The sequence below is a fragment of the Hyaena hyaena genome, unplaced genomic scaffold, assembly GCF_003009895.1.
Source record: "Hyaena hyaena isolate Hyena2069 unplaced genomic scaffold, ASM300989v1 scaffold_685, whole genome shotgun sequence".
In the NCBI taxonomy this organism is placed as follows: Eukaryota; Metazoa; Chordata; class Mammalia; order Carnivora; family Hyaenidae; genus Hyaena; species Hyaena hyaena.
Window position 1 is genome coordinate 497,107 of NW_024081318.1, and position 72,089 is coordinate 569,195.

The 72,089-nt window shown below is 40.4% G+C and overlaps 1 long non-coding RNA gene across 1 annotated transcript; it reads left to right on the top strand.

Annotated features, from left to right (window-relative positions):
• The first annotated feature begins 5,319 nt into the window (after window positions 1-5,319).
• LOC120220329 lies at window positions 5,320-42,197 on the top strand. Its single transcript, XR_005525540.1, has 6 exons — window positions 5,320-5,376; window positions 5,606-5,666; window positions 8,968-9,052; window positions 15,779-15,846; window positions 16,635-16,691; window positions 42,107-42,197. It is a non-coding gene; the product is annotated as an uncharacterized LOC120220329 (long non-coding RNA).
• Window positions 42,198-72,089: the final 29,892 nt, after the last annotated feature.

Consider the following 72,089-nt stretch of genomic DNA (forward strand, 5'->3'; position numbering starts at 1 on the left):
CTCGATCCCATGATTTGAGCCGAAATCAAGACTTGGATGCTCAACCAACTGAGCCACTCAGGTGCCCCTCTTCTTAATTTTCCCTTGTCACAATCAGAAATGATCTTTGAGTTGATGGTCATTTGAGAAATGCTAACTGTTCATTATTACTAAATATAATAATTCATTATTGCTAACTGCATGGCTTTTTCTTACTCCTCTCCATTCTAGATAATTATATAATGAACTGCTTTTGACTTCACTTACTTCATATCCCAGCTGAAGTACACTAGGCCTGCTGTTTATAATGGTCTCAGTCATTCTCAAATATTTTTGCTACAGGACATCTTTCTGTTCTTAAGAATTACTGAGGATCTAAAGAGCTTTTGTTTATGTGAATTATATCTACCTGTGTTCACCTTAGAAGTTAAATTGAAACATTTAAAAATACTTGTCTTAAAATAACAATAACACATTCATTATATGTTAACATAAATAACTTCATTTTTATGAAAAACAACTGTATTTTCCCACATAAATTCAGTGAGAAGAATGGCATTGTTTAACATTCTACAAATCTTTTTAATATTTGTGTCAATGGAAGACAGCTGGATTCTCATGTCCACTTCTGCATTCCATCTGTTGCAGTATCTCACTTCATGTAGCCTCTGGGAACCTTAGTGAAAAAGGCATGGACATCTTAGAATTATCATGAAAATAGTTTTGAGACACCTGGGTGGCCCCGTTTGTTAAGCATCCAACTTCTGCTGTAGTCGTGATCTCACAGTTCATGAGTTTGAGCCTCATGTAGAACTTTGTGCTGACAGCCTGCAGGCTGTTTTGGGGTCTATGTTTCCCTCTCTCTCTGCCCTTCCCCGGCTCACACTCTGTCTCTCTCTCTCTTAAAAATAAATAATAAAAACATATTTTAAAAAGTTTGAAAATAGTTTTGACCTGAAAGGATATTGATTACCCCTGGGGACTTCAACCCTAGCAAATACGTAAAACTCTTACATGGCTATGGGGTGACACACTTTGTAGTCCTTAAAGGCCCTTCCCAAAGAAAAGTCTTAATTTATTTTGCTGTTTAAAGAAATTGATAACAGTGATTGCTTATTGTCAAGGTCTTTTCCTATTTTCATTTCTCTGCAGGTCAGTGAGTACTCACTGAATGCTAGTGAATAAGTTCCAAATTTAATAGATGTTAATATTAACTTTTCTAGTTAAAATTGAAGTGTTTGAGAGCTGGAAATGCTGAAAGAGAAATTCATGATATCATCTGCTCACCTATGAGATGAGGACTTCCGGTTGTATATAAAGACAATTTTAGGTGAGATAACTTGAGGTAGTACATAGCCAAGATGTTAAGTAACATTGAGTAAGGTGGTGAGAAAGTTGTTTCCTATTGGAATCTCTTCCCACCTGGTTACATTGAGGAGAAAGTCTCAGTGTGTATTTGTTAGTATGGCTTCAATATACCTTAACTAACTTGCAGTGTCTTTAACTAACTTGCATATTTTCCAATTTAACGTAAGGTTAGCCTAAGTCTTAGAGCCTTAGGCTGGCAAGAGTGTCTAGCTAGAATTTAATGACTGTTAATTGTCTAATTTTTATTATTACCATCTACTTAGAGCAAGTTATGTTGGTTTTTAAGTTTAATTTATTTAAAAATATTTAGTTTTTAAAAGTACATTGATTTAAGGAAGAATAACTAGTAAATAATCATATGAGTGGTATGAGAAATAAAGTGAATGACTGAGGTTTGGGAAAAAACTGAGTTAATTCGATTTTCAATTTGTGAAATCAAAGCATAGAGAAAATGGACTTGATGGAAGTGGCCACAGAGATGCTGGCCTCTTTACCGTCCATCAAGAGCTCTTCTTACTACAGCATAAGGAGTGTTAAGGTCTAATGTTGAACATTTCAGCATTAGGCCCTACCCCTGAGGTCAGACAAATCCAGGTTAAAACCCCTGCACCATTCCAGGCTGGCTGTGTAATCTTGGGCAGAAAGCTAGGCTTCTAACTCCTGGGTTTCTTTACTTAGGAAGTCAACATAATTCCTATTTCACCTTAATATTTTGCCAATATTAAATGAGATAATATTTTCAATGATTTAAAATGGCTCCTGGCAACTCAGTCGACAGAGCTATTTTTATTAGCCGAGTTACTCTCAGTGAACTGCAGAGCATTTGGAGCAAAAGAATCTTCTTAGCCAGGGCTTGGCTCCAGTGCCTGTGAACTGCATCTGCCACTTGGATCCTTAATTAATTAAAGGCTGGAAATCATTGCATTTCTCTGGAGAGGACTAACACGTCTATGGTTGCAGGGAATGAAAGGTAAAAAGGGTTAGCTGGAAAACTTGTGCAACCAAGGGTTAAAATAGCCTTGAAGCTAAAGGAGACGAGTTCTGGCCTCTGGTTTGTGATGCAAAGCCAAGTGTGTTTGCCTTTGTGAGCCCAGGAATGCTTCTGGTGAGCCTTGTTTGTTGTGGAAACTGACATGATCAAAGTGGAAAGAATTAAAACGATCCATCAGAATAATAGTCAAGGCTGTATATGGACTCCCCAGACAGAGACTTGAACCTGAAAGTCCCCACTGAGGACAGAAAAGCCGGCTGACAGCAAGCAGCTGGAAAGGAAGGGAAAGTGCCTCTCTAGGCAGACGTGTGCAGCTGGGCAATAAAAATCCCCAAGTCGGGAACTAGATTTGAGTTTGAGTTTGGGGAGATGAAATGGTGAGATGGAGTACAGACCTTGTGTTCTTTAGGAACCTTGACAACAACTAGGCTGTGGTTTTCAGGTGTCTGTAGAGTGGAGTTACTAAGTGAAGCAGGCACTTTGTATTAAAGCATTTGGGGTAGGAAAACTGCTAATTGTGATGGAGATTCTGTGCCAATGGCACAGCTCTAAGTGTTGGAGGCATTATGTCATGCTTCTCCCCAGAGCAGTCTCCAAATGTTGAAAAATTTTCATTATGATTAAGTAGAATTAAGAGTCCCTAAGTGGCTGGCATGATTTTGGATTGTTTGCTCACTTAGTCCTTTATCCCAGGATGAGGATTAGTTAAACTCTTTGATATTCTATCAAGTATGAAATGACCTTGGAGCCCCAACTGTTGCTAAGTTAGGATGCCTAATGGAGGCATCCAAGGAATTACCAGACAGAAGAATGGGATAAGATCTTAAAGAAGCCCAATCCTACTTCCATATTTTAGAAGTGGGGAAACAGGCCTGGAGAAGGGAAACAACTTGCACAATATTACATAGAGCCTTCTGCTTTTCGGGCCAAGGCTTGCCTGTTGCTATGTCAAGGAATCCCAGAAAATGGACCGTTAGTTTAGAATAATACCCACAAGAGGTAGTGTCACAATGTGGGCATATGTAATTTGAGATACTGAAGGGTTATCACACTTTTAATTTTGAAAATAATAATGATCTTGCTTTTTGTTTGGGTTTTTCTTTGTATATATTGGCATGTTATTTTAATCTCTGTCCCTCCCAGGGCACATTTTACCGGGACTCTCCTGGACAGAGGCAGGTAGATGCAGAGTGAGGCTTTTACAAAGATCACTAATACTGGGCCCAATGAGATAATTTGATAATCATAATACCTTATACTGAACGCTTTACAAATCACAATGCACGTTTTAATCTCTTCTTTCATTAATCCCTACACAGTCCTAAGAGGGACTGCAGAGCAGTTATTACCACCATCCACCTTATGGACACACTAAGCAAGAGCCTGACCACTTCCCCTGGGTCACAGGCCCCAGAGCAGGTGAACAGAGCCTGGCTGGGGGCTCCAGCCTCCCAGGACTGTGAGGTTGGGCACCCCTCCCACTGAGCAGTGGCCTGGGTGCCTGGATTCCCTAGGGTGCATTCTCTGAGCTCTTGACTTGATGGGAGTTTCAGGAAATTCTTTTTTGCAGGATTTGCGGGGTTTTTTTCCCCCAGAGGTAGGGCCTAGAAGTGGAGAGAGGTGCTCAGGAGGAGCTAGAGCAGGTAGGAAGGTGGTGGAAAGTGGTGGGTTGAGGGAGTGGGTGAGTAGAGAAGACAGCCTGGAAGTCTTGCATCTAAAAAAATAAGAACTGGGGTAAGGGTCGAGTGTGTAGACTTCAGAGATGAAATCCCAGGAAGAGACTCCTCCTTGTCCTTTCTATGGGGTCCTAGCATTTGCTTACTTGAGGAAAACGTTTGACATTTGCATTTTTTCTTATCTGCCCTCCTCCAGGAGGGTTACCCGAGGAGTTTGTGCTCACAGGCTTCCGGGGTGCTGGGCCCCATTTGGCAGGGAGGTGGGGGACAGCCCATAGGCCTCCTGTGGATCATCCTGGGGATGGGAGGAGAAAGTCAGCCTAGAATCAAAGCAGTAAGAGAAACCCCGGGGGGAGGGGAGGGGGTATGGGGCTGCCTCTGTTCTTGGCCGAGGCTTTGCCCAAGCTAATTTTCCTGCCAGGCCCTAACACAGGTACCACCACTTTCCCACCCTTCTTCTAGATCGACTCCATCTCTAACATGACTAAAGGAGGAAACCCACAAAAAGAAAGCTGGGCCCTCTAGGTTTCTGTTTGCTTTGGAAACCACTTATGAAACAAGAATTGGGGCCCACAAATGTGGCCCCTCAGGAATGACCCCCACCCCCACCTCCCAACTCTAGTTGAGTTACCAAATGAGGCCAATTCATTCTCTGGAATGTAGCAGCCCAGGCAATGATGATTGATACTGACAGGGAAGCTTTCATGTAGCAATATCCCCGGCCACCGGCTGTGAGGCAAAGAGAAAGAACTCTCTGGAATTCACAACATTCCCCCTCCAATTAATCCCCAGCCACCCCGCTGTGTGTGAATGGGTTGTGCTGGGGATTCGTAGCTCTGATGCGGGGGATTTGCTGATTCCTTTGAGCCCCCTGAGGAGAGGTGATATGGAGAGCAAATAATCAGCATGCAGCACGGAGGCGAGGTAATGAATTGGCTCGGCTGGGCCTGGCTTCACTATTTGTACACTTTTAGGCACCTCGGAAACTAGGTTTGCAGACAAAAACCTGTGCTGAGGGGCCCTCAACCCCTGACCTTTTGTGGGCCTGGACCCCTGCAGCCTCTCCTACTAGCTTAAGATTGGAGCCATGTTTCAGAAAAGAGGAGCCAGAGGTAAAGTGCCCTGTGCCCCATTCTGACTCCCCCCCTCCCCCAATGGCCCCGTCACACACCACCCCAGTCAGGACTAGTTTCACTCTGTTTGCATTCGACTGAATTGCGATTTTCAGTCTAAGTCCACTGCCTTTCAGAATGCTGTTTATTTTCCACTCATAGCTCCAGGCGCACCTCTGTGAAGCCTTCGCCCCTGGCAAGTTTAAGCTGTGGCTTCTTCGTACTTGCAGAGCACTGTGACGGGCCTAAGGTATGTTCTGTTTTGCTGGAGGAAGGATCTGTCTAGGTCCACGTCGGTGCCTCCCGTAGTACTCAAAAATAATAATAGTGCCTGACTAAAAATAATAACTAACATTTGCTGAGCACTTACTATGCGGCGGGCACTCAGGGTTTATATGCATTATCACGTTAAATCCTCACGGGGGGGGGGGGGGGGAGGTGTCTCAGAAGTAGGTGCCATTCTCTGCTTTATTTTACAGAGGACAAAGAGGCTTAGAAATTCCTAACCAGCACGGGGTCACAGACTGGAAGTGGTAACTGGTAAGTAGGAGGAGTCAGAGTGCAACAAGGGTCTGTCCCTCCGTATAACCTCTGGTTCCCACCACCCCTCGCTTTTGTTTAGGCTCTGGTTGCTTCTCACCTGGAGTGCCTGCCACAGATCTTCCGGCTTCCAGCCAGCGGAACTTCAGCCCCCTCCGCACTGCAGCCGGGAGGATCGCTCTAGGAGGGACACACCGATGGGTCACTCCCCTCCTAAAGTCTTTTTTTTTTTTTTTTTTTAATAGTTTATTTATCTTTGAGACAGAGAGAGACAGAGCGTGAACAGGGAAGGGGCAGAGACAGAGGGAGACAGAATCTGAAGCAGGCTCCAGGCTCCGAGCTGTCAGCACAGAGCCCGACGCGGGGCTCGAACCCACAAATCGCGAGATACGACCCGAGCGGAAGCCAGACGCTCAACCGACTGAGCCACCCAGGTGCCCCACCCCTAAACTCTTAAGAGTTTCCCCAGAGGACCTAGAAGAGAGTTCAAATACCTCAGCTTAGCACACAGGCCCCTTTATGATCGGGCACCTGGAAAGAATTAAAGATTGAGGAGATAATCCTAATAACCCTTTGGAGGAGTCTGCTGGGTGAGTCTCTTTTTCTGAGACTCCAGGGTCCCCTTCTGGGCCTGGCTCCACAGGGCAGCTTCCACTCTGACCCTGACCTCATCTTGTCATTCTTGGCTGTTGCTACTATTTACTTGCTTTTCTGGGTCCCTTGTCCTTCATTCAGGATAGAAGGTTTTGGATGCAGATTTTACTTTTGGTTCCACGGCAGGTTTCATTTTTGGGAATTCATGATGAACACTTTTATTTTTAAGGATTTTTGTTGCCAGGGACCACAGGACACTAGACAAAAATTACGACAATGTCCCTAACTATTCGATGCTCATTGTCAACTAATCTGAGTTTTCATACTGTGCAGGCCAAGAAATTGCATTTTTGTACACTGAATTTGGGTTTTCCCCGATTGGCTGACAAATGAGCCGCTCAGTCTCTCCCACCGGTCCCTCCTGCCAGTCCCTGTGTGGTGTTAGCCACAGCATTTTTGTTTTCACAGCAGTGCTACTATAATTATTTAAGCATTTCATTATAAGCTGTCCTTCTTTTATACAAACACATGTAAAACTGAAATAGTCAATATTCTATGCACCAGTAGTTACTGAGATGCTGTTATAAATGGGGGACTGTGGCAAACAGGACAGTTAAGGTCCCTGCATTATGTGATTTATGTTAGGAGGGCTGAGAAAGATCATGTACAAACAAACAAATATGCAAGATCACGGTTAGCAGCATAAGGAAATAAAACAGGGTAATGTGATAGAGAAGTGGTGGATGCTGCTTTAGATTAGTGAGAAAATGGGCTTTCTTTTCTTACTGTTTGTTTGTTTATGGGGGGGTGAGAGGGAGAGAGAGAAGGAGGGGCAGAGAGAGGGAGAGAGAATCTCAAGCAGGTTCCACACTGTCAGCCCAGAGCCTGACCTGGGGCTCAATCCCATTAACTGTGAGCTTGTGACCAGAGCCAAGAGTCAGATGCTCAACTGACTGAACCATCTAGGTGCCCCTAGAGGAGAGGCTTTCTGAGCAGGTGATATGTGAACTGTGACCTGAAAGGTAAGAAGGACCCACCCATGCAAATAATAGGAAGTAAGGCATTCCAGGCAAGTGCCAAGGACCTGAGATGGGAAGAAGCTTGTCTTTGAAGGCATAATAAGGAAGCTGGAGGATATGGAGTATTTTGAATGAGCAGAAAGTGGGATGGGAGATTAGGCAGGAAGTGTGAGCCAGCAGATCTTTAAGATCTTGTAGGCCACTGGCTTTCAAACATATTTTCCAGAGGAAATACATTTTACATTGCATTCCACTACACACACACACACACACACACACACACTCACACACACACACCTGAAAGAGAAGTTTCATGAAGTAATATTTATTTTTTACTACATACAATAAACTCTGATATTTTCTATTTTATTTTATTTTAAAATGCTGATTCTTCTCCAGAACTATTGGTTTCACACCTTACTAAATGGCTTCGTTTGGAAAGCTCTGTTCTAGACCACAGTAGAGTTTGGATTTTATTCTTAGGGTAATTGGAAACCTCTGGAAAGTTGTAAGGGGAGAGTAACAGTGTCTGATTTATGTTTTTAGCTTTGACTGCTGTCTCAAGAACAAATTGTATGAAGGTGGATGAGAACAGCAGCAGGGAGATGAGTTAGGAAGCTATTGCATTTCATCTAGAGGAGAAATAATGGTGGCTTAGACCAGAGTGGTAGCAGAAGAGACTGAGAGAAGGGGATGAATATTATAACATTTAGAAATACCAGTAAAGGTGCTTTGGTGAAATGTCAGGGTTAGTGATGAAGCTCTAAGAGTCAAGGGCACATAGATATTTAAAGCCACGGGTCTACAGGAAATTACCTAAAGAGAATGTGTGGCTAGAAAAGAGCAGTAAATCAGATTTAGTAAATCGAAGTCATTAGATAAACTGAAAGTCTCAGGTAGTTATCCATTGGACATAGGATGACAACTGTGTGTTAAATTACAGAGGAAAAACTAAATCTAAGAATATATATGAAATGCTAGCAGTGTATCATCTAAGGTGTCCTTAGGAATTTTCTAATACATTTAATTTTCTGTGGATTGTCCTCCTCTCACATTATTTGCATGACTTCTTGTTGAACTTTTACTCATACAACTTTAGTGTGTTTTCCTAGAAATTCTTTACAAAAGTGGAGACTATCTGTATACCAGATCTTATTCTTTGAGTCTGTTTAAAACAGTGCTCTTATTCTCTCACATTTATGTAGGTATTCTAGCTGAAGACTTTTATATTCTGATTCAACCTAACTTTCTTTATGGGGCTGGAACACATCTATTTTTACTTTTCTTGGTAAGGAGACATCATCCTTTGTCTACTATTTCCTTTTTCTGTTACATAGAGTGTCTGGATGACTTAATTGTATAAGCTATTCCAATAAAAAGAAGATTCTTCCCTCTTTTTCTTTCCCTTTGCTTTCCTTTCCCTGTCCCTCCCCCTTTCTCTTCCTTTCCCTTTCCCTCCCCTCCCCTTCCCCTCCCCTCCCCTCCCCTCCCCTCCCCTCCCCTCCTCCCTCCCTCCCTCCCTTCCTTCCTTCCTTCCTTCCTTCCTTCCTTCCTTCCTTCCTTCCTTCCCTCTTCTTTTTTTCTTTCTCTTTTCCTCAAGGGCAGTGATTTTCAAATGAAATCTTAAGTTAAAGCTCCAGATAGAGAATGAGCAATGGAATAATGATGCCTTCGTCTTTCCTTTGTAGGGACCTTATCAGCAACTTTGTGAAATCCTAAGTTTCCTCAAATCATTACTGAAGTGGATTCATTTCTTCTTTGAGGAGTCTTCAGGTGAGAGGAATCTCTAATGTCTATGAGCCAGTTGTTTACTCAGAGAAGGTAAATAAAGATGATCCCCTGTGACAGGATCACTGATAGTATTTCACCCTTGAGGAATAGTGGAGAGCCAGAGAGCTTATACAGATTGCCTCTTAAGAAGAGAAGCATATTTCATGAGTTGATCAGAAAATCTTGTATGCTCAATGATAAATAATTTAATAAAATTACAGTGGTATGATTTTTTTCCAAAAGGCAATAACATATAATTTAAATAATGTACACTTTCAAATCAGAAACCTTGAGTTCAGTCTCTGCTTTATCTCTTATCAGCTGTAAGCCTGATGTGAGAGCAAATAATGTAACTTCCCTGAGCTTTAGGTTCTTCATCTATTAACTGGGCAAAGAATCTTCCTCATTTGTTGCAAAGATTAACTAAGAAAAGAACATGCAGAGCACCTAGTACCAGCAGTACTTGTCATATAGTAGGCTCTTAACATAAGACAAATAGCTATTATGATTATATTGTTGCATTGCCTACCTTGGTGACAAAGATGAAGACCTGGATCAGATATGACCTCGAACCCTGTAAATGCTGATGAGAGATCTGGCTGACACTGAGAAGGAGCATGCCATGTGTTTAAGGGCTAAGTGAAATGGATTTTGTAATATATGGCTATATCTTGGATGACTTCTCAGAAACTCAAGTCTGTTATATACCTAAGGAAATGAAAAAGCCAAAAATTTCTGGCACCTGGCCTAACGGCCTGGATTCTTTTGAGTCAATATGGTTTGTCCTCTTTGTTCTTATTTAATAGGAGTTAGGTCCTGACCACAGCTCATTTCTACATGACTTCATCACTTGGGACACCTCCTGAGTTTTCAGAACAGCAGACCACAGAGGCTAAACATAACCAAGGCATCATATTTATGGAAATGGAGGTCTGCAATATTAAAACTGAGATTAATTTATTCATTCGTTCATTCACTCCATAAATATTCACTGAACTTTGTGTACTGAGAACACATATGTACAGACACTGTATCATGCTAGTGACAAGAGAGACAAAACCCTGTCCTCATGTGAGGTCAGACAATAAATGAATACATAAATAAAAAAGATAATTACAGGTTGTGGTAAGTGTGATGTGAAAGTAAGCATTGTGCTGTGACAGAGACTCTGTTAGAAAGGGCTTCCCATAGGAGACGGGGTTCAAGATGAGACCAAAAAGCCAGCCACCTGAATAGTCAAAAGAGAAGCTTTCCCCACAGAGGTACCACCAACAATGCTGAGGAGGGAAAAGAGCTGGAAAGTTCAAGAACTTCTAGAAAGCCAGCATGACTGGAGTATGATGAAGGAAAGAAGGGGAAACTTGAAATTTTTCTACGTCTATGGGAAGTCACTGGGGGCTTTGAAATAGGGGAGTGACATAAGCTGGTTTTCATAAAAAAAAAAAATCACTGTAAAAAAGGGGCTGATGGGAGATGGGTAACAGTGGGCGCAGTAGGACAGCTGTGAGGTGACATAGATGAAAATGGACGGTGGCTTAGAGCAGAGAGGACTAGACCGCTTCAGGATACATTTTGGAGGCAGAGCAATAACATTTGCTGATAGTGAGAGAAAGGAAAAAATCATGGTTTCTGGCTTTAGCAACTGTCTGGTGGTTCTGTCGTTTTCAGAGAAAGGGAAGACTGTGATATGATCAGTTTAGGAGTTGAGTGAAGAGGGACTCATATGTTCCATTTCAGAAACATTTAGTTTGAGATGTTGGTGAGACCGGGAGGCAGATATGCCAGAAAGTCATTGGATGTGGAAGAAACTCTAGAGCTCAGATAAACTACTAAGCTGGAGATAGAAGTTTAAGGATCTTTAGAAACTGTTTTTATTTGAAACCAAAGGGATGGGTAAAGTCATCTAGGGAGAGGAAGAATGAAACTGGGCCCGAGGATCTGCCCTTGGGGACTCCAAAATTAAGATGACTGTAGAGGAAAAGGAATTAGCAGTGGAAACTAAAAAGCCATGGCCTTGAGGTAGGAGGAAAATCTTAAGTGATGTCTATAGGGAGAAAAAAACTCTTGGAGAGGTTAAGTGTGGTAAGAGTGAAGAAGTGGTCAACTGTGTCAGAATCCATTTGTAGCCCCAAACTTCTCTATACGACACTCAACAGCACCCACTGGGGCAAGGTTGATCTTGGCTAAATCTCTTATAAGTATCAGAAGGGCAATTTATTTAACTTTTTTTGAAGTCGATATAAGAACTTTATTATATTTTTAATTTCAGCTTTATTGAGGTATAATTGAATTATTTAAACTTTCTGAGTGTTTCTTCATTTACAAAATAAGGGTAATACATACATTTCATAGGGGATTTGTAAACAGTGAATAAAATAACTTATATAAACTATTCACAGAATATTAAGTATACAGTGTTTGATAGATGGCAGTTATTATTATTAAATAGTATTATGTATAGAAATCAGAAGACCCACGTTCCAGTGACTTTGATGTAGACCCTGCATTTAACAACGGTTTTCTTGGGCAATAGTAATAATTTGAATTTCAGTTTCCTAACTAGTAAATAGGGGACAATAGTCCCTGTCCTGCCTTCTTTTCTTTTTTTTTTTAATGTTTTCTTTATTTCTGAGAGAGAGAGAGAGACAGCATGAGAAGGGGAGGGGCAGAGAGAGAGGGAGACACAGAATCTGAAACAGGCTCCAGGCTCCGAGCTGTCAGCACAGAGCGCGATGCAGGGCTCGAACCCACGAACTGCGAGATCATGACCTGAGCTGAAGTCGGACGCTTAACGGACTGAGCCACCCAGGTGCCCCCTGCCTTCTTTTCTTATAGGGCTGTTAGAAGGATTCAATGGTGAAGTGAATATGGGAGGGCTCTACAAGCCATCTAGTAAGGAGATAGGAATTTCCATTTGTTTAGTAGAATTTCTGTTTGTCTAGCTTTCAAATCAGCCCACTGGCTACACTTTAGGGGTGCTGGGAATAGTTTGAGGGAAGCAATAGACAAAACTGAAAAATGAAGTTTTTTAGCTTCTGGGTCTGAAACCCAGACTTCTCAGATTTAAAGTTCAGCTTGGCAGCACTCTGTTTCCTTTACTTTCTTTTTGAAAGGATCCACAAGAATCAAGATATTAATGTAAGTGCAAAGGCAGAATCTCTCTGATATTCCTTTGATGGAAACAGAACGTTCCTACCTCAAGTCCTTTGCACTTGATGGTTTCCTCTGCCTGAAACATTCTTCACTTAAATATCTATATTGGCTCATTCCATAGTCTTTCAGGTCTGCTCAAAATTCAGCTTATCAGACCCTTTTCCAGGCCAGCTGATTTAAATTAGCACACATACTCAGTCCCCTACTCCCCACTTCATTTTCCTTCTGACATGGTACACCCATTAGAATAGAAATTTCTACAAGGAAATAGATTTGTTGGTTCTTTGAATCCTTTATTTCTAATATCTTATGCATATTAGGCACTGAAAAAATACTTGCTGAATAAACAAATAAATTAATCAAAACCTGATGACTCCTAAAGGAGCAAAGCTGTTAGGAGTTTAAAAAGACATGGAGAGATAGAGAGGGGCGCCTGGGTGGCTCAGTCGTTTAAGCGTCCAACTTCGGCTCAGGTCATGATCTCAAGGTTCATGGGTTCAAGCCCCACGTCAGGCTCTGTGCTGACAGCTAGCTCAGAGCCTGGAATCTGTTTCAGATTCTCTGTCTCTCTCTCTGTCTGACCCTCCCCTGCTCACGCTGTCTCTCTCTCTCTCTCTCAGAAATAAATCAAACATTAAAAAAAAAAAGACATGGAGATAACCCTTAATTCTGTCATTCACCAGAATGATAAACTGATCAGTGTCAGTTTCTCTGGGCTATTACGTGGGGATACTGGACTACATTCCTTAGAAAGCTGTGAGGATCAAAGGAAATAAGGAATTTAACTGTAATCAGAGCAAGAGGATTAACATTTATTGAGCATCCTCTACAGGCTGGACCCTTTACCTAAAATCATACTCATAATACTATTGTAAGGCAAGTATTATTTTTTCCCAATTTAACAGATCAATCTGAAGCTCAGAGAGTTGTTACACAATCAGTAGGTGGTGGAGTTCATGTTTTCATCCAGCGCCCTTTATACCCTTTGCACCATGGGCCACTTTCACATGTCAGTAGGTATTTTCAGGTGCCAAATGTGGAAGCCACTGCTGCATATTGAGTTGTCATCAAATCTTGATAAAAGGACAGCAATGTGAAGGAAGAGATTCTGGCAAGTGAAACCTGTCTCCTTGTGGTTAAATCTTGCAAAGTAAACTGCAGCCAGCTCTCTTGAAAGTGCTGTATGTAGTCAATTGTAGGGTCAGTAACAGCTTCCTCAGTCTCTGACTGACCAGGGGTCTTGACTTCTTTCAAAGCCTCTCTGGAGCATTTGGTGGCTTCTTTCATCTCTGCTCTTCAGCAAATGTGGGGAAAAGGGTCTGCACTTTGCAGGCTCCCTTCATGTGCCACAAAATGGAGGGAGAAAGGCCAGTTACAAGCAAAATCCTGGCTCTCTTTTTTCGAAGCTTGTTCTGGCCCTTTCTTTAAAAAACTTATTTACTTACGTACGTACGTATGTATGTATATATGTATGTATGTCTGAGAGAGCGAGTGAGCAGACAAGCTGGAGAGGGGCAGAGAGAAGGAGAGAGAGAGAGAGAGAGAGAGAGAGAGAGAGAGAGAGAGATCCCAAACAGGCTCTGCACTTTCAGCACAGAGCTCTAATGAGGAGTTCGAACTCACTAATTGAGAGACCATGACACAAACTGGAACCAAGAGTCAGACATTTAGCTGACTGAGCCACCCAGGCATGCCTGTTCTGGCCCTTTCTTTTTTTTTTTTTTTAAAGATTCTTTTTAATGCTTATTTAGTTTTGAAAGAGAGAGACAGAGACAGAGTGCAAGCAGGGGAGGGGCAGAGAGTGAGGGAGAGGGAGACACAGAATCTGAAGCAGGCTCCAGGCTCCCAGCTGTCAGCACAGAGCCTGATGTGGGGCTCAAATCAAGAACCATAAGATCATGGCCTGAACCGAAGTCGGAGGCTTAACTGACGGAGCCACCCAGGTGCCCCTGTTCTGGCACTTTCTAATGCATGTTGTAATTGTTGCCCAGGTCTCAGGGAATTTCATTTTTAGCTCTTCTATGTCCCAAATGTCTTAGTAAATGGCGTCTTTTCTCTTCAGGTTTTCTTGGCCATTTGGGTCCAGGTGAGGCACCTGTCTGAAAGGAATGCTGCTAATTCTGACAGAAAGCTCCGTGAATGTAGATTTCTGTCTTGCTAGTCTTCTTCTTCTTTTTTTTTTAAAGTTTATTTTACTTATTTTGAGAGATATGGAGAGCACATAGGAGGGGCAGAGAGAGAGAGGGAGAGAGAGAGAGAGAGAAAGAAAGAGAGAGAGAGAATCCCCTACGGGCTCTGCTCTGTTAGCATAGAGCCCAATGCAGGGCTTGAAATCACAAACCTTGAGATCATGACCGGAGCCAAAATCAAGAGTGGGTCACCTAACCAACAGAGCCACCCAAGTGCTCCTTATTTAGCTTTTGGTTGTACTGATGGGGGAAAGTGGTTTTTCAACACAATAAATTGCTTTAACTAGCAAGGTTTCCCATTTGTTTTTCAGCTTAGGTGGGGGTGGCAAGTCTGGTCACATAAATAGGCTTCTTAGAACAGTAATTCTCACACTTTTCTTGTTCCTAGTATTTTTAGTGGCAGGACTTAAAAAGGATTAAAAGATTTATCTAACAGCAGTAAACAAGTTAGCAGTCATTACCGATCAGTCTGAACTACAGAGAATGATATTGTTTCACACTTTAGTTTTTTATGCGGTATTCCCTTGATCTTCCACCATTGCTGTTGCTGTTTGATAGGAAATTTGACTCCAAATATTCTTTTTTATATACACAGAAGACAATGTTCAAGTGTTCCTGCAAACACTTCTTTCTTTGTAACTGCTTGAATCTTTGACACAACCTTTCCTGGTTCATAACAGGTTTTCCTCTGACTACACTATGTTATACAAGCCACTGAATGCAATGCTTAACTAGTGGGCTTTGTTGAATAGAATATCTTTAGTGATAGCCAAAGTGTATTGGGCATATTGATAAAAGAGTTAACTATACATCTAGATTGTTTTTGGATTCATAGGTGTTCTGCATCATGCTATTGGTAAACCATTGATATTTGGACAAATGCAGTCTAAGATTCTGACTTTCTCTGTTCTCTTTTATTTTCCTCTTTTACATATAATTGCATTTAACTTATGCTTTTGCCACGATAGCTTGTGGGAGGTTTTTTTTGTTTGTTTTTGGGTTTTTGTTTGTTTGTTTTTGTTTTTTGCTTCCGCAAATACCAACCTTCTTTTCTCTGAGTCAAAAAAGGTCACAAAACAAAATATCTTAACACAACTCTGGTTCTCAATAAAATAATCCAGTGTGGAGAAATTACATTAGTGAAAAAAAATACGAGTTTGATTTCCAGCCACTTGGTAATTGGGTGGTGTTGATCTGCCCTCCTATTGCTTCCTCTGTAAAATAGAGGTAATAATATCTCCTACCTGTGAAGAGTGGATGAGATAATATATGGGGTATATGTAGCACAGTGCTTCATCAGGATTGATTTCCTTTTTTTATGGCCTTCTCCTCTTCTGGAAACCTCTGTGTGTCTGCTGGTGCTGCTGTCTGAAAAATTTGGGTGAAGTCTGAAGGACAGAGGAGTTGGAATTGACAGACAATGAATAAGCAAGAGTTAGAGGCTGCCTCCCTGAAGTGGGTAGATGCATATTAACATTATTCTTCATAGGATGTTTAAACACACATCAACAAAATTCTCAGTAATTCCATTCTTTCTTGGCTTGGATTCTTCTAATCCTAGACAGCAGGGCTGAGGAAGGAGAAGAGCAAGATAGGGATATTGGGGGAAGAGCTGATGAAAAGATGCATTGTTAGGCTGGTCATATGTGGTGTCAAGTGTGTCTGTTACCTAATCTCACGAGACTTTCTGAGAGATCATAAAAACCATTGCTTCTTAAGTCAGTCCTTCCAGGGGAGAAAAGAGGGAGAACTTATCCATGTGCTTTCATTTCTTACTGGTCAAAAGTTTGCTTCCTAACACATTGATTCTTTTGCGCTTCTAAGCTGTGCTATGTGGTACCTAGTAGGTCCCACGTCATCTCATCCCTCAGTATCAACTGGAGTAGGAGGCAAGATGTGCATTGTGTGGAGATGTGTAAAATGCTCTTAGGTTGTGCCCACATTAGATTTGTCAGAGTCCAACCAAAGCTTGTCAATATATCAGCTACTGATGCTAGAATAGTGTGGCAACTACAGAAACAAGTGAGGTCAAGAGAACCTGAAGCAACCATAAGTGGTATATGAAACAATCTACCCGCTTGCACTATTCACATCAATCCATGTGCTGTCATGATACTTGTCTACCACATTACAGTGTGATCTCTCTCTCTTTTTCCTTTGGTTGGTGAGAACAGCATGCTGTCAGCTTCAATTGATTCCAAGAGTATAATAATATCATCTCCCTTCTTCTCCATCTATTCTAGACTTCCCTCACCTTCAGTTGTTTGCCTGCTGGAATGATGTGGTTCTCATCCCTGAGGGTATGTATCCATAGTTGCCTTGCCTTTGTCAAGCCAGGGTTGCTAGAATTGATTATTTGCTCAGCCTAAAACCACTGAGAGATCCTGTAGTGAATTCCTGGGTACCTGACACATCCCTTTTTTATCTCTATTATATAGAAGTAATTCTGAATTCCTTCTCATGATAGCAAAGATCAGTTACCCTTGACAAGGCAATAACTCCTGTTGTTTCTTGGTATAAGGGGCTCAAAGTGAACAGGTAGGTCAAGGTCAGCAGGAACCTTTCTGTGTCATGGAATAGAAGCATTCTCCCATCCCACCCTACCCATCTGATCTCCAGGAACCACAATATCTAATCTTGTAGAATCTAAGATTGGAGAGTACATCTTCTGTGAATTTTAGAAATATGGTAAAAGAACTCATTTTATTTTGACCACGTGCTTCCCAGGCCCATGTATTCATACTCTTTAGGATAAAGCATCACTGTGTATCTGCCATTAATCAGCACATACTCTCGATCCTAGAGGACAGCTACCAATCCTGACCTGGTACCTTAGCTGTATGGGGCTTTCTAGTGTTCTATCAGACAGCTTCTCCTGGTGATAGTCTATGTAGTTAGACAAGTGATTCTTTTTTTTTTATGTTTATTTTTTAAAGAGAGAAACAGAGCATGAGTGGGGGAGGGGCAGAGAGAGAGAGGGAGACACAGAATTTGAAGCCAGCTCCAGGCTCTGAGCTTGTCAGCATGGAGCCCGATGCGGGGCTTGAACTCACAAACCGTGAGATCATGACCTGAGCTGAAGTCAGATGCTTAACTGATTGAGCTACCCAGGTACCCCGACAAGTGATTCTTGTAACTGCATCCCTTGTAACACTTCCTTTGGCAGAAATCATGATCTTGCTCCAAGAAAGTATTGTATGGAATACAGTGCTAATAGATCAAGTATTCTGTGAGCCGGTGGATGGTGATGCTGAGGGAAGTGCAAGGGAAGGCAAGTTGACATCATAACTAGATTTCTATTTCAGTAAGACAGAATCACTACCCTTTTCATGGTAGAAGCGACCTCTTGTATTTGTCTACTGCCAACCTTTAGGTTGCCTAAAGGGATGGAGCCATAATGACGGCTCAGAGTTAGTCTCTTTTCCTGGGAAACTGGATACTCACCATGGCAGCAGCTGTAACTGTCTTGATGAGAGGAAGTCCATGCTGTTAGTCCCATCCAGTGTCTTTAGTCGTATTGTGTGGCCATTATGTTGATTGGCCCATTTCATGAGGTTTGAGGCTGCTAAGAAAAGGGCCAAATGATGATATCTAACTGTTGAGAGCCTCCTCTGCAGTGAACACTCTCCAGTGAGCATTGTGGTGAGACACAAAGGTCTGCACACTTCATCTTCACTTCTTTTAATTCATTTACATACATCTTCCCCAGAACTACTTGTGCTTAATCTTCCAGTGTTGTTTGAGGCCCCTTGACAACTAGCCAAGTCATGCAACCTCTTGCCAGGAGTCTAAACATCTCACGTTACATCTTCCTCTATTAGAATTCAATGACCAAGTGTACTGCCAGCAGCTCTGCCCCCTGGGAGTATTTCTCTTCACTGTTGTCCTCTAGAAATACCCCTGAGTGGAACTGTAATGACAGTTGTCCATTTTCAGTCAGCACCAGCATATTATACCAACCCATCTGTGAATTAAGCCTAGATTCTTTCCTCTTCCACGATTGGTTGTAGGGAATCTCACCATGAGCTATAGGTTTGAGTTTTAGGAAAGATATTGATACAATAAAGATAGATGAGCGGGAGTCTTAGCCACTTGCAATTTACTTGTACCTTGTTGAATTACTTGGGCCCAATCACTAATGTACCATTTCCATAGATTGTGTTGCACCTGCTTGGACTTACAACACAGTGGATCAAACAATATCCAGCATATCATGGGCAGCTCTGGTCACATAGTCCTTGATATGAGTACTTAGTCCCTCTTAGGGTCTGGGTAGAATGTTGGGTATTGATTTTCAAACAGAAAGTTTTTCTGTGCTACAAAAACATGGCTTTACCCTCAAGTTCTAGGAGATTATGTTGCAACTCCCCTGTCAGGCTTGCCTGGTCCTGCACCCAGTGTTCTCACCTGCCATTGCTACCTTCGTTTACAGCCAGAGTGGGAGAGCAAGTGGGCCCAGAGCCTCAACTTACTGCAAACCCCTCTCTTGCTTTGGGCCCTGTATGAAGCCAGCAGCCATCTGAGTCATCTTATAAATGGTTCCCCATTTATATTATATACAAAAGGTGTTCCCCATTATCTCCTGCTTCTTCAGAGCCTAAAGAGGCCAATTTAGTGCTCGAAGGTGCAACTCTTTCTTATTTTTTTTAAAAGATTTTTATTTTTAAGTAATCCCTACACCCAATGTGGGGCTTGAACTTATAACCACCGAGATCAAGAGTTGCACACTCCACTATCTGAGCCAGCCAAGCTCCCTGGTGCAACTCTTTCTTAATAGGAGAAGGTACAAGATGCAACAGCTTGTTTTTATCTTAGAGATATGCTTTCCAGTAGAGTAGCTGCTAAACCCATGTGGGCTTTTTAATTTAAATGAATTAAAATAAAAAATACATGCAAATTCAGTTTCATAGTTTCACTAGCCACATTTTTTTAATAAAATAAAAAAAATTAATGTTTTTTTATTTATTTCTGAGAGAGAGAGACACAGTGTGAGCAGGGGAGGGTCAGAGACAGAGGGAGACACAGAATCTAAAGCAGGCTCCAGGCTCTGAGCTAGCTGCCAGCACAGAGCCTGATGTGGGGCTCGAATCCACAAACCGTGAGATCATGACCTGAGCTGAAGTTGGACACCCATCAACTGAGCCACCCAGGCACCCCATTAATAAAATTAAAAAAAAATGTTTATTCATTTTTGAGACAGAGACAGAGCATGAGTGGGGGAGGGGCAGAGGGAGAGGGAGACACAGAATCCTAAGCAGGCTGTAAGCTCTGATCTGACAGCACAGAGCCTGATGTGGGGCTCAAACTCATTGACTATGAGATCATGATCTGAGCCACAGTTGGACCCTTAACTGACTGAGCCACTCAGGTGCCCCATCATTAGCCACTTTCAAGTGCTCAATAGCTACATGTAGTTCATGGCTATTTTATTGGACAGCACAGATAGAGAAACATAACCGTGATGGCAGAAGTTCTATAGGGCAGCACTGCCTTTGGGGCTATGTCTGTACATGGCAGGTTAAGACTTGAACACAGGTCTGATACGATGTTAAAGGCCCATGCTTTTAATACTTCAGCAGGTTGCAGAGGGGCTAGTCCAAGCAGATGCTTCCCTGCTATTGTGTTCAAGGGTAACATGAGTTCTCCAATTAGATTTTTGTGTGACTGAGTTTTGGTTCATGTGAACCTTCTCTTTGCATTTCAACAGATGAAAAAAACACTTCATGTAAAGGCCAGGTCTGCTGTGGCAGTTTCCCACATCTAACCTCTATTTCTGGGCAACAGTTGACTCAGAAAGCAGTCTTCTTTTTAAAGGAAGTTTTCATAACAGCTCAGAAATATAAAGCCTTTCCAAAGAGGCAGGCCTAACTAGAATTGTGTGGCAGACAGCAAAATCTCTCTGAATGCCGCACTTCTGCATTTCCATCTGCACTCCATGAAAGGCCAGGATCATTGTCCCCACAGAATGCAGCTAAATGGCAGCTGGAGCATGAATGGACAGGAAAAACACTCTCCTCCCTCTAATAACACCACTTAGGGCAGACAGGCGAGATTCTCTTCTGAATGTGCTAAAGAGATGCTGTTATGATAAGAGTAATTATTATACATTAGTTAAAATCCCATTTAGGCAGCATTATATTGCTGCTATTTTAAAAGAGGTTTCCTAACCTTCCAAGTTGTAGGGAGAGATTAATTAGTGTCAATGGAAGGATCTCCAAGATAAAAACAAATTAAGCCTTCTCATCCAGCCTTGCCTGTGTGTCCTTGAGTTGCTGCTTTCTTTGTGACAGAGATAGTATTTGGTCTGATCTATTCTGGTTGGAGAGAAAAGAAGGGGATGCACATTTGCTGAAGGGAATCTGATGTGTCAGACACCATGATAGGTACTTTAAAAGAAGAAGGAATCTTTGAACTAGGATTTCCCATTGTCCCCACCAGCCCACCGGAGAACATTGCTAAACTGAAGCATTTGTACCTTAGTACTGTGTTTTTGGCATAAACTGAATCATCTATTTTGGATGACCCCTCCCAAGTCATTCCAGATGATTTACTTCTGCTTCATTCCAATGGGCAAAAGAAAATACGGGATTAAAAACACACGTCAGTTATTTGTTTCTTTTAAGTTCTTTCATGAATACTAAAGACATTTCCTTCAGGATTGATGGCTCAGAGGATATTTTAAAAATATGGCAGGACCAATACCTGCCTGAAGTAAGTATTACTAACTTTGATCCTTTGTCCAGTCTCACTGGCTATAATATCTCATAATCCCTCCCATCAAATATTTTGTTTTTTTTTTTAATGTTTTATTTTTTATTTCTAGGAGAGAGAGAGACAGCGTGAGAAGGGGAGGGTCAGAGAGAGAGGGAGTCACAGACTGAAACAGGCTCCAGGCTCTGAGCCGGCAGTCAGCACAGAGCCCGACACGGGGCTCGAACCCACAAACCGCGAGATCATGACCTAAGCGAAAGTCGGACGCTTAACCGACTAAGCCACCCAGGCGCCCCTCCCATCAAATATTTTGAACTCGTTGCCCAGATTTTCTGAGACAGACCTCATTTCATGTACTACAACTATTGCCAGGTAAGGCAAATTACTACATTTGTACCTACAGGCATTTTGATTTTTATAAGTTTATTTATTTAAGGGAGAGAGAGACTGAGAGAGAGAGAGAGTGCATGTGAGTGGGGGAAGGGCAGAGAAAGAGGGAGGGAGAAAGAGAGATTCTCAAGCAGACTTTGTGCTGTCAGCTCCGAGGCCAGTCTCATGAATGCTGAGATCATTACCTGAGCCAAAATAAAGAGTCAGAAGTTTAGCCGACTGAGCCACCCAAGTGCCACCATTTTGATTTTTTAACTTTTATTATGTAAATAATCTCATGGCATGTGCCTAATTTTAGTTTCAGAAAACTGATACACCTATCACGTAAATCTTGAACTATTCCATGTGTTTCAGTTGGTTTTACTAACTATGTAACTTTAGGCCAATTATGTAGCCTCTCTGAGACTCAGTATTTTGATTAAAAAAAGGATAATAAGAATCACCTTGTGAGCATTCCTCTGAGGATCAAATGAAATGATGTATAAAAGCATTTATGACTTTCCTTTCAGAGTAAGATTGAGATAACAGGGACCAGATTTACCCTCCTGGCTGAAACAAACCAAAACTGACTAAAATATGTGACCCAAGAGCTTTTAAAACACTGGACAACAGGCAACAAAAGGCAGTAATTCTTGAGATGGGAAACACATGAGGCGAGCCCTGTAATTGTCCTAGCTTCCTGCCTTTAAAGAGTTTCCAGGCAGTGGAACAGGGAGGCAAAGTAAGTTTCAGAGCAAAGAATATTACCATGAATAATCAATGTCACTTCATTAAGATAAAAGGTTCATTGCAACAGGAGTACATAACAATCTTAAACACATGTGCACCTAATGACAGAGCTTCAAAATACATGTGGCAAAAACTGATAGACGTGCAAGGAGAAATAGATCAATCTACAGACAGCTTTCTTAAACAGCTTTCAGTCTTAACTGCGATGAAACATTCGTCAATAATGTGACAGATTAGAAAACTCAACATGTTTTGCAAGTAATGTCATAGAAAATACCAGACGCAAACACAAATGAAGAACAGCTCAGCCACACTTATGAGAAAGGAGGTTTGGATAATGGGGCATTAGGAAGCTGTGGAAGGGCTGGATAGGGAGCAGCAGGTGAGGTGTGGAAAGTGCCATGGACCACTGGCAAACTAGGGCGACCCTGTGTAAAATGGCAGGATAAGGTGTTGGGGTGTCACAGCCTAAGTCCTCAGACTTACCATTTTGTGAGAATGCCTTCCTTCAGGGTTGAACCAGATGTTTGCTATAATGTAATTTCACTGGGATAAAAATATAAAAGGATGATGTATTGGTCAGGATAGGCTGTTGCCCAGAATTCAGTAGTTTAATACAATAGATATTTTCTTTTCCCTTTCATGTGACAATCCAATAGCATTCTGCTCTATGTCGTCATTCAGGAACAAACTTCTTTTAGTCTCAGTTCTGTGTTCCTTCACTACCTTCCAGATTCTTTCTATTTAGTAGTGGATGGAATACATGAAGGAGTTTTTTATATTTCAGCCTGGAAGTGTCTTATGCCACGCAGGTTCACATCCCATTGTAGACATTCAGACACATGGCCTCAGCTAACTGCAGGATGTGGTCCAGCTATGTGCCCAGAAGAAAAGCAGAGCCCTGGCATTTGTAAGCACCAGCAATCTCTACATCAGATGTCCTCATCCTGTCTATTTATTGATGCTCTGAGAACCACATGACTTTGTTGAACACAAATCCTAATTCCAAGTTTCTTTTATTTTTTTGAAGTTTTTTGTTTGTTTATTGGGGGGCAAGGGGGGGGCAGAGAGAGAGGGAGAGAGAATCCCAGGCACGCTCTGTGCTGTCAGTGGCTCAATCTTAGGGGCTCAATCTCACAAACTGTGAGATCATGACCTGAGCCAAAATCAAGAGTCAGACACTAAACCAAACTACCCAGGTGCTCTACCAACCCAATTTATTTTCTAAGTGAGCTCAGTGGTTGTTATTATAGTAAATACTCATGGAAAGAATTTGAATTGGAGTCAAGCATGAATATTTTTTAACATAACTGAATGAAAATAAAACATTATACAGAGATATAAAAAGGCTTAATACATCATCAAATTTCAGAATGTTAGAGCAGAGCAAAATGGTCTTAAAAACTATCCAGTTCAGTCTTCTAATTTTGAAGTTAAGTAAATTGAGACCAATAGAGGCTATACAAAGTGTCCAAATCTATGTAGACAATCAGTAAGAGATCGAGGGTCAAAACCTAATTGGAGCGGCCTCGTGCTTTAAATTACCAAGAATTAAACAAGAATTTAACACATCAAGATAAAAAGTCTCTGTGTGATACTTTCATAAGACACAGAATAGTTAAACAGCTTTGAATTTAGTAAGTCTTTAGATTACATAGTCAGATAAAGGAGTCTTTTATTTTTGATAGGCATTTTGCTATTTCACTGATGAGATGGTAAGGGTATACCAGAGAAGTACCTGCTGCCCACAGTCTAATGAATTGAATTCTTATAGCATTCAGGGTGGGTCTTCTTTAGGGAATTGTTGACCAATTATTTGGTTTTCATAATTATAAATTTAGATCAAGTCAGAAATCTGATCATGTACAGCCCTGTGCTCTTAGGATAGTTGCATTGTTTAGTTCTACACATAGACTTGCTTTACAGTAAATGTTCTTTTTTTTAATGTTTTTGTTTTTGTTTGGAGAGAGAGAGAGGGAGAGAGAGAGCGCGAGCGAGCGAGCAGAGGAGCAGCATAGAGAGAGGGAGACAGAGAGTCCCAAGCAGGCTGTGCACTGTCAGCGCAGAGCCTGATGCAAGGCTCAAATTCATGAACATGAGATCATGACTTGAGTCGCAAACAAGAGTCTGACGTTTCCCTAACTGTACCATCCAGATGCCCCTCAGTAAATGTTCTTTTCCTGAATCTGATCTAAATGTTGCCATTTCCCCCTTCTTCATCTTTTGTACACACTGCAATAACTCACTTACTTGAGTTTGACACTGCGGATTCCACATGAATATATTTTCCAGACAAATGAAAGTTTACCCGCGCTACCAAAACACAATAACATTACAAGGAGATCTTTCTAGATGGTATCATGTACTTATCTCTCACCTTTAAGAAAGCTTTGATGTCTTCCTTTTAACATAGCACTAAGAGCAGGAGTCTGAAGCCACACTGCTTAGGTTTAAGACCTGCCTCTGACTCTTACCAGCTGTGTGACCTCTGGCATGTTACTTAATTTCTCCATGTCTGAGTTTCCTCATTTGTAAAATGAGAATAATATTAAGACATTCATCTTAAAGTGGTTGTGAAGATTAAGAGTTGATATATGTAAGACACTTAAACCAGTGTCTGCGATATAATCTGTACTAAGTAAATATTAGCTCAAAGCATCGCAGCCTATACTGTGTAGGAGGGAGAGGGAGAGCAGAATTAATTACTGGAAAAGACAAATACATTTTCTAACGTATGACAAGTTATAGGAAGGGAGTACTAAGTGCTATTAGAGTGTTAACAGGGAAACCAGATTTAGCCTGGCATTGTATTATAGAATTCTTTACATTTTAGTTTTTCCTGCTGATGTGTGAATTTTTTTGAAAGCGAGAAGCATGTCTTAATCTTCCTTATGTAACTGTCAGTGAGCACAGAATCTGGTGCATAGCAGCGGCTTGAGACTACTTTGGAAAGAGAGATTAAAGGAAAGAAAGAAAGAAAAAATTGTGATTCTACAGGTATCACGATGAGAATATAAAGATGTTGGAGGCAAGTATTCCACAGAGAGTAGACAATTATGCTCCCTAATGACCCCCACCCACAGAGGGGCAGCGCCTCCTGTGTGAGGGTCACCATCCTGGTGATTCCGGGCGTCTGCAGCTTAATGAGGATGTATCCATTTATGCATTAAGGCTTATTCACTTTGTTCAAAGCAATCCCTCAGGTCTTCCCGGAGGACTGGTTTGCTTATTTTATATAGGATTCTTAGAATACTGCTGACATGTTTGATAATCAGGAAGTCTTGGTTGGGGGTGGTGCTTGTCTTAGGGAAAGGCAGTGAGCTATGTTTGAAGGCAGGCTTTCCTCCTCTCTTGAGAGTTGAACAGTTTGAAAACAGACTGTATTCAGTCTTGCCTGGAATCAAGGGTGAAGGAGAAATATGGGGATTCGGTATCAAAGGGGCCCTGCCATTCTCTGGGCCTGAAGATGAATTGATACCACAGATCACCTGCTAAGAGTGAGGCATCGAGGAGAAAAGGGAGGAGCAGGTGGCAAGGTGCCTTGCCCCAGGTCACACAGTGGCTGAGCCTGAAGACCTCAGACCTGTATGCTCCCAGTCTGTCACCCTGCACCATAACAAATGGGATTTTGAACAAATGAAACAACTTTTTAAAATCTATAAATAAGGAGAGGGAAGAGAGAGACTAAATTGTTTGAACCTTCAATTTTAAACTGTGTTAACCTAGATGGAAGCCAATTTCATTTTTTAAATATATTATTTTTAAGTAATCTCTACATCCAAGCTCAAGCTTATAACCTTGAGATCAATAGTCACCTGCTCCACTGACTGAGCCAGCCAGGTGTCCTGACACCCCATTTTAAAAAATGCAATCAAAATAGCAGATAATGACAGTAATACCAACAAACACTTATATGTTTTTTATTATTTGCTGTGCATCATTCTATGTTTTATATGTATAGCTCATCAAATTTCTGTAACAACCTCATGCATGACCTAGCTTTTATTATTATCCCTATTTTACAGATGAGAAAACTGAGGTGTAAGAGGGTAAGCAACTTACCCTCGGTCATTCATTTGGTAGGCTGAAGAGTTAGGATAAAGATTTCATTAGAGGAAGCAGGGTCATTATTAAATGCCTACTATGTGTTAGGTGCTTTCCATCTTGGTCAGGGTGCACTTCTCTGTTCCTTTAAACTGGTCACATTCTCACCATGGTATGGACACAACTTTCAGTGTTATTACACATCAAGCTATGCTGAGGAGACAGTCAAGATCAGCAAGAGATTCTTGTTTCATTTTAGGAGCGCCACTTAGAAGGTTCCTGGAATACGGCTTGTCTCATGCTCAGCCGCAAGGGACAGACCAAACCTATGGCTGGGACCCAAGACAGAGGCTAGAAAGGAAAAAGGAAGTAAAGACAAAATAGAGATCGCAAATTCTTTGTGGACTGAAAGACAACCTGTTAGGAAGAGTAGCAAAAACCGTTTGCAGCATCCTCTGAATTCCAAGTGTGTTTGCAATCCAGCTGCAAGAAAACCAGACTCTTTCTGGTAATGGTCAATATCTGCATTCCTTCCCAGATGCTGCATAGCATAAAGATAAAACCTCATCTCATCCAACTGTCAAAGTTGCCCTCTAAGCTAAATAGTTTATTTCCCTTTAAAGAATTAAGCACGCTGAGATCTAGATAGCTTACCCAACATCAGACAGCTTAAGGCCAAGATGGCCTGAGATCCACATCTGCAGTTTTAAAACTGATACATTTTCCCATACTTTGGATGTTGCTTAAATATCCAGCCTAACCCATAAATGCTTCCCCTTTGCTCATAAGTTAGCTGGATTAGGGTACTTGTTGTTTAAGTTGAAGTCCTGGGTCCCTCTTCTGCTCCCCAGCCTTCCAACCCCAGCAGCTCAGGATCTTGATGCTGCCCAGAGTCAGTAAAACCAGGACCAGGTTGGGAAGTCCGAGGATAGTAAATGACTGGGTTGTGCCATGGGGTGTCAGTGGAGGAACACAGAGGTGTCAGTGGGCTCCTAGGGACCCTTCCCATCACTCTAGTGCTTAGTAACAGACTATCAATAATATCTCGAAAGAGAGAGCATCTAACAGCCCACCAACCCAGATGGCCAGCACTGGGTACATTAGCACATTTTGCTCTTCTAGGAATAAAAGAACCACAACTGTGTCCTTGAGTCTGTTAAACAATGTTAACTAGAGGGAGGGGTCAGGAGAGAGGTACGTGTAGTGGTTTATGGGCAGGAGATGAGAGAAACCACACAGCTCATTTGCCTGGTGCTAATGGATCTGAAGTGAGGAGCCTGTGAAGAACTGAGAACAAGGGAAGTCCATTAGTGTCATGTTTGTATTTCTCCTCCTCTGAAGCTGGATTCCAGGCACATGGGGAGAAAAGACCAATTTCCACTCCCAATAGTTTTACCCATTAGTGTCAAATTATCCCAAGAGGGAGGAGGAAAAGAAAAAAATGCCAACTGTGTAAACAGAAAGTTTGGAACCTTACTAGGAAGCTTCTCTTCTCTGCCCAGGCCATAGCCTGATGTCTTGGGGAGATGATTCGCTGGTAGTTGAGGTGGGGGCTTGTTCCTTCCACCCTCTCCACCTATAAGATTCTCAGCAAGAGATCGCCTTACCTGTAACAGGACATGAATCAAGTTCCACTGCCTAAGTTAAGCCAACATTAATTTCACCAAAATGAAATGGTTTTGATCTATGGAAACCAAACATAAAGAAATAAAATAGAAATATCTAGTATTTTTAAGCACTTACTTTGGGCTGGGTATTGTTTCAAGTGCTTTATAAATTCTAACCTGTTTAACTTTTATAGTAATGCCAAGAGGTAGAAACTGTTCTTATCTTCAGTTTCAGCCACGAACGCTGAGGCCCAGCAGAGTGTTTCATCATCTATTACCTCTTAACAAACTACTCCAACACTTAGTGGCCTAGAACAACAATTTATTACTATTACCTCATGCTTCTTTAGGTCATGAATTTGGACATAGCATAGTAGAGTCAGCTTTGTTACAGTGGGGATGACTTGAGTGTCTGGGTGCTACTCAGGCTTTTCTTTCTCTGCATGGTCTCTCCACACGGCCAACTTGAGTTTCCTCATAGCATGGTGGACTCAGGGTAGGTGAGCTGCTTGCATGGTGCCCCAGGACATGAAGAGCAAGGATTTTCAGAGGCTGAACTGAAGCTGCAAGTCTTCTTATGATAATAGCCTCAGATCCCCTAGAAGATAACTTTAGCACAGGCAAGTCATTAAGACCAGCCAAGATTCAAGGAGAAAGGAATAGGAGGGACATCAAGGAATTTAGCATCATTTAAAATTTACCAAAGGAAGTAATTAATCAAGTCATATAGCCACTGAGTTGGAAGATAGCATTTTAATTCAGACACCCACTATACCAAGTTTAGTAATCTGGAAATTGAAGTTATGTATCATTAAGACAAATCCAGTGGATGATGGATATTCTGGCATTCATTTGTAATTTGTAATTCAATTGTAATTCAAGTGTAATTCATTTGGAATACAGATTACATCTTCTTCTAAAGATGTGATGTTCCTTTCTTTTCCTCTTCCTTAGACCATTGTTAAACACCAACTTTGTGCCAGGCGCTGTCCTAGGTGATAGGTATATAAAACAACAAACAAACTACTATCCTTGTTTTTAAGACTCTTGTGGACTGGCAAGAAGGGGACAAACATGTATTTAATTATTGTTCAATGGGATCAGCACTGCATGATAGGAACTAATGTGGAAACTGAAGGAGAAACATCTAATTCTAACTTAGAAGTCTGGGAAGGCTTACCAGAAGGAGATGAAGTTTTGTTATATATTAGAGAATTAAGAGTAGCTTTCCAGGTGTTACAAACCGAATGTGTGTGTGTCCTCCCCAAATCCACATATTGAAACCCTAACTCCTAACATGGCTATATTTAGAGGTAAGGCCTTCTACCAAAATACTTGAGATTAGATAACATCATAAAAGTAGAGTCCTGATCTAAAAGGATTAGTGTCCCTATAAGGAGAGACACCAGAGAACTAGCTCCCTTTTCCCCTAAGGAAAGACCATGTGAGGACATAAGGAAAAGTGGCCTTCTGCAAGCCAGGAAGAGAGTCCTCATCAGAAACTGAATTGGCCAGAACTTTGATCTTGGGCTTCTAGAAACTGTGAGAAAATAAATTTGTGTTAAGTTACTCAGTCTGTGCAATTTTGTCATGGCAGCCTGAGCTGATTAAGACACCAGGTAAAAAGGGAAGGAATAGTATTCCAAGGAGAAGCCACAGTGTATTTAAGTGAAAGGAAACTTAAAAGAGCATGGCGTATTTAGAGAACCCGCAGTACTTCATCAGGCCTGAAGTATAGGGTGTTTTGGGGGAAGCAGTGGGAAATATACCAGAAAGATGCCCAAATCTGGGTACTTTGAACTTCCTAAATTGCTAAATTAACTGGTCTTGGGGCTGTCTGACTTCTGGATTTCTCCTTATGTGAGATAAGCTTCGATATTCTTTGGACCATTGAGACATAAGTTTTCTGTTCTTTGTATTCCAAGGCACTGAATCATTTAGGATGAATCTTGACTGCATGTTACAAAAATCCCAGAATAATGACTTAAACAATATAGAATTGTCATTCTCTCTTGATAAAAACATACTGGTGTTAGCAGTCCAGGGTTGGCCTACACTCCACAGTGGCAAAGGCCTGGCCTCGCTCTGTCATATTGTTATGCCATCCACAACAAATGACTTTGGGATCGTGTTATAAGAACCAGCTATTGTGTCTGTGTTCCAACCAGGAAGACAGAAGGATACTGTTCATATAAGGTCTTCCCTTTTTATAGAAACCACATTCAACACTTCTACTTGCCTGCCACTGGTCAGAACTTAATCACACAGGAGCATATATGTGGAATCTTGAAAGTCTGTCTTCACTTTGGGAGGTTATACCTCCAGATAAAATTTACAGGCTAACTAATAAAAGAATAGATATACTGAGGAGCACTTACCAGGCTTTGCTACAGAGAAACTTCCTCTGACTCATCTAGATGATGATACAGTTGTATGAAGGGTGGTGAGGGGAAAAGAGAAATAAATTCCCAGAAGGGATTTTGTACATTACTGTTAGGGCAATTCTGGTGCAATAGAACTTTTGCCATGGTACTAGATGCCTGGAGTTTTTTAGGATTTTTACGCAGCTATCTTTGTAGATAGGGAAGAAACATAAAATAGAATTTTTTTTATCAGTGGGATGTGTATTCTTGTTATTTCCTAGTATTTCACAGTTTGTAAAGTGCTTCTGTATCATATAGCTCACTTGGACAGGAAAAAAATAAAATCCACATTAAAGAGTCAGTCTGGTTAAAGGGGGATTCTGGCTTTGACTAATACAGCTACTGGAATTGAGACTATAAAACTCAGAAAGAAGACACTAAGTTCAGATATTTAGAATAGATGCTAGAGAGCTTCCAACCCAGGACTGAATTTATACTGGAGCCTGAAAACCTATACATTATACAAAAGGAATATGATAAGATACTTTATAAGCAATGAAAATGTATACTTATCAATGAAATTCTGACTGTCACTTTCTATTCTCCTCCCTGAGGAACTGATAAATATCCTCAGATAGTATATTGCTGTGCTTGGGATGCCATAAAAAGTACCATAAACTAGGTGACTTAAGCAACAGAAATTGAGGGGAGAAGTCCGAAATCAAGAAGTTGGAAGGGTTTGTTCCTTCTGAGGAATTTAAGGGAGAATCTGTTCCAAGTCTCTCTAGATTTTGGTAGTCTGCTGGCCATTTTTGACTGGTAGATGGCACTCCCTCTGTGTTTTCGTATCATCTTCCTTCTATGTGTGCCTGTCTCAGTGTCCAAATTTCCTCTTTTATAAGAATACCTGTTGTATTGATCATATAAGCACACCCTAATGACCTTATGTTACCTTGGTTACTTCTGTGAAGACCTTATTATTTTTTAAAGTTTCTTTTGAGCGAGCAAGCGATAGAGAGAGAGAGCGAGCGAGCGAGTGAGCGACCAAGCAGGGGAAAGGCAGAGAGAGAGGGAGAGGGAACATCTCAAGCAGGCTTCACACTGTCAGTGCAGAGCCCAGTGTGGGGCTGGAACTCTCGAATTATGAGATCATGACCTGAGCCGAAATTCAGAGTTGGACACTTAAGCGACTGAGCCACTAGGCACCCCAGACCTTATTTTTAAATAAGGTCACATTCTAAGGTACTGAGGGACTGGGAGTTAGTACCAACATATCTTTTTGTGGGGAAGCACAATTCAGTTCATGGCAGATGGGTATTGTTGAGGAGGTTAGCTTTGATTTTGATAGTTTAGTTTTATCTTCTTCCAGCTTCCTCTGATTTTCCTCTGGTGTCCCACATTCTTTGTTCCCAAGTTACTCTGTGCATTTTTGTTAGGGCACTTAGTAGGAATTACTTATGGTATTACTCAGGATTCACACTGAGTATCAAATTTTTCTTCAGTGTTGCTGAGGAAATTAGATCCCCCCAAACCTGCTGCAAAATGCTGGCTGCCTGCCTTTGTGCTGTGGGAATGGTTGAGAGGTGTTTCATCTCTGTTCCCCTCATTTCATCTCTACACTCTGGGTATTGAGTTTATATATCCCCCCACATACATGTTAACTTTCTTTTTTTCTCTATTTGCTGCAATGAAGAGAAGCTTTTAGTGAGAAAAATTATTTTCTGACTGGAATCTAACCTATTTTTCCCTAGGCCATGGTACCTTCTGTGGGACACCATTAAATATACCCTCAGAGTGCTCAGGGGGCAATTCCTATTTACTGCTTCTTTCTCAACACAGTATAGTCTTATGTTCCTGACTTATTTTGGAATAGTCAGTGCTGTTTCCTGCCATGTACAGTATCCCTTGGCCCATCTGCAGCCCCTTAATCAGAAGAGTAGTGCTTGACTGTTCTTTGAGCAAAAGTGGCCATGGACTGGGCCAGCGTGGGCTTGTTTAGAGATAATCGGGTGGGGAGGGGCTCTGTTTCATGGAACCCATAATGATTTGCTAACTTATCCAGATTGGTTTGCTTCAGGATTATGTCTAGATAATATTGTGGGTACTAACCAGATAGGTGGAGAGAAATAGATGCAGTGAGAAAGAATTTGAAAGAATTGTCCAGTCCTCAGAGGAGGCTTAAGTCCTGTCACCTTCTTGTTCCTACTCCAGACAATATAAATCCTGAAAATAAATATTCTCCCTTTTCAAATTTTTAAAAATGTTTTATTTATTTCTGAGAGAGAGAGAGAGAGAGAGACAGTGTGAGCAGGGGAGGGTCAGAGAGAGAGAGGGAGATACAGAATCTGAAACAGGCTCCAGGCTCTGAGCTAGCTGTCAGCACCCCGATGCAGGGCTCAAACCCACGAACTGTGAGATCATGACCCGAGCTGAAGTCGGTCGTTTAACCGACTGAGCCACCCAGGTACCCCAAATGTTCTCCCTTTTTAAAAGATGGTCCTTGCAACCTACCTACCTACTTTCCTTCCCTCCTTCCTTCCCCCCTTCCTTCCTAACCTAACTTAGTTCCTCTCAATAATCTCTTGAAACCCTGAGACGTTAAGAGATTTGCCCAATGCTGCACAGCTATTAAATGGTAGAGCTGGGACCTAAACCTGATTGTTTTGATAACAAATATCATACATAAAATACTACATAACTGTTAATGAAAATGTGCTTAGAAGCAATGCACGAGGATGACCTTACATACTAGAGGGCTACAGTAGTGCTGGACACGAAATAACAACAGCAGTTTCCAAAGGCTTTCCTTCCTTTTATCTCATTGATTTTATTGTTATCTTCAAAGCAATTCTGGAGTAGAGGCATGGAGGGCAACTTTATCTTCAGTTTTAAATGCGGAAATTGAGGGGCGCCTGGGTGGCTTAGTCGGTTAAGCGTCCGACTTTCACTTAGGTCATGATCTCGCGGTTCGTGGGTTCGAGCCCCGCGTCGGGCTCTGTGCTGACTGCCGGCTCAGAGCCTGGAGCCTGTTTCAATCTGTGACTCCCTCTCTCTCTGACCCTCCCCTGCTCGCGCTGTCTCTCTCTCTCTCTCCTAGAAATAAATAAAACATTAGAAAAAAAAAATTAAAAAAAAAATGCGGAAATTGAGTTTCTAGAAGTTAATTACTTGAGTAAGGCCACAGAATCAGGAAATAGTAGTGGCAGAAATTAGGACTGTCTTTTTAATTTAATTTTTTTAAGGAGGTTCCATGCCCTATATGAGGGCTTGAACTCACAACCTTGAGATTAAGAGCCACATCCGGTATTGATTGGGTCAGCCAGGCATCCTGGCACTACCATTTTAAATAACCAGCCCAGTGAGTGGCACATTCAATAAGTGTTTTTAAGACAAAAGAACATAGGGGCACCTGGGTGCCTCAGTCGGTTAAGCATTTGTCTCTTGATCTCGGCTCAGGTCATGATTTCACCATTCATGAGATTGAGCCCCACATTGGGCCCTGCACTGACAGTGTGGAGCCCACTTGGGATTCTCTCTGTCTCCCTTTCTCTCTACCCCTCTCCCACTCACACTGTCTCTTTCTTTCTCTCTCAAAATAAATATGAAAGAGAGGAAGGAAGGAAGGAAGGAAGGAAGGAAGGAAGGAAGGAAGGAAGGAAGGAAGGAAGGAAGAAAGAGCAAGCAATAGAAGGAAAGAAAGAAAGAACATAAGGAAAGGAAGCAAGAGAAGAGGAAGGAGAGTCTCTTCATAACTTCAAGCTATGGTCAACATGCAACAAGCAGACCCAGCTCTTGTCACCATTCCTTAAGCCTAGGCACCGCCCAAGCCATGCTTAGCAGTCCTCAAGCTTCTTTCTTGTAAGCTCTGTTGGGGATACCTAAGGCCTCAATAATTCTGTACTCAGTGAGTCATCCTCTCCTCCATCTGTTTATGTAACAAGTCTAACCACAGCCATTGTTGCTGATTACATGCTGGAAATGACCTAACAATGTTGTATTTAATGATCTCCAATCATTTCCATCTGGTCCGTGGGTGGCTGCATAGTCATTATTCATCAATGAAACTTTGCAAACACAAACACATATGTATGTATATAATAAAACCTCAATAATTTGCACTAATTGGAGGGAAGGCCTATCTGAATTAACAAAAAGTAAGAAATGCTGTTTTATTACTTTCAAGCTCATGATGTAATTAACCACCTAATGAGACTGAGGCATGGTAGAAAGAGCACTGTAATGGGAGTTTTGTGAACTTGATGCTGTTAAGGAGAGAGATGAGATGAACAGAGCAGATACTTAGGCTAGGTCACACAAGTGCGACACTGGAGCATGGTGGCCACATTTTACGGTCTGTCCTTTAGATGTGTAGGTTCAGAAATGTGAAGTTGTTGGTATTGGTAGCAGTGATCCACTTAGAGAGGCTAGAAGACACATCCCACACAGTAAGTAAATGAATCATGATAAATAAATCATATAGGACCTCAACATAAAATTTAATGCTAATTGTTAGTTTTGTTTGAAAGCCTTCTTTCAGTTGGACCAAATATGTATGCTGGCTGATTGGTACATTGTCTCTTATGTGGGAATGTCCTCATGATAATCCACTGCTGACTCATTAGGTTGCATTCTGTTGTAAGTAACAGGAATCGCATTTCAAAATACGTGACATGAATGGTGGTGGTGGTGGGGAGAGCTTTAATGGTTACTATGTTTGGAAATCCAAAGCAGAATGTGATGGGGAGTTCTTCTGACTTAGATACTCAGCCATTTTATCAAGTTCTGGTTTTAGTTGCTTGTTTGTTGTGTGTATGTATATGTGCATGCTCATGTGCCTTATCTCTGCCTACTACAATGTCTATTCATTCTAAGGCTGGTTTCTTCTATGGTAGCCAAGTGAATGCATTGGCTTTACATCTGCATACCACATGGTCCTGAATAGAGTGGGTCTGAGGAGAGTGAGGCAGAAAGATAAAGGGAGAGGAGGGGAGAGGAAGTCAAAGGAGAGGAGAGAGGAGGGGGGAGGGGGGGAGAACCTGAGATTGAGAAGGTAGGGATATTGTCCTAACATTTATTACTCTCAGGTGTTTAGAAAGCACAGAATCAGAAAAGAAAGCATTCCCTGGATGAAAGTAACAGCCAATATCATGGCATTGCCTCTTTTGGACAAAATTGGAGGCAACATGGCCAACTTATGTTCTTTCATGACCCTTTTTTAGTTCCCATGCAGATCCCCTTATACTGTCATCTTTCTTTAGGAAGATTAAAATAGAATTCATTAGGCCACAGATTTTTTTCCCCACCATCAACTGTATTCTGGTTATACCTTTCTGAGACTTCATCACAATTATGTTGCCTAGACTTTGAAAATATCCATGTTTATTAGGCTTTTAGGATGCTTGACTTTTCTAATTTTGCATAGATTCCAACAGGGCTCTTGAGGTGGGGGGGAAATTAAGTTTATTTAGTGAGCTTTTTCTGTGTGGCATCCACTGAAATAAATGTAAACTTAAAGCAACATACATACATTATTTCATGTAATCCGCAGAAAGTATTAGTCCCATTTAGAAAGGTTAAGGCTCTGACCCCATAACCAGCAGCTCTGAAAGATACAGCTAGTTCTTCCTCCATGTCCTCTAGTTCTCTGAGAAGTAGAGGTTTTAGTTCTAGTTCTGCCATTATCTATGTTTGTGGCCTTGGTGTCTTCACCTGTGACATGGCAGGAGAGGACTAAATGATCTTCAAGATTGGTGTCTAATTTTAAGATGTAGTGCATTACATGTGAAACTATGGTCTTACTTAGTCTTTACCTAAATAGATAAACTTAGGAGTGGTTAGGAATGTGAATATAAGTATGGCAAGGAACTTGAAAACTCTTTATTCCTTTCCACTGGTTAGATATTGGTCTCAAAAGTATCCTAAAAGGCCACATGATGAACTCCATCCCCACTGTGGTGGAATGTGGGTGCCAGAATCATAGGTTGACTTACTTTGGGGATATGTAAGATCTTCTCCCATTAAGAATAGTGTCTTCTTCATGAACAGACACTTCTCCAAAGAGGACATCCAGATGGCCAACAGACACATGAAACGATGCTCAGCATCCCTCCTCATCAGGGAAATACAAATCAAAACCACACTGAGATACCACCTCACGCCAGTCAGAGTGGCTAAAATGAGCAAATCAGAGAACTCGAGATGCTGGCGAGGATGTGGAGAAACGGGCACCCTCCTACACTGTTGGTGGGAATGTAAACTGGTAGAGCCCCTCTGGAAAACAGTGTGGAGGTTCCTCAGGAAACTAACAATAGAACTCCCTTATGACCCAGCAATAGCACTGCTAGGAATTTACCCAAGGGATACAGAAATGCTGAGGCATAGGAGCACATGGACCCCAATGTTCATAGCAGCACTCTCCACAATAGCTAAAACATGGAAAGAGCCTAAGTGTCCATCAACAGATGAATGGATCAAGAAGATGTGGTTTATCTATACCATGGAATACTACATGGCAATGAGAAAGAATGAAATCTGGCCATGTGTAGCAACATGGATGGACCTTGAGGGTGTTATGCTGAGCGAAATAAGTCAGGCAGAGAAGGACAAATATCATATGTTTGCACGTATAGGAGGATTAGGAGGAAATTGACGGAGGAACAAGGGGGAGAAGAAGGGCGGAAATGGTGGGGGAAAGGGAGAGAGGCAAACCATGAGAGACTCTTGAATGCTGACAAAAACTGAGGACTGATGGATGTGGGGGGGAGGGGGAGATGGGCATGGAGGAGGGCACTTTGGGGATGAGCACTGAGTGTTATGTGGAAACTAATTTGACAATAAACTATTTGTAAAAAAAAATAAAAAAATAAAAAAATAGAACAAAGAAAAAAAAAAAAAGAATAGTGTCTTCTTGGGGTGCCTGGCTGGCTCAGTTGTTAGAGCATGCAGCTCTTGCTCTCTGTTATAAGTTCAAGCCCCGTGTTGGGTGTAGAGATTACTTAAAGATAAAGTCTTAAAAAAATAGTGTCTTCTCTTTCTTTAATGCCTCTTATGTCTTTCATGGATCAAAGAAGATCTCTATAGCATCTGAGTAGTCACTGAGCTAAAGCACAATTAATGAACTTTAATTATACGCACATTTGTGCAAAAACCAAACAAGGTGTTGAGTATTCTCAACAAGAAAGAAACTAAGCAAATTCACCTAGGTATGGTTAGATTTACACTTGGGTAGCAATGGATGTTATTCTATTTCTTTCCTAGTACCCTCTACTTTGATTGTCAGAGATCATGCAGGTCAGTGTCTACTTGAGCCTTGATCCCCATGGTGCAGTGTAAGCAGAAGATAGTTCTAATATATTTAGGGAAATTTTTAAAATGCTACTTGCATGTGTGAACCAATTGGTTTAATTAGGAAAATAGTGCTTGGTTTGCCTTCTGTGATCAGTCTTCTTTGCTATGAAACTGTTACAGTAATGTAATGCATACCACAACTTGGAGCATGGCCAGGGGCGAAATCTCAGGTCTGCCACTTACTGGTTGGGTGACCTTTCATCTCAGATATTGCTGTTGCTTATTTTCTATCATTCAAGTCTTTTGCATATCCTTAATTTCTTATCATGCTTATGCTTTCCTCCACCATCTTGAACATATGGAGTATATTTATAGAAGCTGTCTTAACCTCCTTGTTTATTATTTGTATCATCTGTGGTATTTCTGTATCTGTTTTTATTGACTCATTTCCCCCCTCAGGTTTTGGGTCATATTTTCCCGCTTCTTTGAATGCATGTTAATTTTTTGTTGGGTGGAAGACATTGTGAATTTTATGTTGCTGGTTGCAGATTTGTTTTTCAGTCCTTTAAATGTTTTTTTAGGCTTTTTTGAATTTCTTGGAAACAAATTGATCCTTTTGACTTGCTTTTAATTTTTCTTAGGCAGATCCTGAATGGCCTTTAGTGTAGAGTTGATACAACCCTACGACTAAGGTGATATCTTTTGAGGAGGCAAATATTAAAAGATCTTTTTACTCTGGCTGGAAGGAACATAAAATATTCCCAACCCTTGGTGAGCCCGGGGAAGTACTCCTCTTTGATCATTCTCTCCCTGGGTCAGCAGTTTCTTTACACGCATGTGCTGATGAGCACTCAGCTAAAGATACAAGGGGAATCCTTTGTATCTCTCTGGAGTCTCCTTCTGTGCAGCTCTCTCTTCTTCAGTTCCTTTACCTGCTTTGGCCTCTGGGAACTCCATCTATGCTCTGTGTCCTCAACCCCTTTCCTTTGTTATTACCTGGAAATTCTGCAGATAGTAAGTTGGGGCATCCTAGGGCTTACCTCTTGATTTACCTTCTCACTGGGATCATTGTCCTGCTCTGCCAATTACTGAATGTCTGAAAACCATTGTTCCATAGATTGTGTTCAGTTTTTTAGTTGTGTAAGGTGGGAAGGTAAATCTCATCTCACCATGACTGGAAGCAGAAGTCCATGTTCTGCTTTATGAAACACAGCCCCACTGTTCACCAACTGAGGGGGCCTAAGCTAGTTATTGGATCTCCCAACTCCTCAATTCTCTTAGCTATAAAGTGAAAATTCTGGTGATATCAACATATAGTGTGCTTGCGAGAGTTAAGTAAACTAATTCGTATGGTATTTTTAGTACATTGCTTGATGTATAGCAATTACAGTTGATCCTTGAACAAAATGGATTTGAACTGCGCAGGTCCATTTATAAATGGATATCTTTTTAACAAATATACATATAGTACTGTAAATGTATTTTCTCTTCCTTATAGTTTCCCTAATGGCATTTTCTTTTCTCTAGCTTACTTCATTGAAAAGGATACAGTATTAATATATGGAGCATAGAAAATATGTGTTAATTGACCATTAATGTTGTAGGTAAGGCTTCCAGTCAACAGTAGGCTATTACTAGTTAAGTTTTAGGGGGATCAAAAGTTATATATGGATTTTCAAACCCACAGAAGGTTGGCATCCCTAACTCCTACATTATTCAAGGGTCAACTGTAGTCATAAAATTCTAGCAGTGATGATGATAATGATGCTCAGAAAACATCTATTTAAGCTGCACTCAAAACCACAAGTTTTTGTATGCCACAAATTCCATGTCTATAAAATGACCGGGATCTATTTTTATTTCTGAGTCCAATCTGGCATTTATAAGGTTCTCCTCTCGGCTCTTGAGAGTACCCCTCAGCAAACTCTGTCCTGTGAACCAAATCTAGGCCTCTGCCTGTTTTTGTAAATAAAGTTTCAGTGGAACATAGCCACATCCATTTGTTTATATATTGTCTGTGGCTGCTTTTGCACTACAATGCCAGTACTGAGTAGTCATGACAGAGATCATGAGGCCCACAAAGCCTAAAATATTTGTTATTTGGCCTCTTACAGTTTGCCAACCCTTCTCTAGAGGTTGGGTCAGAAAAATCCAAAAGATGTTAGCAGACTCCTGCCTCTTTAAATCCATGTCTCTAGCTTGAAGAAAGAGGCTGCATATATCAGGTCATACAAGGGCCCTGTCTGGAACAGGCTGGAGTTCCTGAGAGTCGTCCTAAACCAAACCTTCTGAGGGCCTTAACTCGTCTTGACTACCTGGCCCTTCTCCATGGCCCATCCCTACTTCTTGATCCTTGCTGGCAATTCCTAGAGTGCTGGGAGAACTGAGATGTCACAGAACAACAACAACAAAAAAGTCACAATAAAATTTGAGAAGTGATGTGAGCTTGCACCTTTTATTTTGGTTCATTAAGACTATTTTTTATTTTATGAAAGAAAGGACATTTAATCTCTAATGGTAGTTCCCATATGGAGTAAATTTGGCTTTATAAAAAACTCAGGAGATCTCTTTTTACTGCTGACTAGCTACCATTTGTCCACAGACAGATGTTTAGGAATTGCTGCTCTATGTGTTCCTTTTAGCTCCTGGTCTGTCTCCCTCTGTGACATATCACTTCAGCATCTGGCTCTGTGCTTCCTTCACTCCTTAGTTTTAGATCCTCCTGTAACACTCTCCTGTGGTCCTCTGTTCCATCAGTGATACTCATTAGGCTATGTCTGTTTTACTTACTACTTCATGAAGAGTAACTTGATCACTCGCATGCAGAACAGTTTCCTTCCATATGCCTTACATATTTATTAAATTGATTTCATTTTAATTTTGGGCTGACTTTCCTTTGGAAATGTTCTCCCTTTGTTAAAAAAAATTATTTATTGTGAGAGAGAGTGAGAGAGCAATCAGGGGAGGGACAGAGAGAGAAGGAGACAGAGACAGAGAATCCCAAGCAGGCTCCACACTGTTGGCACAGAACCCAAAGTGGGGCTTGATCCCACAGACCGTGAGATTATGATCTGAGCCAAAACTAACAGTCACTTAACCCACTGAGCCACCCAAGTACCCCTGGAAACTTTCTCTTATTAAATACTATCTAGTAAGGTAGCTGTGGCCTTCCTGACTTATTACACTCTCTCTTCTCCCGATTGAACTCAGGGACAAGAAGGCTTTTTTCAAACTGTCCCTTGACCCATCCCCATGGTGGAGGAGAATTGAAGGAATGAGAATGAATGGCATCTCCTGGGAAATCCAGGAGTGTAGATCAAAGATGCCCACCAAATATGGGAAATTTCTATGAAGTCTCATGGTTTAACTTGAAAAACTTGAAAATTTATATGACTGTTATATTCTACTCTCTAATATATCCATTTGTTTCATAGAAAAATAATTTTTTTAGTTCCTTAACAACATGAAAGGGTGCTCAATTTCACGAATCTTTAGGGAAATGCAAATAAGCACATTAGGTAAATGCAACAACAATAATGAGATACCACATCCCACCATTAGGATGGTTGTTATTAAAAAAGAAAAAAAAGAATGCAAAATGATGAAGCCACTGTTGAAAACAGTATCACCGTTCCTCAAAAAATTAAATGTAGAATTACCATATGACCTAGCAATTCCACTTCTGGGTATGTAATAAAAAGGACTGAAAGCAGGGACTTGAACAAATATTTGCAATAGCCAGAAAGTAGAAACATCCAAATATCTATTGATGAATAAATCAATAAACAAAATGTGATGTATCTCCAAAATGGGACAGTACTCAGCCTTTAAAAGGAGGGACATTCTGATACACGCTACAGCATGGTTGTACATTGACAACATCATGCTAGGTGAAATAAGAAGTTAGCCAGACAAAAAAAAAAGACAAATATTGTATGATTCCACTCGTATGAAGTGTCTAGAATAGTCAAATTCATAGAGACAAAGTAGAATGGTAGTTATTAGGGACAAGGTGAAGGGGGAGTGGAGGTTATGATTTAACCGGTATGGGTTTTGAGTTTGGAATGTTAAGAGGGGTCTAGAGATGGATGGTGGCAGGTGGGTGCACAACAGTGGGAATGTACATCATCCCACAGACTGTATACTTAAAAATGGTAAAAATGGTTGATTTTATGTTACATGTATTTTACCACAATAAAAAAAAAGTGACAACAGTAATAATGGTTCATTTTAGAAAGCTGAGAAGTGACAGAAGGGTACATATTGGAAGTCAATACTAATCATTTGACATACATGTTTTGATTTTATCCTTTCTATGCATGTGTATAAGTTTTTAATGACTATGGAACCATGCTGTCTTATATTTTTATAATCAGGGATGAGATTTAACATTATTGAGCCATTATATTGTGCCATTTTCGTGACTCTATTTAATTTCATTCTCAGAAAACACTGTGAAATAAAAGGTTTTCTATCTCCATTTTATAGATGTGGAAACTTAAAAGACTTTTTGGGATTCATATAAATGACAAGAACAGGATTTGAAGCAAATCTTTGTATTCACAAAGCCCATATTCTTTCTAGGATTTGGCACTACCTGCAGCCCTGGGAAACAGAGCAAGTTCAGAAACCTGGTTTATGCTTGTTTTACAAAGGAGAAAACAGGATTGGAGAAATTAAAGTGAGTTACCTACACATTTGGACATTACAAGTCCAAATCTCACATTTTCACAATGATCTCATAAGGCATGAGAAGTGGTTTCTGAGGGAGGCAGCATCAAATTCTTCAAAGGTTGCCCTGGTGTTGTCCTGGGTCACCTGTATCTCTCTACAGGGGCATCTGTCATGCAGTAGATGGGCTGGAGAGATGTCTCTTGACTCTTGGAGTCCTAGTTGCTCCTTTGGGCTTGCAACAAATCAGTGTCTTCTTTGCACAAAAACACTGGAGACTTTTGCTTTCCCTTCTCCTTTTATAGCCTGATAAGACTCCATTCCAAAGTCTTGGCTACTGCCAGGCTGGATTATTCTGTTTGTTTTGGTCCCGAATTCTGAAGGCAAGTCCTTCCTGGAGATAGAGGTGGAACTAGGGAGTGGCCAAACAACCATGTGGCAATCCTGCCGGCTAGTGGCGACACAAAGTATGGGCCTAAACCAAGGACATTGCAGCCTTGGGATTAACTATCCCGGTTGACTCAGAGTCAGAGAACACAGGTTTTATCACCTTGATTTACACATGATGGGAGGGAAGATGCCTAGAGAGAAGTGAGTTGGTCCAAGGAGTTGGTAGAGTTGGGAATAGAATCTGGTCTCTCTTAGATCCCAACTCATCTGAGACATTTATTAAGCATATTCAGCAACAGTGACAAACAGGCTACCATGTGTAAGATTATTTCTATTTTCTGCAGGACTTCTCCAAAGAAGATATTTTTTTGTTGCCTCTTTAATTGCTGATAAACATAGGCCAGAGAGATTACTCGTTCAAGGCTATTTGATAGCGAAATTAGGGTCCATCAACAATGACTTAAGTCTGTGGAGGCCAAAGTATCAAGCCCTCACAATATATTAGCAGGTGCCAATTATTTTACTTCCAGTCCCAGTTTCTTACAAATTCTACATAGAAAGTAAAGTGGTGTTTTTTAAATAAATGCATACAGAAAAAAAAAAAAAAAACTATTGCTTTTCCCTAACCAAAACAGTGTAAGTTAAAAAAAACAAAGAAACAAAAAACCAAAAACCATCATGGAGAAAGCAGTACTGAGGACGGATCTTGCAGGACTGAAGGCTTTCAAAAAGCAAGTGATCTGATAATAAAAGACATCCAGGAAGAGTGAACCACATGAAAAAAAAGTATGAGAGCAATTTGGGAAATAGCAAATAATCCATTTTGGCTAGAATTAACATGTAGGCTATAATTTGGGGAACTATGAGATATATGAGCTAGTTTGGAACCTGAGTGCAGAGGGCTTGGAAGAGGAATTTGTTTTTTTTCTTTGAACAATTGGAAGTGAAGGAAAGTTTTAATGTATAGAAGCATGGCATGTGTGAAGCTACACTTTAGGAAGATGTTTTTGGATGGCTGCAAATGGGACAGATTATAAAGTGACACAATCCTAAAGGAGAAGCAATAGGAAAGGAAGGGATGGGTAGTATGTTCTATCAAGAAGGGTGTTGATAGATATGCATATCTAGAAAGAGAGAAGGCCAGGACATGGCTATTCTGGTTGTTACAGAATAATAAAAATAGCAAAGTTTTAAAAATATGCCTTACTGGCAGTATCTATAAAATTGACAAAGTATAAACTGTCCATGTAAAATTATCATTTTCAAAAAGTTAGGTGTGGTGGATGTGCTGATGGAGATTTGGGGGAAAGTTAAGGGCTCCCACCCAAGCTACCCTTTAGCACTGCTACTGACCGTAATTGATCATCTACGAGTGAGGTCAGTCTTTTAACTGCTTATTATCGTTTCTCTTTAGGACTGTGGTCCAGTATAGCTGGGATTTGACCAACTCTGGTTCTTGCGATTTGGGGTTAAAGGAGGGTGAAAAGAGATTCTGGAGTTTTCTAGAGACACCAATTTATGAGAAAGAAATATATTGACCATACAGATCTTGGAAAGTATCTTGCAGTGATGTAGGGATCTATATACATAGAGGTCTATGTGCCAAAGCTGAGCACTTTGCAAAATCTCCTTCTTATAATCTTCATAAAAGCCTTGCAGAGTATGTACTGTTATTCTCCTGTTTAGAGATGAGGAAACTAGGACTCTGAGAGGTGAGGTAATTTTCCTGATATCACAACTACATAGAAGAGCTGAGATTGAATTCAGGTCTGGTGGAACTCCAAATCTTTTGTCCTTTCTACTTTGCTTAAGAGATGAGGCACTAGGAAGTGAGGGAAAGAAAGGAGATGGAGATTAAATCCAAATTTTAAAAATTGAATAAGTCTAAAAGAATATGAATTAGGTGGAAGGATGGACTGGCTTGTTGAAGAAAAATTCAGTTTTGGACATATTGATCTCCTGTCCAGATGGAATATCAAGTACATAGTTGTTAATATGAAAATAGAGTTTGGAGGATATGGAGTCAGGGGTAGATTTGGGAATTATCCAGGAAGACACTGAAGGACAGGGCATAGAACAATGGTTCTCAATCCTTTGGGGGATTAGAATTAGAAATGAATTCTGAACTCTTCTTAGTAGTTTTATTTATTATAGTAGTATTGGAGAAGAAATTCTGAAACTATTGAGGATATAATATTGGACTCAACAGTTGAATAAATATGATGTTGGAAATCAGGAGTCTTTTTGTAGAAGAAGGGACAAATGTGGAATATAGAAAAGCAAGAAAAAACACTGTAGGTATGAGTTATAATTCGGAATTTCAGTGTGGACCCTTGATTTCTAAAAAAATTGGGTGTATGCATATCTTTATATGTTCATGTATTTTTATATATTTATGTATATATGCATATTTGTATGCATAGGTATTCATAGGTTTCCTAGCTGAGGTAGAAAAAGCCAAGAAGTAAAGACCCTCTCTCCCCCCACAGTAGGACTGAGGACATATATCACCCAAATCCTGATTTCTAATACTATTCTCCGCCAAAAGGAAGTAGAGCTCCTTAGAAAAATGGCTGATTGCAGAAATTGGAATGGGTTTGGATCAAGATGGTTCTGGAACATCTTATTATACCAGATAGGAATGAAATGCTACCAAAAAAAGAGTCATAAGGATGCAGGAGCTAGCTTTGAAAGGCTTCTACTGGCCAAATCTGGGATAATTTAAACAACAAAGTAATTAAGTACAGTGATTAATTCTAAACTCTTGAAAAGCATAGAAATTCATGAGTCCATACTGATGAAAGATAAATGGAGAAGAAAGAAGTGTTTTTGCTTATACTAGAATGCCAAGGACTGACTGTTCTCTAGTGAAAAAAACCATAAATTTTCAAACCATCATAGTGAAGATTGGATGAGGCAAGCATCATCAACAGAGGGAAAATTTTGCTTAAATTCAGAGGGAAATTTTGCTTAGCAGTGGGATATTTATATGGATTTTTAGTGTCTTCTTACATATTGCTTATTGTAAGGAGGAATTTAAATAGCAATAAGTACAAAGCAGAAGTCAGATGACCAGGTGATCAAAATTATTTCTAATGAGGGACAAACAGAAGTTATTGGGCTCCAGCTGTGATAACCTTAAAAGGACATAACATAGCCTATGCATGCACTGGCTGAGAATATATTTAATCACATGGACACATCAGACAATAATAAAATGAAGAATAAAAAGGTAGATGGGACAATATTCTTCAGTAATGTTAATGTCATGAAAGGCCAGTAAAGACTGTGGAACTATTTCAGACGAAAGGAGGCTGAGGCAACATTACAACTAAATACTGTACCTGACCCTAGAGTGGGCCCTCTATTAGAGGGAGAAATAGCATAAAGGACATTAGTAGATTAACTAATAATATTGGAATTTGGACCATAGATTATGTAATTGATTATTTGATAGGCTACCCCTATTTTTGGGAAATACACTTTGAATTATTTAAGAGTAAAGAGTCTTGAAGTACAGCCATATATAATAGAATAAAATGTTGGCAGTGGGGGGCGGGCAGATCTGCATAATGAGTGTATGGGTATTCATTGGTACTATTTTTATTTTTGCAACTTTTTATAAACTTGGGATTATTTCCAAATAATAAATTGATTTAAAAATGGCATATTTTGTAAAATGTTAAAATGAATAGAAGAGGATCTAGAACAAGTATTATCTAACAGGTAGGATAAATGGGTGCAAATTATTATGGCCATTAGACAAAGCCTTCTCTACAGAATTTGCTTGATTTATTAAGTGAACAAATGTAAAACAAGCTTGTGGTATTGTGCAATAGTTGTTTAAAGACACAGCTTAACTGTCTTTTTTTTTTTTTTTTTTGTTCTTCAAAAGACGATACTTTATTTTTTTTTTTTGTTCTTCAAAAGACGATACTTTATTTTTTTTACAAATAGTTTATTGTCAAATTAGTTTCCACATAACACTCAGTGCTCATCCCCAAAGTGCCCTCCTCCATGCCCACCCCCCCTCCCCCCACAGCTTAACTGTCTTAATATTATAGTCCATCTGTTTCTAATGCCGGAAAAGTTATAAATATTTCAAATTGAATCAACTTGAAAACAATTCAGAAGCTCTCATTCTTAAAAAAAATAACACGGTTTATTCAATTATAACATGGCATTTATTTGGCAAAGGCAAATAAGATTAATTTGGAGATAAGTAACAAAACTGATTTCTTAGCAAGTCTAATGCAACCTGTTTTCAACTAAGAAGTACCTAAAGGGGTGCCCAAATGGTTCAGTTGGCTAAGTGTCTGACTTTGGCTGAGGTCATGTTCTCACAGTTTGTGGGTTCAAGCCCTGTATTGGGCTCTGTGCTGACAGCTTAGAGCCTGGAGCCTGCTTTGGATTCTCTGTCTCCCTCCCTCCCCACCCTCCTCTCTCTTTCTCTCTCTCTGCCCTCCCCAACTTGCACTCTCTCTCCCTCTCTCTCTCTTCTCTCTCTCAAAAATAAATAAATAAATATTAAAAAGAAAAGTACCTAAGAAACTCACAACTGTCTTGTTAAACAGGATGTGTAATTAATGTTTACTGTCAAAGGACAAACATTCTCCAACTGCTGTTTGCATGAAATTAAATCTTTGGCAAGGTATTTTTTCCCCTTTTAGTTGTGTATTATTTATTATGAGCATGTTCATTCTGTCAGACACCTTTTGTGTGCTTCTTACCTGTCTCTGAGGCCTATGGCCACTTGTTCTAGCCACAGTCAATGAGCATCTAGCTGTGCATGAACTGGGACCAATTCCACAGAATAATCTGACATCATTTTCACTCTTTCCTTTTCTGTGTATCTCTCACCTTCTGTTCTGTAGTCACTGGCATGAGACACTGGAAACATGCTCAGTGTCCACAAACATGCAACTCAGACATATGGAGCAAATTAGTGTCCCACTGGGTGAAATTTTGACAATGGAAGATTGAGCCAGTCTAGAGAGACAGTTCTGTGAAGCAGCGCTTTATATGGGTTTGTGGTAGAAGGTACCATAAGATCTAGGAATCAATGTATTCAAGAGGTGACCTGCGCAGTAATGTATCTTCTTGGATTGGCTCTTACTTTTTCCAAGCCTCCTTCTCCTTTTCCCTTATTCTTGCTCCTGGGAGTGCATTCTATGATAAAGTAGTAGCACATAAGCTTTGCCTCAGGCTCTGCTTTCTGGGGAATCCAGGTTAATACAATTATTAGTTGCTCAATGAATATTGAAAAGTATGGAAAAATCAAAAGTGCTGTACTTGGTTTGTATTTTTATTTTGAGGCTTAGCACCCTCTAGTGGAAACTATTTTTCATTTTTCAATCATACCAAGACAGCCCCCAGAAGGGTTTTTCTTTGTGTACCAGTTAGATTTCCCAGATAGAAATAGGTTTGGCTGATACAACAGGAAATAAAGAGGCTGCGCTCCCTCCTGCTTCTGTCCATTTTAGGTTATATTTCTAGTACTATCTGGAGGGATACTTAAAAAATGGACAAAGTAAGACAGACTGATTGAACCCCATAGTATGTAATGTGAATCAAACATAAATAGAAAAAAAATCAATTTTGATTATGCCACAGCAAGGTACCTGATGGATCCTCCAGAGAATCTTCATTAAAAAACAGATTTTCTTGGTTATATCTAAGGTTGCTTTTACCCCCAATATCAAGCTAGTTGTTACTGAAAGTCCATAGTTTTGACCTCTGACCTCAGAGGTGATTTTAAGTACACCTTGTTTGTCAGTGAAGTTCAGATTTTCTTAAATATCCACCATATCCTGACTTTTGTTAACCTCAGAAATCATGTTCACCTGTAAGGGATAGTTATCTTTGGTTTCAGTATTTCTGTCCACTACCCTTTTTGTGGCAATAACACCTGATTTTGTTTTGAGATATATAACCCTCCTCCATTTTCAGCCATGAACTTCTTTTTGAAGATGGCTTAGCAAGATCCAATGAACATATATCATACTAGCAATAGTGATTGGTTCAGGGTTAGATCTGTGCCCCAGTCAAGACCATAAAGGATAAAGAGATTTGATTTTGGAGTTTTTTTGGTTCAACTTTTTGGAGAGAGAATTTCCTCTTTCACTGAATGAAGTCTTGTGATGATGTTCACCTGAAGCTGCCAGGAGCCACCATGCAAAGTTTGAAAATATAGCCAATCCAGAGGAAATAGAATTGAGAAATCCTAGTGATATCACTGGATTCTTAAATGAGGCCACTGATCATGCCAGCCATACTTATTAAATTTTTTTAATGTTTATTATTTTTGAGAGATAGTGAGTGAGCAAGAGAGAGCACGCAAGGGGGAAGTGGCAGAGTGAGAGGGAGACACAGAATCTGAAGCAGGCTCCAGGTTCTGAGCTGTCAGCACAGAGCCTGATGTGGGGCTCAAACTCATAAACTGTGAGATCATGACCTGAGCCTAAGTCAGATGCTTTACCCACTGAGCCACCCAGGCATCCTCCTAGCCAGTCGTACTTATAAATTTTATAATTACATGAGCTACCACCTTCTTTTCTTTGTTTAGGTGAGGTTGAATTGGTTTTTTTTAATCACTCTCAACTAAAAGATTCCTAATTGGTTAACTGTTTAATTCTGAACTCATAGTCTTGTCCTCCAACTTGGTACTCTTTTGTTATTTATTATTTTATTTAATGTCATTATCATTCATCTATCTGGGCAAGCTAGAAACCTATGAGTCATCTTGACACCTTTCCCTCTCTCTCTCTCCCTCTATCTCTCTCTCTCTCAGTTATTTATTTATTTTTTAAAGAGAGAGAGTGTGAGCCAGCAGGGGAGAGGCAGAAGAGAGAGAATCTTGAGCAGGCTTCTTGCTGTCAGCACAGAGCCTGAAGTGGGGCTCAATCTCACGAGCTCATGACCTGAGCTGAAATCAAGAGTTGGATGCTCAACAACTGAGCCACTCAGGTGCCCCAAACACTTTTCTCTTTCTTAAGCCCCATATCTGGTCCACCAGTGAGTTTTGGATATTTTGTCGTGTAAATATTTCTTGAATCCATCTACTTCTCTTTGTCCAAGATAATCTGATTTAAGCTAGTAAAACAAAACAAAACAAAGCAAAACAAAAAGAAACAAACAAAACTTCCTAAATATCTGAGTATCCCTTCATGCATTTTCTAATTTGTTCTCATTCTTTATCCAGAGGGATTTTTTCAAAGTACAAATTTGATCATATCCTCCTCCTATCCCAATCTTCTGATTAGAACCCCACTGTTATTCTTAGGATAATGAAACTCATATGACAAGGTCTGGCTCTCAACCCACCTTTCTAGTCTCATCTCATACCCCTACCTCAGTCATGCAGAGCCCCTGTACATGTAGATTCTTCTGCCTGGTTTGTGTGTTTCCCTCCCGTTTTCAGATGTTAACTTTGAGCTACTTCTTCGAACAAACTTTCTATGGCCCCTTTAATTAGGTTCAGTAATGCTATAATAGCCTCTCATATCTTGATTTGAAATCTATCCTGAATTAGGGGTGATTTCTCTTTCTTGGCCACATTTTACATTTTTTAAAACAAGAATGAGATGCTAAGACAAAAACTGGTAAAAAAATTTATGCCTCCTTTTGTCAACTACTAAAAGCAATGTCCAAACTATACTTAGATTATCACTTGCATTGCCAGCTGTCTGAATGTGGTCCTGATCCCAGAGCAGGTGTTCTTGGGACAGGTATGTGGTTGAATGGTGAGAGGAGGCAGTGAGTGGGAGGAAGTGAATATATAAAGGGCTTGATCTAGAGCAGATGGACCAGGTTTCCTAGTTCTTTCTTAAAACATTGTGAAGGAAGAGGTTGCAACTGGTCTTACTCCCCTAGCTTGGAGCAAAATCTTTGTAATTCACTCTAATGTCCAAGTTTGAAGCCCAATCTATCATCCCAGATTAGACATCATAGATCTTGTGCAGCTAATGATGTATGTTGTTCATATCTTTCTTGATGTGAGCATATGCTGCAAAGAGAATAGTTAGCTGACAGCCTCCAGATGCTGTACCTTTGGGATCCATTGAAGTGTCCATATCAAGGAGGCTACATGCTCTTTGGAGTGCTCCAAGCCAACAACACCATGGCAGAAATATTATAGCTGGACCATTCCTGCCTAACAAAGGACTCCTCAAATGGGTAAACTTGACTGTGGGGTGCCCCACTGGTCTGCTCAAGAATTTCTGAGATCTGTACTGCAGTCTGGGGGTTCTGCCTAACTAATCTTCCTTCTTTCTTCTCTCCTTTTACAACTGTCAGGTGAACAGCATGGTCTGAAGGCTTTTTCCATTTACTATTCCTTCCCCTTTATTCTTCATAGTTGTTTCCCCCCAGTTAATCATTTGTTTCCTGGAGGATCTGAACTGACACACACATTTAATTGGGAGCTGCTAGTGGAAAAAAGAGGAATGGAATATGTATCCTCCTTCCTTTCACCATTTATGAAAGAAGTAGTGATAGGGAACAGAACCTTTCATGATCACCTAGATGTTGGTGTTGGCTAATTGCACAATCCTCAGTTGATCATCACCATTGATCAATTTCATTTCAAATCTCCTGTTGAGGAGGAACTTTAGGTCTATACAGGTCTGGATGGTGATAGACTTGTCTCTAGGCACTTATCTAGGCATCTACAGTTTCCATTAAGTAATTGGCTGCATCCTGCCTGTGTCTCTAGTGAACATGATCCATTTGATAAAAACCTTCCCTTCCTATCTATCTTTTGATATCCTTGCCTTCCTGTTCTTGAGTTCAGTAGGGGTGGTTGTAATCCAGCTGTTCCTGTCTCTCAGGAAACATGGTATATGTGTGGTGGGGAGTAGTGTTGGGGTCTGAGCCTTGCCCTCTTCTGCCTGACCTTGCCAGTACTTATCCCTTCCTACCATATTCCTTTCCCCAAGTTCTGGTAGGAAGTCCCAAGGCTCAGCAGACAAGAAATTGGCAAGCAAGGTACAAGTCTCCACTTCTTGCAGCCTCACTATAATATAGCTGTCTGTCTCATGGAGCCCCCAAATAAGGAGGGAGTAAGTGTTCATGTAGTAAATTCTAACATCCAGGAACTTGGATCTGACTTCAGCTCATTTTATTTTTATCTCTCTTCCCCTAGCGAGGCTACAAGGATTGGGAAAATGAACCATTCTAGTTTCCTCAGACTTTTGTGGTCACACATAGTAAATTTCTTACTGAGTTTAATCTAGGCATTTTTGAGTGGATATGGGGAAAGCTGAGAAAATAAAGTAAAATCAATGTCTTAAGTGGCTGTCACATATATCTTGCAAATCAGTTATAGAGCCCACCTTATTGAGTTATGAGGACTAAACAAGATAATACATACTGTGTTTAGAATCGTGCCTGGACATAGTAAACAATAATATCAACTATTATTTTGCATGATAAAAAATTTATCTAAAAATAAAAAACACTTTTATTCTCTAAAACTTTTACAATGCATGTTTCTTGAGTGTTCAAAAAATGGGAATTTGTAAAACACACCCATTTTGTTCAAAATGGAAAAAGGAAGCATTGTGTTGTATTCATAATAGCAAAATCATGAAATTCTGATTTACTGGGAAATCTTTGTTCATTTGTAGCTAGAGGTGTGCTAAAATGACATGAATGACCTTTTATAATAGCAGGGGCAGAATCCAAAGGAGAGGGCACTGTGGTAAGCCTCCTTCAACATCATCTGCTTTCTAATGTTGTGCTTCCTTTGGGATTTCTTCTCAGCCTGTACATCAAGGTATCTCTTACTCAGAAGTGAACGACTTTCACTGTGTGGAAATAACAAAGTTTTTGCCACATGGAGTGCCTTCTGAAAGAGTCATTTTCACTCCATCTGTTAAGATCTGTATCACCATGTGTACATTGTTTAGCAGACTGTTGCCTTAACCACTTGGTCACTTCATCCTTTATGAGTTTATGGTTTAAACTGGGCCACTGTGACTCACTGGGTTGTATTTCCCAGGCTTTATTATTATCACTATGCCTGAGTGCTAGAGCATGTTTTTCCTCAATTATCATATTGGTGTGAGTTTAAAAATGACCATTAAAATATCATTTTAGTACAGTTTTCATTTCTTGAATGCTGGCAGTATTTGTACTTCTAGATAAGGGGTTACCAATTGTAGCCCACCAGCTGTTTTTGTAAGTAAATTTTATTGTAACATAACCATACTTATTTGTGTATGCATTTGTCTATGGTTGCTTTTGCATTACAGTGGTAGAGTTTAATAGTGCAATACAAATCATATGGCCTTCAAGTTTAAAATACTTGCTACCTGGCCTGTACAGAAAATGTTTGTCTACTTCTGTTCTTACATGTGACTATTTCTGCAGAAGAATGCTCACAACTAGGACACAAAGGATGGGCTTCTCACACCTTCTCTTAGGGGCAGATCTTTAGCCATTTCTGACAAGGAGGAAGGGTGGATAATTATTTTCTAGATTATTTTAATTGGGTTATATGAGCAGGGAGAATGAGTAATAATCAATGCTGCTTCCAGAAAACCTATCATCCCCTGTGCCATGGTCCCAGTATAAGTTTATCCTTAGGCATGTGGCTTTTAGGACCCAGCTCCCCACTTCTTTTGGGATTGTATTAATATGACACTATTAATTTGAATGAGAAGGGAGAGGAGGATGGTCAGATTTTCCCTTTCATCTATCTTTTGCCTCAAGTTGGCAGACTTTCCTCTCAGCTTTGGAACTCAGCAATTACCCATGCTCTTTTAATATTAATCATCTGCATAGCAGGGGGCAGCTTTTGAAGTCACCTGAATTTTGCAGTTGATAGAGCTCATATTCCCTTCAGAGTTTTCTTACCAATTGATTAAGGCGGACTTTCTCACTATCTCCTTCATTTGTCTCATCCTTTACTTCATAGTTTCCTTTTATCTTTCTGGGTAGTGGTTTGTAAATTTTTGTTTTAATCTCTATCTTCCAGTTCACTAAATCTCTCCACTGCTGAGTCTAATCTGCTGCTTTTTGATTTTTTTTTTTCTGTTTCTGGAATTTGTATGTGGTTCTATTTTAAATCTTGCTGGCCAATTCTAATAGTCTCTTGTGACTTTGCAATATTTTCAATGCTTTTTTCTATTTTTTGAAACATATTAAACATGCTCGTTTAGTATTTGGGGCATGATTATTCCAAACCCTAGTCTTTATTGTCTTATTCTATTTATTCTGCCTGCTAGCTTCTATTCATCATGGTTTGTTTCCTTCTCGGTTCAACAATTCAAAAAATATGGTTTTTTTAAATTAATGTTTATTTTTGAGAGGGTGGGGAGCAGAAGTGGGGAAGGGGCAGAGAGGAGGTAGATAGAGAACCTGAAGCAAGCTCTGTGCCGGCAGTGCAAAGCCTGATGTGGGGCTCAAACCCATGGATGGTGAGATCATAACCTGGGCTGAAGAGGGCGCTCAACTGACTGAGACACCCAGGTGCCTCTCAGTTCTATAATTTTTTATTGTGAACTTACGTATCTTAGAATTTTATCTCTGAGAATTTTCTTTGAGTCTGTGCCTAAAATTAGTTTTAGAGTGGATTTAATTTTTCTGCCAGGTTTCTGGAAGCACTATCAACCAAGGGTCAATTTACTTTTGGCTTAGGGTTTCAAATACATGGGCAGTGTGGATTTTCACCCTTAAACCATGAGAATGTAGATTTTGTGAGGAATTCCCAGGGGAGACATTTCTCTTTCTTTTATTTTCATATTTTTCCTTTTCACACAAAGCTAAGGCTGAGAAAGGCAAGTATCACCAACAGTCTCACTATAGGGAGAGAGAGACTCCTTGTTTCTAGTTCACTCGTTGAGAGTATTGCCCTTAGGTGGTCCTAACTTTATGGAAGAGTCCTTGGTTCAACCTCCCAATCTACTTAGGCTTCTGATTGTGTCTCCTGCTCACAGAAACTCATTAAAATTCATATATTAGGCCACTAGGAATCAGCAAGTACCTCCAAGGAAAAGGTTGGCTCTTGTATTAGTTTAACTCCTTGTGCATTATTGGACTCCTTTGAGTAATTCTGTTTCTTCCCACCAGTTCACTTATACATTAAAATTTTTTTGCATTAAGAAGATTATTTTCCTTAGCATTTTCTGGTGTGTTGTATTACATGGAGTCGCACTTAAGGTTTATAAAGCCATATTACCAGAAATGCCCATTTACTTAAAAAGATCCTTTTTATCTTTCTTTGTATGCTTATATCTTGCAACCCCACATCTCTTGCATTTTTCCTTTATTATGTTTCCCATTCTCATCCCCATTCAAATTCAAGTCCTCTAGGGGCACCTAGAGGGTGGCTCAGTCAGTTAAGCATCTGACTTTGGCTCAGCTCATGATCTCATGGTTCGTAGGTTCAAACCCTTTGTCAGGCTCAGTGCTGACAGCCAGCTCAGAGCCTGGAGCCTATTTCAGACTCTGTATCTCCCTCTTTCTCTGACCTTCCCCTGCTTATGCTGTCTCTCTCCCTCTCTCTCTCAGAAATAAATAAAGCATTAAAAAAAATTAAAATAACAAATTCAACTCCTGTGTATATTTGGACTATTGCAAGGGCTTCCAATACAGATTCCCCTCCCCCCACTTCATTTTCCAGTTTATCCTGCTTATGATAGCCAGAAATCTACTTAGATAAATGAAACTCAAAACAGTCAGCAACAGCATTTTGTATCAGCATCTTGGAAAAGAGCTCAGAAAAAATATCAGCAGCAATCCAAGGAAATGGTATATTATTGGAAGAAACCTGTAAGTAAATAAATATATGTGACAATCAGATGAGCACAGCCAGTCCAAGAGGCTGTCTCTGGAATCAGAGAGAAAAGAGAGCTCAAAGCTGACTGGATAGAGGAGTGGGATTCTGAATGGCTTTACATAAAATGTGGCCTCTCAGTCAAGTCTTGAAGTTGCTATTATCTGGGAGAAAAGAGGCTAAGAGAAGGTATTCTGGGAGCAGAAACAATATGTTCATACACCACACTTATTGTTTATTTGGAGACAAAGTTGAATAAGATCTAGAACAGAGGATATCCCCATGGTAGAAGATGTAGTTATGATTTGGATTTCTGCCCTGCAGAAACATGTAATAATAACAATCCCTCTCCAGTTGTTTCCTATATTTTATCATAGCTCACCAATCCAATAGGCTGGCAGAGAGAAAGTCTTATGTTCTAGACATTTGAAGTTGCTTTATTTGTCACCTAACCCATGCCATATCTGAGGTTTACATTTTCTCAACTTCATTTTTCCAAATGAGTTTGGAGTCTCTTCTTTAATGCTTTTATGTGCAGATAGTGTGGGGGCAGTTGTTTAGACCAGGCTCAGGAATTAGAATGCCCGCATTTAAATCCTAGCTCATTACTGTGGCGGGCCATGGCCAGACCTGCTGCATTGGAGGCTCACATGGGCACCTTGGCTAAGCAAGAACCAAAATATGGAAACAATTAGATTAGATGACAGTGGCTTAACCAAAAATTATGAAGCTGGAGCCTTGACACTAGGGTCTAAATGATGTGGTTCCTTCCACCTTGAAAAGGATTAAAGGACAAATAAAGTATTGCAAATTCTTCCAACCTTGAGGATCCCCAACTACGTGAGCTGCTGAAGTGACTTCACTTTAGGCTGGTTCCTTGAGGAAAAAATGTCACTAGAGAGCTTTATCTCTTTCCATCTTTCTCTTATTTATTTAAAAAACATTTTTTTGATGTTTTCTTTAGTTTTGAGAGAGAGATAGAGATAGCATGAGTGTGGGAGGGTCAGAGAGAGAGGGAGACACAGAATCTGAAGCAGGCTCCAGGCTCTGGGCTAGCTGTCAGCATAGAGCCTGATGCAGGGTTCGAACCCACGTACCGTGAGATCATGACCTGAGCCAAAGTTGGACACTTAACCGACTGAGCCACCCAGGCAACCCTCTTTTATTTAGTTTTTTAAAGTTTATTTAAAATAACTTTGAGAGAGAGAGATCATGCATGAGCCGGGGAGGGGCAGGGAGAGAGGGAGAGAGAGAATCCCAAGCAGGCTCTGTGCTGTCAGCGTGGAGCTGGATGCACAGCAGCTCAGTCTCAAGAACCATGAGATCATGACCTGAACCAAAATCAAGTGTTAGATGCCTAACTGACTGAGCTGCACAGGTGTCCCCCATCTTTCTTTTATGTGTGTTTTGGATTTGTTTGTTTGTTTTTGCATGGCTTACTTTTACTGAAGCAAGAGTAAAACAACAGGAAAGTTAACCTTATCTCACTCAGAATTAATCAGTTTTGCCAGTTTGAACTCAGACCAACCTCTCTGCATAGCTTAATCACTTACAAACTCTGATCATCTGTAAAATGCGACTGATCTGAGGATTAAATGAGATAATGGTGAGAAGAAAAGCTAGTAAAAACAAGATAAAATGGGCCAGCCAGATGCCTGTGGCTGGATACTCCCCTTTCATACTTTTGGCTTTTATAATCTTGTTTGCCTCCTGCCTCCATCAACTACCCATGTAGCATGAGTGATAAGGGCCCCCTCCCCTTTTTCTTTTGTCTCTCAACCCTCTACCATCCCAGCCATAAAAGGAGGCCAATGCCAAGGTTCAGGGCTCAGCTTTTGGAGGTGACTCTGCTGGACCAGCACTTGTGCACAATAAACAGTCTTTTTTGATCCCCCAAGTGCATGTGGCTTGTGTTCTCATGGGTGCCGAGTTGTTTGTTGTAGCAATGATAGCAAAGTCCTTGACAGTGTCTGGTTCATAGGAAGTAGGAGTAAAAGTTGGTATTATTACTAAGTCACTGTCTCACATATTTACCCATTCTTTTGGTGCCATTGCTTTCTTATGCTGAATCAGATGGTGGTATCGATACACTCTACCTCTTGGCTTTAATCCAAAACCTTTATAGAATGAATCAAATCCTTCCTTCACAGATGTTCTTTTTCATGTTACCTTTAAACTATTTAGCTTGTCTACCCTAACTTAGCTCATGGCCCTCCATCTTTCCATCTTATTAGACCTAAACTCTTACAGTCATATCGACTCCTCTCTTTTTCTGATATCCCAAGTCCAATCTGTTGTACCCTCTGCTACTCCTTGTCCAAGCCACTATAATGTCTCTCCTGCCTTATTGAAGTAGCCTCCTAATTGGTCTCTCTGTTTCTGTCCTTATCCCCATTTAATTTATACTCAATGCAGCAACCAAAGTAATCTGATAAAATAAAAATTGGTCCAATGAGTTACTCCTTTTTTCAAACCCTCAAATGACTTCCCATCTCACTTAATATGAGCTAGGAGGCCCTATATAATTGAACTTCTATATCTCTTATCTCATTGTCTCCCACTCTCCTTCTTGTTCACCCAAATACACAGTGATTTCCCCAAACTGGTATTTGTGCTATGGTATGAATTTCTGAATCCAAAGGCATGACTTTACATTATGTATATACAAGTAATCTTTTGCTTAGATGTGGCTTTTCTTTTTTCTTTCTTTTTTGTTGTTGTTTTAAGTAGGCTCCACACCCAATGTGGGACTGAACTCATGACCCTGAGATCAAGACTCACATGCTCTACTGACTGAGCCAGCCAGGCACCCCAACATGTCGCTTTTCTATATCATCTCAAACTCTGGTGCTCTCATCCCTAATGACCATTCCAAGTACATCATGTGTTTACATTTGATCAATAAGTCAGTTGTGTCCTCATTCATATAAGTCATAATAAAAAATGTTGAAAGAATAAGATTGGAGAACAAAGACCCTTTGTTCACCACTAGAGGCTTTTAGAGAACACTATTAAGATGATTCATCCAGTTGCAAATACATATATCTCTTCACTTAACATTTCTCAAACTTGTTCCTTAGCAAGATGAGGAAATGCAGAAAAGGTAAATGAATTCTCAAGGACACATGGCTTGTATGCAGTAGATGTGCATCTAGACTGTTGGTCCAAGGTCTTTCCTAATATTGCATAATACTTCTAGCATTTTTGTATTTTCCACCACACCAAACAGTATTTTGCAAATTTTCAATACACATATGTTTATTGTTGATTAATATGCCTTGCCTTTGCCTTCTTGAAAAGTAAGTCCTTCATTTAGACCTGTACTTCTCCACAGGGAGCAATTTGCTTCCAGGAGACATTCGGCAATATCTGGAGACAATTTTTGACTGTCACAAATGGGAAATGCTACTGGCATTTGCTGGGTAGAGGTTAGAGATTCTGCTAAACATCCTACAATACACAGCACAGTGTCCTACTATAAAAAATTATCTGGTCCAAAATGTGCTGAGATTGAGAAACCCTGATTTAGAACTTAGCTTATTGATCTATAAGCAGTCAAGAGAATGTCTAAAAGTGCATCAAAGCAAGGTGATTATTTTTTCTCTCTGATTTTCTTGTTAATGGACACAGCTTTTAAATAAAACAAAAGAGCACTTGAGCTGGAAAAAAAAAAAAAAAAAGGAAGAAGCAGATACACAGATAAAACCTTGCAGCCCAATTCCTTTTAGTACCTGAGGTCCTTGTACTTGTACTGAGAGGTGATAGCCAAGCAACAGCCACCGTCCTCAGCTGGGATAAAGAAAGTTGTACTCATTACATATTCATGTTTGCAGTGGCATTCTTCACTTAAGAGATTCAGGGCACATCATTAATTAAAGCAATGAATTCCCCAGAAACAACACTAATTAAATCTCAAAATCAAAACAGAATAAAAAGGCAGATCTCATTTTTCCATCCCATCTGAGCAGCTGATAAAAGCCATCTAGCTTCAGTAGGCCCAGTGAGGGATGGTGGGATTTATCAGGAAGGCAGACCAGACACCTTCACTTACACCATCTTTTCTCTCTTTTCTTGCTCCTAGTTCCGAAAATGGGCCATAGACAGGGCTCCCAAAAAGCAAATTGCTGGTTGGTAGTGGCAGTGCCAGCATTTATATGGTATGGCTTTTCTCTTCCCTGAAGAAGCAGTGGGATTCTGTAGCAGCAGGAGGGTTAAGGTTTAAGGAGTCAGAGAGCCACTGTTTTAACTAGACAACCCTGGCCCTTCCATATCTGATATTTAGGCTGCCTCATTGTTTAACTCCCCCACATTTACTGATTACTTCCAGGTCTATATTTTTCATTCCAGGAACTGTGCTGAATGCTTTGTATGCTGTGTCTTTTTAAAATTCTTCAGCAGCCCTTTGTGCTTCTATTCACATTTTCTGGATTATGAAATTCAGGTTTAGGGAAGTATTTTGTCCAAGAGCACTTGTATAGTAAGTGTAAAAGCTGGGGCTCAAACCAATCTCTTATCCCCTCTTCATTCTCAACTCCATTGTTTGGTTCAGGTTCCCAATGTTTCTCATCTGGATTCATGTCCCAGTTCCCTAAACTAGACTCCCTGGTCTTGCTTCCTTCCCTGCCATCCTCTACTCTGCAACCAGAATAATCTTTCTAAAATGCAGACCTAGTAACCCTAATGACCACTGGCCACCATTAGTGTAACTAAATGATTTAGGCTCCCTGAATTCATTGGGTTCTGTGTCTTCACACATGTTGTTTACCGAACTGACATTTAATTTCCTTAAAAATCCAGCTGAAAAAAGGGCCTGCCATTCCTTAAAACAAATACCATATTACCTGCCTTATTAGCATCTGTGAAAACAAAAAGAGAGGGGCGCCTGGGTGGCTCAGTCGGTTGAGTATCCGACTTCGGCTCAGGTCATGACCCCATGGGTTCATGAGTTTGAGTCCCACATTGGGCTTGCTGTTGAAAGTGCAGAGCCTGCTTCAGATCCTCTGTCCCCCCTACTCTACCCATTCCCCACTTGTGCCCTCTCTCTCAAAAAGTAAAAAAACCCCAAAAAACCAAAAACAAAAAACATTAAAATAAGTAAAAATAAAACAAAAAGACAAAAAGTAAATTTTCTGAGCAATTCTAACATGTTTGTGAAATAATTTCCCATCCACAATATTAGAATACTTTGTTTAGTTTTGTTGATTATGTCATTTAAATGGATTTCCTTAGGCCTGACCATCCTCGTGTCAGACAATGATGAAGTTCACCACTCTTCTATTTCGCTTGCCTCTAAAATGACAAAAATTTAATTTTTTAGGGGTTCTGAAGCCACCCCAAGCATATTTCATGGATCTTCTTTGCCCTGATAATAAAACACATATTCAGAGTACACCTGCTCCAGTTGGCACCTCTTTCTCTCTACTGACACTTTGACTCATTTGGTCCAGTCTTTCAGAAGGTGCTATATCCCGGGAAATACAGTCCTCAGCATCTGTTTCACTTGCTTCTCTTGAAGGACATAAATGGGACTGGAGATTATATCCAATGGCAACCCATGAAAATCCCTGACTACCTCCGGTAGCACTTGGTAACTTTTTCCTATCTGTCATTCTATCCCTACAGTCTTTCTCAATCTCCTCTCGCTCTTCCTCTCCACCCACCTGCTCTGCCACTTTGCAGCTGCCTCTGTTCTTACTCCAGGTAACCACCCAGTCAGCCTTTGTGTTTTCGACATCTCCCCCATTCTAGGGACTCCATTACATGAGCTCTAAGTATTAGTCTGGCCATATGAGAGCAGGGAGAGAGGGGACAAAGTGGACAGAACCAGGTCACTTATACTTTAATAATTTAGTCCCACTGCAATGACAATTTTTTGGTAGGATAGGGTCCGTGCTTCCACTTGTAATTATGATTTTAGTGGTGTGAGGAACCTTAGGTCAGATAGTCTACTTTTCTCATTGTATAGACGAGGAAACAACAGATGCCCAAATACATGTGACTTGCCCTTGGTTACACCACTTGTCAATGCCATAGTTAAGCCAGACCTTCTGACTCAGGGGTCAGGATATCTTCTAGTATTTGGTGCTGTTTAAATTCCTCACTCAGTACTAAGCACAGTGCCTCTTGCAACATATGTATTAGGTGAATGTGGGAACAAACAAGAAGGGATGCAATTTAATTATTACAGTTAAAGTAGAGGATCCTTCTCCCAACCACACCATGACTGAAGAACCAGAGGGAGCAGCAAAATGAGTTTAGTCTGCCAGTCCGCTTATGCTGTTTTAGTTATAATAATTTGTTATAGATTACCTAGGGGTCTAGTATTCTATTTTAATGATGTAATGAACCTTTAAAATGAAGGTCAACACATCCCATCCCACCCCAAATGGCTTTTTGAGTTTTTATTGGCTATGCTTTATAATAGTAATAAAAATAGTAACAAGAATACTAATAGCTACCATTACTGATTGCATTCTATGTGCCAGGCTCCCACCAAACACATATTCTCTCACTTAATTTAATGTTCAAATAACTCTACGAAATACCATTATATATATTATAATATATCTTGGAGACCAGATGGCTTGGGTTTACACTCTGGCTCTACTATTTACTGATAATAATAAATTATCTTGTTCCTCTGGGCCTCCATTTCTTAATCTGTAAAATATATATATATGTGTGTGTGTGTATATGTATATACATATACATATAAGCCCAAGCCATCTGGTCTCCAAGAACCTATGCTTTTACTTACTGCCGTAGAAAGCAGAAGGTGATAGCTCCTACCTCATCCTGCATTGTCCTATATATAGCTTATTCTTTCCTTCAAGGAACATTTATAACTATGCACTAGTACCAGTGACAGGAATTCAAAGTTGAACAAAATGCTTTTCTGCCTTCAAGGCAACTGTATTCTGGTGGGGAAAACAGACAAACAAATTAACAACTGCACTGCAAGAAAGTGTTTTCCTAGAGGTATAAATGTGATACCTAGGGTGCCATCAGAGGCATGAAAACCAGCAGGCGTGAGGATGGTCCGGGAATGCTTGTAGGACTAGCAGGGTATTGAGCTGAATATTTAAGTAGGAACAGATGTCAGTTAGAGAAGCAGTACGTGTGAGGATGTAGAACATGATGAACTCAAGAAGTGGTGAGTAATTCTGGCAATTACTGGAGTAATTCTGGATGGGGAAGACCATGGGGGGCTTGGCAGAGAGGCTGTCTGGGGCCAGGTCTTACAGGGTGTTTGGACCATGTTGAGTGGTTTGGAATTGATCCTCAGTGCCATGAGAAGTCACCGCTGAGATTTTATCACTGAAATAATGTAGTTAGAGATGGTTTGGGAGTGTGTACTTGTATTGGATGGGATGTGGAGGATAGAAAGGCAAGGTGGGGCATTGAATGGGGGCATGAGAGATTGTAGGCAGGGCACTGGAGGGGAAGCTGTTATAATCCAGGTGCAAAGGGAGGAGAGCATACAGGCCCTGGAAGGGAAAATTGGAAAGGAGGAAAATGGGTTCCCAAGATTTAAAGCACATCTTTAGCTCCCTGGAGACAAAGGAGATGTCAGTTGTTTGCTCCCTTGACATTTGATTCCACCCCTTGGTCAGGGAAAATTTGCTATATATGCTGGCTGTTGGAAAAGAAGGTAAAGGTTAAATGTGAAATGAATCACAAAGAACTATGACCAAGAAAGAGAATTAACGAAGGGACCTGAGGGAGGTCAAGAAGGAAGAGATGTTACACCTTTAGTCTTGCATCCCCTTTCCTCTGCCTTCTCTCTTTCTCTGCCTCTGCCTCTGCCTCTGTGACTTTAGCACACAGTTCATGGTGGCTAAGGATCCTAGGAGGGCACAGAGCTAAATGTTTAAACAGAACTGAAACTACAGTACCAATTAACTCTAGAATATGGTCATAACTGAGCTTAGGGGCCTTTCCTAAAAGAACTGCTTTGTGGCTCAAACACACTGCATTGGAGGAGGGATGAATTCAGGGAACCTCAGTGTTTGCTTCTACAATATTCCTTGAAAAAACCTAAGAACTGCTTAAGAACAGTATCTATGTTTTTCCATTGATACGTTGCTATGAGTTTGAACCCAGGCCTGTAAAGTTGCTGGGATGCTAATGACTTTTTGTTTATAATAGATCTAAAAGAAGATTCTCAAATTATGCAATCCTCATTGCCAAAAAGCTTTCGGGTGGCCTTTTGAGCAAAATGAAGAAAAATAACACATAAATTCACATCCATTTTCCAATGTAAATGGCCATTTTATTAAAAATGGAGTCTATAGCAGGGCAATCATAATTTAAATTAATGAATCCTCAAATAATACTTATTATTGCCAATTATTTTTTCATATAATATAAAATCTCTGGGTTCATAAATAACATTCTTTCCCTATTCAGGAAAAGCCGTGCTCAGCAATGTGTTATTCATGACTTAATTATTCTATAGATGCTTCATTCATATGCATGCAGATATATCTGGCAGCATTGCATTTTAATGAAGATGCTGAAAGGCAGCAGGCTATAATTTTTAACAGAGAATTCTGTCAGGATTGAACAATAGCAGCTCCTGGAGAGGACTAGGAAATAGCACAGCCCAGAAAGAAAATTAAAAACCTATTTAAATATTTTAATTATAATCTTCATTAGTGAAATTTTGAAATCCTTTTGCACATGCAGAGCGTCTGTAGTTTAGAAGCGGTTTTTGCTGGAGGAGAGTAATTTTGAGGAGGGGGAATATTTTCAAGATTCCATGGGTTGAGGTATGACCTCTGCTGAGGGAGTAGGGGAACAGACTTCTGTTCCTATGCCCTGCACCTTCCTAGCCTGACTTCTTTTTATTGAAGTAGTGGGGTCAAAATGACCAATTAGGTCAACCTTGCAAGGTGCAATGAGAGCAAGAAGAGGGGGAAGATTCATTTCAGGGTGTTTTTTGTTGTTGTTGTTTTGTTTTTGTATGTGTGTGCTGCATACACACATATGAGGTGTAGGATTTTAGCACTGACTGGACGCACCTCAAATATCTATCAAAGCTCAGCTTGACTAGAAGCAATAAAGACCTATTTTGGCTGTAGAGATTGCCTCAATTCTGCTATGGCTACTCTCTTTCTTCTCTTCCTAGAGGGAGAAATTTCAGAGAAATGATAGAATTGTCAAAAGCACATGAAATCAGCTAAGTAAATTGTGAAACAGGCCATAATTATACTTGCTCGCTGATAGAAATCTATCTCTACTATGTTTAGATATTTGAGGAGAAGTATGAATTTGCAAGTGCTATGGCATTTTGGGTATTTAGGAAGGTACAGCATTTTCTGGAAGGGGATGAATCAGCTGTCCATGCACTACATTGGGTTTCCTCCTGCTTGGTTGAAACTGGCTCTTCACCAGTGTTCTTTGTGTCTTTAAATCCAATGCACATTTTACTATGTTCCTCTAAGTATGCCTCTCAGTAGAATTGAACACAGATGGCAACTTCCTTTCTTCAAAAATGCTTCTCTCATGACTCTTGAAACACCCTACATGTGTGCTTTTCAGACTTTCTTGTCTTTTCCTTCCTTGTTTCATTTTTTAATGTTGACCTTCCTTTGATAAATAGAATTTTAGTTTTTTGTGTACTTGAATTTTCAATCTTTTTCTGTATTTTAAATCTTTGAGTAAGGAATTCCTTAACCCAGGTTCATGAAGTACTTCTAAATTTTGTTATAAGCATGTAAAGGTTTCTGTTTGCTAGTCATATTTTAAGTAGAAATCCCGTCTTTTTTTTTCCTAGAATTACTCATTGACTAGACCTCCCCCCCTTCACTAGTGATCTGTGAAGTCAGCTGTGCCATATATCAAAATTTATACAATCTTATTCAAATTTTATAAAACTACAGATTTATGTATTAGTTATATAACACATTACCACAAATTTTGTGGTTTCAAGCAACACTATTTATTATCTCTGTTCTGTGGAGCAGAAGTCCAGCTCAGCTGGGTTTTCCTAAATGTTGAAACTGTTGGCTGGGCCAGGCTCTTATCTGAAGGTTCTGGAGAATAATCTGCTTTCAAGCTTACTCAGACAGTTGGCAGAATTCAATTCTTTGAGGCTATAGCATTAACATCCTTATTTCTTTGGCCAGGAACCTGGTCCACTCTTAGCAACTCAAAACCACCCATATTCTTTGACATGTGCCTTCCTCCATCTTCAAAGCCAGCAGAGGCATGTCAAATTCTCATTATGCTTCTAATCTTTGAGTTCATCTTCAGCCAGCCAGAGAAAATTCTCTGCTTTTAAAGAGCTCATTTGATTTGATTACATTTGCCCAGATAATCTCCATCTTTCTATATAACATAATCATATAAGAGGGTTATTTCATCATATTTGACCTCATTCAAAGTGAAGGCTATCATATAAAGGTGAGGATCATTGGGAATCATTCTTGGAATTCTGCCTACCACAATCTGTGAGTTTTCTAACCTGTAGCATTGGTTTCTCGTTATGGCAATATCCACACTATCTAATCATGTTCTATCAAGAATCTCTCTGACATTTTACTTGGAATTACATTAGATCTATATAGTTTTATCTGTATGTATGTATGTATGTATGTATTTTTTTTTTTTTTTTTTTAAAGTAGCCTTCAAGCCCAGCATGGAGCCCAATGCGGGGCTTGAAATCATGACCCTGAGATGGACCTGAGCTGAGTTTGAGTTGGACACTTAACCAACAAAGCCACCCAGACACCCCAGTTTCATCTTTTAGATATTTATTTTTAATTTAAGATATCATACACCTCCTCATTCATAATTTTGTCCATAAATCTTGTGTATCTTTTCATTTTTCATGTGTCATAATGAAATGTTACAATGACCTCTAACCCAAAGCAAAACTTTTGACTTGAGGTGGGACTTCTGTAATGGTTGAGTGAGGAAGTCAATCATTTTCTTCTCCCCAAAAAGCAAATATAAAACCAGACAAAACTGTCAAAAACAACCATTTTAGGATTTTGAAAATTGACCAAAGGCATCCATCTAGTTGAGAAGTATTTACTCCAGAAAAAACTCTGAGCATCAGTAAGAATGGTAGGAGTTATGGCATTTTATCCTGGGGCTTCTGCCATTCCACGCTCTGGTTCTGCTATTCAGTGATTTTATTGTGGGCATGGCAAGCTGTGAGGACTGACAGCCTCTTACGCCGAGGGGACTGGCTTGCTTTGGAGTGGAGCACAGATACCCAAGGGTATTGTCACAAATGATAGGAAAATCCAGGAATAATAGCAAACAATTTAGGAAGGCCAATATTGCAGTTGGCCTGAGGTCACAATACTGCTTGGATAAGCAGTAGATTGACAGAACAGCCAGAAAATTCAAAGGGAAATCTAGAGATTGAGATAGTGATAGCGGGCCTTCATAAGTGTTCACTTAGCCCTGGTGATTTGGAAGACTGTATGCATGCTCCAGGGTATACTCACACAGAGAAAAGATCAGATAGGGCCCTGGCTATCTACTTGCCTCTGATGAATGTGAAGCCTTGAGTATGTGGAAAGAATAAGCTAGATCAGACTTGTAAACTGCCTGAACTTTGATTACACTCCTTAAATACACACAGCCCCATTGGCAAGGAGTAGACGCCTTACAAGATGTTAATGCATAACCTCTAATCAATCACTGGCTGACCATTAAACTGTGCCGACCCCTAGGGATCCAGGCTTAAAAATAAAACAAAAATACATTTTAAAAAATCCCCAGAGCAAACATTGGTTGCTGCACACTACTGGGAAGACAGACTCTACAGAGTTAATCCAGGCAAGTCATTAAACAAAAAAATCAGCAACAACAACTACCCCTGGAGGGCATAAGAATCCAGAGTTGCTACAATATATTATGTAAAATTTCCAATTTAAAAAATTATATGCAAAAAAAGAAAAAAAAACCAAACAAATCTAAACCCAGGAAAGTGTGCCCATGCACAGGAAGAAAAATGAAGGGATTCAGGACATACCACCCCAAAATATGCCAACTTGGCAATTTGATTATTTTGAATTAAAGGCACTTAAAAACAGCAGGTGCAAGAAAGGCAGTCTGATCCCCCCCTTCTCCTTCTGACAGCAGAAGTTAGAATGACTATGGGAGACCTGCCTTCCTTTTGCCAGGAGGAAAGAAACATCCTTATCACCAGAAATGAAAGTCCAGGTCAAGAGAATTCTGTAAAAGCCGACCTTGTTAAAATAACTCTTATCTTCTTTTAGTTTCCTTATTTATTTTACTTTTCCACCACTGCCAGTCTTGTTCAACCCAGTATATAAGCATTTAGGTTTTGCTACTTCTTTGGGTCTTTATTTCCTTATGAAGGTGCCCATGTCATATAAGCTAATATTAAATAAAATTGTATGCTTTTCTACTGTTAATTGGTCATATATAAATTTAATTCTCAGGCCCAACCAGAAACCTTAAGAGGGTAGAGGTAAAACTTTTGCCTCCCCAACAGTTTCTAGAGATGAGGATGATATTGTACTGGCTGGGGCACTGCTCATTCTGGGGACCTCAGCTGACAGAGCCTGGGACATTGATAAATTCTGCAGTAGGTAAGAGTTCTTACATGCTGGTCTCCCAGATCTCTGCCTGTAAGTTCCAGTTAGATGAGAGAGGGAAGAGTCTCCTCATGTCCTTTTCTCTTTCCAAGTTCAGATTGGCAGAAGAAAACATTTGTGTATGCTAGTTTTTGGGGTCTAGCAAATCTAGTAATTTCTGAGTATTCTTATTTTTGATTGATCTACTTCCTCCCGGAGATGGTCATTGTTTTCCTTTGTTTCTGTCTTTTGCATCATTTGTCATAAGGAAGAAAATTATAGGGTAAAATATAAGCATAGGTCCAATAAGCCTGTTGTTTGAGCTGGCCTCATAGACCTTTTTTTTTTTTTAGTGTTTTTTTTGTTTTGTTTTGTTTTGTTTTGTTTTGTTTTTTTCTGAGAGAGAGACAGAGTGAGCAGAGGAGGGCCAGAGAGAGAGGGAGACACAGAATCTGAAACAGGCTCCAGACTCTGAGCTAGCTGTCAGCACAGAGCCTGACGCGGGGCTCGAACCCACAAACTGTGAGATCATGACCTGAGCTGAAGTTGGTCGCTCAACCCACTGAGCCACCCAGGTGCCCCATGACCTCATAGACTTCTAAGTTTACAGTTCTCATCAGGTCAGTCAGTATCTGTCTGGACAAACTTTGTTGTGGGTCACAAATTAAAAACCCAACGACAACTATCTGAGAGTCTCCTTTAATCTTGTTTTATATCCTGAGATCTTAGCTTGTGACTACTGAGAATATTCTCTCTGGTCTCTGTCAGCAGGGGGTGGGGAGTGGGCACAGGTGGTTGGGTTTGTATTAGGTGGCCAGTCAACAGGTTGGGAACTTAAGACAAGAAGTGATGAGCAACATTCTCTGTCTAGCCATGCCGGTTCTCAGGGGAATGGGTCTTAATAAAAGGCCCCAGTCCATAAAGGGCCTTGTCACCTTAACCTTCATTGTCTTGTTAGTGTGAGGGAAGCCCCATCCAAGTATTGCCTATTCTGTGTCACAAGTGAGTGGGTCCTGGACTGGGGCAATTTCATGTTCTTATGGGACAGTGGAGACACAGTTTTCACAAATATGATTCTTATCATTTGTGATAATGAAGATCTTTGCTTTCCTAGGGTCACTCTGGAAGTGAACTTTTTGGATCATGGGGGCTGTGTCTTATATCCCTGCTTGGAAAGTTACCTCTGAATCTTTCCATAAAAAGGCTTGTTGGATTGAGTGACTATTGAAATAATTATAACCTTGAAAATCCTACTTGTCAATGGGCAGATAATGGATTGTTTGAATTGGAAAGACTTCTATGTTTGAAAAAAATTTAGAGAGCTCTCATAGTAAACGTGTCTTATCAGTACTTCTGGGAAGATCAAATTAAAAAGAGGATACAACTGGGGTGCCTGGGTGACTCAGTCAGTTAAACGTCCGACTTTGGCTCAGGTTATGATCTCGCAGTTCATGGGTTCTGACAGTGCAGAGCCTGATTGGGATACTCTCTCCCTCCCTGCACCCCCTCTGTCTCTTCCCCACTTACGCTTTCTCTCTCTTTTTCAAAATAATAAATAAATACACTGAAAAAATAGTGGACACAACGGCATGCATTGGCTAGCCTTATCAGATTTAAAACAAAATTTAAAATCTATACCCACTTAAATTTATTCTCTCCATTCACCTATATTCCCTGAACCCCCAACTTCTTGTCCCTGACCCGTCAGATGATCTATTGAATCTCTGAGTCCCTGCCTCAAACCCTTCTCAAAATCTGACCTTATCTTCTTTAGCAAATTCCATTAACTCTCAAAACTCCTCCAACTTGCCCTCAAAATCTCTTAAACACCTAGATGCCTGCTTTAACTTGTCTTTCTTTCCCTGTAAGATTTACAGACAACACTCTGGCCTGATCTCCAGGCCTGGAATATATAGGAAATAGATTTTCCATATTTTACACCTCTTCCTCCTACCCTGGGCTCAGTAGGAGCCAAACTCAGTCAACTCTAGGGCTTTCTATGTAGTGCCCCACCCTGTGGGTGTATCCTGGACCCCTCCCACAGAGAATTCATGTGCCCTGGATAGCAGCAGATCTTTTAAATTCCAAAGAATGCTGTTTTGTCTCTAATTTTAGAAGATCCTACCAAATTTAAATTTTTATTTATTTTTTATGTTTATTTATTTATTTTGAGAGACAGAGACAACATGAGTGGGGGAGGAGGGGAGAGAGAGAGACTCCCAAGCAGGCTCTTTGCTGCCAGTGCAGAGCCCATAAACCCACAAGATCATGACCTGAGCCAAAATCAAGAATCAGATGCTTAACTGACTGAGCCACGCAGGCACCTCTATCTTTTTTTGAAAGTTTATTTATTTTGAGACAGAGAGAGAGTACGCACATGAGCACAAGTGCAAGAGTTGGGGAGGGGCAGAGAAAGAAAGAGAGAGAGAGAGAGAGAGAGAGAATCTGAAGCAGGCTCTACACTGCCAGCGCAGAGCCTGAAGCAGAGCTCAAACTCATGAACCGTGAGATCATGAGCTGAACAGCAGAGCCACCCAGGTGCCCTGATCCTGCCAAATTTAGAAATGAGTTAGAAAGATTAGTGGCCTTTCACACCTCCACTCATAGGGACCTTGACTGGCTATTCAGGGTTATTCTGCCCAGCCATGGTTACATGGTAGTGGTGAGATAGGCTAGATGGCCTCAGGAAGAAAATCACCCCCAACAGAGGAAACAGGTGGCCAGAACTTCTCCTAGACTCTCCTGCAAATGACTCATCCAGGCCAACACTCAGAGCCTGATAGTGGAGATAATAGAGGCCTTTTCCTCTAAGGTAGTTGGTTTAAGGTTGAATTCTGCACTCAAAAGGAAGGGGAACATCCTAAGACCTTTGTGGTACATTTTCTACAAACATTCCATTAAACCCTGAAACCCTAGAATATAGAAATCTTTTAACTTCTGCCTTAGTCTCTCTGATATAAAGAGACAAATCCAAAATAGTGTCACTGGCTGGGCAAGTCAGTCTCTCAGTATTATTATTGATATAGCTACATAATTCTTTGAAAATAACTTACAGGAAAATAAGACAAAAAGTATTAAAGTCAACAGCCCTTGCTGTGCATATTGAGTCTTTACAAGAACAAAAATGATGATTCTAATAGTAACTCAGAGTCCACTCATTTTTCTCATCAATCACAGGGCCTTCCCTATTTGCCTCCAGACTTCTGCAGATATTGTGAATAACTAGGACCTTGAAAGAAAAATTATGCTGAACTTAAGTAAAAGGAAGCTCAAATAATTTCCCTAACACCAGTGCCCTCAGAAGGCCCATTTTCTCTGCCTGTAGGATGATACCCCACTAATTGAAGGGATCAACTAATTCTCAGTCACACCCAGAACGTACTATTAAACTTAAAATTGAGGATTGGAAACTGTACATTTTTTTTAAAGTTTATTTATTTATTTTGACAGAGAGCACGTGAGAGCATGGGTAGGGGCAAAGAGAATGAGAGAGAGAAAGAGGGAGAGAGAGAATCCCAAGTAGGCTCCTCACTGTCAGGTCACAGAGCCCAGTGTGAGGCTCTGTCCCACAAACCATGAGATCATGACCTGAGCTGAGATCAAGAGTCAGACGCTCCACTGACTGAGTCACCCAGATACCTCTGGAAACTGTACTTCTTAACTAACACCAGTGTAACTCTTTCTACCACCCACTCAGGATTATCGCTGTCATCTCTGATTCTATTTAAGCTGCTGGAGTGTCTGGACAATGTATTCCATTACCCATATCTCAGGCCACCGCAATATCCTTAGTCCCTCTTAACACCCCTCATGCCTTACTTCTGAATCCTCACCAGTGATCCTCTAGGTAGAGGATCTCTAGGTAGAGATTTGTTGTGCAACTTAATGCCACCATACAATGCGGTAAGAAAGGCATTTTTATTTCCATGCCCTCAGACTAAACCTCAAGCTTGCTACTTTCTTTAATGTAAACCTACCTCAACTTCTTCGTCTGAAGAAGATGCTACCTTGAAAGTTGTACCACTACTCTCTGGCCCTCACATGCAAACGAGATTGGATTGTGCTGAGTGAGTGTAGAGCCTGTGCACATTGACTGGAAAAAGGACAAACTTTTCCTATTAATAGCCCATTACCCCTCTCAGGAGAAGCAGTATTAGGAATTGAACCT